Source organism: Vitis riparia, chromosome 4 (assembly GCF_004353265.1).
Source record: "Vitis riparia cultivar Riparia Gloire de Montpellier isolate 1030 chromosome 4, EGFV_Vit.rip_1.0, whole genome shotgun sequence".
NCBI classification, from domain to species: domain Eukaryota; kingdom Viridiplantae; phylum Streptophyta; class Magnoliopsida; order Vitales; family Vitaceae; genus Vitis; species Vitis riparia.
This window is the reverse complement of record NC_048434.1, coordinates 18,209,453-18,281,541: the sequence shown is the minus strand read 5'-3', so window position 1 is coordinate 18,281,541 and position 72,089 is coordinate 18,209,453. Positions and strand designations below refer to the sequence as shown.

At 35.7% G+C, this 72,089-nt stretch overlaps 3 protein-coding genes across 3 annotated transcripts; 1 reads left to right on the top strand and 2 right to left on the bottom strand.

Moving 5' to 3' along the window:
* Window positions 1–5,377: 5,377 nt before the first annotated feature.
* On the bottom strand, window positions 5,378–7,081 carry LOC117912376 (anthocyanidin 3-O-glucosyltransferase 5-like). Its single transcript, XM_034826940.1, has one exon. The coding sequence runs from the start codon at window positions 7,031–7,033 to the stop codon at window positions 5,525–5,527; it is 1,509 nt and encodes a 502-aa protein (XP_034682831.1). The 5' UTR covers window positions 7,034–7,081; the 3' UTR covers window positions 5,378–5,524.
* A 46,529-nt stretch (window positions 7,082–53,610) lies between these two features.
* Window positions 53,611–57,971, top strand: LOC117912644 (probable NEDD8-conjugating enzyme Ubc12-like). The gene is made up of 6 exons (XM_034827333.1): window positions 53,611–53,714; window positions 55,509–55,622; window positions 56,643–56,751; window positions 56,961–57,039; window positions 57,175–57,291; window positions 57,376–57,971. The coding sequence occupies exons 2-6, from the start codon at window positions 55,514–55,516 to the stop codon at window positions 57,511–57,513; spliced, it is 552 nt and encodes a 183-aa protein (XP_034683224.1). The 5' UTR covers window positions 53,611–53,714; window positions 55,509–55,513; the 3' UTR covers window positions 57,514–57,971.
* Window positions 57,972–58,790: 819 nt separating this feature from the next.
* LOC117912643 lies at window positions 58,791–70,187 on the bottom strand. The gene is made up of 4 exons (XM_034827332.1): window positions 69,680–70,187; window positions 66,016–66,639; window positions 65,202–65,377; window positions 58,791–59,617 (listed from the first exon to the last, which is right to left on the bottom strand). Exons 1-4 carry the CDS (start codon window positions 69,832–69,834, stop codon window positions 59,019–59,021), a joined length of 1,554 nt encoding a protein of 517 aa, XP_034683223.1. The 5' UTR covers window positions 69,835–70,187; the 3' UTR covers window positions 58,791–59,018.
* Window positions 70,188–72,089: the final 1,902 nt, after the last annotated feature.

The window sequence follows — 72,089 nt, the reverse complement described above, 5'->3', positions numbered from 1 at the left end:
AACCTCCTATGCCACAACCAACTTTGATCATGCATGCTTGAAAAACATCTATCATGGCCATCATATTTTGAAATATTTATTGCATAAACATTATCACATCTATGGCCCATGAAGATGGTTTTATCATTTTGAATATCTTTGATGATGCAATGAGATGCTTCAAAAATCACTTTAAAACCTTTGTCACAAAGTTGACTTATGCTCAAAAGATTATGTTTTAAACCATCAACTAATAAAACACTTTCAATAAGAGAGGATGTGTCATTACCAATGTTGTCTTGACTAATGATCTTCCTTTTGAATTGTCTCCAAAGGTAACGTATCCTCCCTTTCTTTTTGTAAGGAAAGCGAACTTGGATTCATCCCCAGTCATGTGTCTTGAGCATCCACTATCCAAGAACCACTTATCCTTCTTTGATCCCTACAAAATAAAATTTAAGTTAATTTAGGTACCCATATCTTTTTGGGTCCTTGAGGGTTAGTGACCTTGGATTTCTCAACCCAAACCTTTTTAGCTTTAGCATTTGAATTCTTTTGAGAACCATTTCTTAAGGGACATGTACTACTAATGTGTCCTCCTCTTCCACAAAAGTTGCAAGTGGTGGAAGGACTTGCACTTGCGGATTCTTTTACAAAGTAGTTTTTAAAGTACTTTTGATTTTTTGATGATTTGAATCCTAGCCCTTGTTTGTCAAAGACACATTTTTTGCTAGCTAAGATCATTTCAAAAGATTTTTGTCCACAAGAGAAAATTGAAAGAGAGGAGGTCAACTATTCATTTTTCTTTTTCAAAATCTCATTTTCTTTTTCAATATGAGTTTTAGATATTTCAACAATTGAAAATTTTTCTTTCACTTCTTCAAGTTTCTTTTCAAGTTCTTGAATTTTCTTTTTAAGAGAATTATTTTTCAAACAAAGTTTTTCAAAATCCTCATATAATTCTTCAAAAACATCATGCATATCTTCATCACTAAAGTTAGAGTTTACCTCATCTAGATTATCTATTGCCATGAAGCACGTGTTTGCCACTTCCTTATCATTTTCTTCTTCGGAGGATTCTTCACTTTCACTCCAAGTGGCCATCATTGCCTTCTTCATTCTTCTCTTGGCTTCACTCTTGTAGAGAGGACAATCATATTTGATGTGTCCCGGTTTTTTGCACTTGACGCATGTCAAATCTATTTTCTCTTCCCATTTCTCCTTGTCACCATGGGATGAAGAATCATTTTTAAAAGGATCCCTTCTAGAGGTGAATTTCCTTCCTCCAAACCTTTCACCTCTCATGTATTTGTTGAGCTTTCTTGTGATGAGGACTAGATCATTATCTTCATCACTTGGCTTTTCTTCTTCAACATCTTCTTCTTCCTTGGTTGTAGCTTTGAGGGTTATGCTCTTCTTCTTTTTGTCTTCACCCTCTTGTAGCTTCTTTGTCAAATTGATCTCATATGTCATTAATGACCCTATGAGCTCTTCCATAGGTAGCTTAGTCAAGTCTTTTGCTTCTTGAATTGTGGTGACCTTGGTGTGCCACTTTGATGGGAAAGGCCTCAATATCTTCATCACTTTCTCGGATTCCTTGTAGGTTTTTCCCAAAGCTTCAAGACCATTGACAATGTCGGTGAACCTAATAATCATCTCAACAATAGTCTCAGTTTCTTTCATTGAAAATAATTCATAGTTATGAATAAGTAAATTGATTTTTGACTCTTTCACTTGATTAGTTCCTTCATGAGTTATTTCTAGCAACCTCCAAATTTCTTTAGCCGATTTGCATTGACATATTCTATTATATTCATTTCTATCCATAGCACATTGCAAAGTAAAAACGGCTTTAGCATTTAATTAAAAGTTTCTTCTATCAAGCTCATTCCATTCTTGTTTGGGTTTTGGAACCAAAACTCCATCAACTAGTTTAGTGGGAAAAGTTGGGCCATCTTCAATGACATCCCATACATCTAAATCAGTAGATTGCAAATACCAAGTCATTCTAGTTTTCCAATAGGGATAGTCGGTTCCCGTAAAGAATGGAACTCTATGTTTTGAAACATTTTCAGCTTAGGATGAGCTTGGAATAGCCATTTCCTCTTAGACGATTAAGTCTTAAAAAAGAGGTCTAGCTCTGATACCAATTGAGAAAACAAAGACTATGTTTAGTTAAGAAAAACACCCAAAATGGTGGGGGGGGGGGGGGGGGGGTGAATTGGGTTTTTCAAAACTTTTCAATCACAACAAATTTAAACAAAATATAAGCAAAGTAAAGAGATAGAGTTTAGAGAATTCAAACTCGGGTTTATAGTGGTTCAACACTTCCTTGCCTACGTCCACTCTCCTCAACCTTCTAACCGAGTGAGGGTTCCACTAACTTGAAGCTTCAACCAAGCTTTCAATCTTCTTACACTTGGATTCCGGTTCCAATGGGCTCTTACACAACCTCTTCAAGATTTAACCCTCTTGAAGGCTTTAACACTCAAATTGTTACAAGATATAATCACTCAACCTAGTTTAAGGATGGCTCAAATACAAGACAAAGCTAGGATGACAAACAAGAGTGCACTAAAGGATATGCAAGTGGTGATTTAATGCACTATGAAAGAAATGAGAGCTTTTTGATCAAGAACAGGTAGGTAGGCTTTGAATGCAAGTGTTCTCTTGTTAATAAATGAAGTGGAGCTCTCAATTTATAGGTTTCTAAGCTCGAGAGTCAAAAATAGCAAAAGGTAACCTCGTCCGGTCGAGCTAGGGGTCGACCGGTTCACTAGCCGTTGGAGCATTTAATGCATGACAGGTTACCGTTGCCTCAACCGGACCTCGACTGGTCCTCGACCGGACTTCGATCGGTAAGAGAAACACCTCGACCGGGAAGAGAAGGCTACTGGGAGAGAGAGAACATTTTTTACCTCCCTCGACCGGTCCTCGACCAGACGACCACAACCGGTCGACTGGTTCCTTAACCGGTTGACCGGTTGGCCATAGCCTCGACCGGTTGAGCCTTTTTGGCCCCGAAAACCTATTTTTTTTATTCCTTTCTTTTCTAAAACTTAGGCAAGGTTTTTAGGTAAATTATTAAGCCAATTATAAAACATTTTGTCTAAGGTACATTAGTTAAAAACTCAGGTTTTAATGAAATCGACGTTTTGAAGAATGAACCGAGTTTTCAAATATGCATGAAACGTGTGAAAATCCTAAGTGCACTCATGCATTCATCTTACATTAGTTTCCTATGATCACATGTCTTCCAAGCGTCTCGATTTTTTATCCATTTAGTCCTTTGATGAATTTTCGAGTTTATACCTGAGATTCTTAAACATTTAAACCAATTAGTCACTTAACCATGATTTGTTATCATCAAAACCCGATTAGGAGAACCCTTGGGCTAACAATTATCATTATTATGCTTTTACATGTTTTTGATTGTTTTATTTTTAAAATTATCTTTTAATTAATTATAATTTTTTAGAGGTTAGAAGTCTTGTAACTTCACATTTTCTTATTGCTAGAAATTATGTAAAAATATTTTTCCCATAATATGAAGCTATCCATAAAGGAAAAAACTCATATATACTAAGATATTCATAGTTAGAAACTCAAATTATTTTTAAGGTTGTTTATCTTTTTAACTTATCAATTTTCTTAAACACAATTTTGTGAATTTATCAAACATGTACGAAAAGTTCACATATTGTTATAACAATTTTCAAAGTTTTGGATAGAAATGATTTTTTTAAAACAAAAATTCTACAAAGTAATTTCATTCTCAAACTAGTGTGTCATCGTAAAATCATAATTGGTAACTATGGTTTTGAATTTTTCTTAAAATAATCAAAATTATAGTTAGTGATTACAACTTTAAATTTAAACCTAGAATCGTAATGAGGATTATAGTTTTAACTTAAATTTAAAATTGTAGTCAATAACTACGGTTTTGCATTTTCAAATTATAATTGCTAATTATGGTTTTGTGATAAAAATAAATAAAAAATAAAAAAATAAAAAAATAAAAAAAACATTATTTTTACTCAAAACCAAGGATTTAGAAAATATGTGCTGTAGCTGACTTGTTCTCAAATGGGGGTGAGTTGGCATCAATGCCAGCCTATGCGTGGTCCTTAATTCATGAATGATATTTATATATCGTTGCATGTCTCATTTCTACTCCAATAATATCAGACAAATTTTGAAAGCGGCCACTGGTTGAAGACACTTGGCTTTACCCTTGCAAAATGGAAAAGAAGTAAAACATAAGACTTGATGGCCACTGATCTAATTAATTTGCATATGATGTATTCTATAAATAGGCACCCATGTCATTAGATCAGGCTCTTGAACAAAATTAGCTTCTTCACCATAAATGTGAAGTGGACAATTTCATGTCGGTCCATGTCCCTTTCCGGGGGGGATTTTTAACATAAAAGTTTTGAGAAAACAAATTTGACCATATTGGAAGTTGTATATTAAAGAAATAATTTTCATAATTTTTATATCGGTCATATATTGGAATAAAAAATTAAATTTATGTTAAATTTATATTTAAAAAAAAAAACCATTTTATTAAAATTATTTTCTTGTAAAAAATGCACTTACGTTCTAGGGGAAAAAAATTCAAAATATAATTAACCATAAACCTATATATGTTCTTTCAAATTGAATACGTTCTTCCCTTGACGACAGTCAATCTAACAGGCCACAAGTTGGATGGGAAGCATCCCTTCAATGGAGGGCGATGCTCCTTTTTTTTGGCCTTTAGAAACCTATTTTGTAGCTCATTTATGGTGGCAAACCATTGACTTCATCAACAATGGCATCCAATGCAGTGTCCCACGACCCATCCCCAAGAGGTCCCCCAACTAATTAATGACATATACAGTTCTAGGGTCTGCGTAGAAGCCAGAGACTAAGGTTACAGGTAGAGGACATACGCTTTCCTCTTATCATGAGTGTCTCTTTCAAGCATGCGAATTCGATAGATTGAGTTGGAGCCTGCAGGGAGGGTTGCATTTTGTAAGTCAAATCTCTTCAATACCATCACTTTCCCTTTCCACACTTTTTGTAAACTTCTGGACTTCCCCAACCTCATGGGATTTTTTTGCCAAGATATTATTATCTACTCCTTTTCCTCTTTGTTTTTGGCCTTCTAGCATGTAGGCGAAAAAGGAATCGGTGAAAAAACACCTTTTCCCTGACAAGATTTTAAGGCGATTCTTGGGTCTAAATTTTTTATTTTTTTCATATTTATTTTTTATAATAAAGAAAATGAAATATAATTAAAATTAATTAAAATTTTAAATCACTGGATTAGCTTTCTAGGTTGTTTAATAGCATATATAAACAGGCAGAGATATATGATTTAAGGTAATCGCAGAGAACAGCATGACTCGTGTGTAACAAAACGATACCCTTGTCATTAGGATAAATCAAGAAGACCTTTATAGGGCACTTTAGCCACAACCTAGAAAATATAGTTAGGAAACTTAAGAGAAGAACAGATACTTGATTTCTATGGTCCATTAATTAATTAACGTGCTCCTCAACGCACAGTGGTCAGGTGCATCCCTTTGAGTGACGGGGATGGAGGATTGGTGGAGGTTCTGTTATCCAAGGGTTGCTGGGATGATCGGCTCATCATCTGGCAATCCATGACCACATGAGACAGTGAAGTGTAGGAGGAACCACCCTTGCTTAAAGCCTTCTCGGCACTGTATTTCAATTCCTTAACTTTAGCCCTTATTGCATTCCCTTCCGAGTCCTCCATCAGCCTCCTCACCATGGTCGCTATCTCCTCCCTGCCCACCACTCCCTTGGTGGGAAACACATTTGGTCTGATGGCCACACCCAGCTCTTCGGTTAACATGACTGCGTTCATCTTTTGCTCGGCGTAGAGTGGCCATGCAATCATGGGTACCCCATTCACCATACTCTCCAGAGTTGAATTCCACCCGCAATGCGTTATGAATCCTCCAACCGATGGATGCCCCAAAATCTGGGCTTGCGGGGCCCACATGGGTACCACACATCCAACCTTTTTGGTCCGCTCCAAGAACCCATCAGGCAAGTACTCTGCGATGCCATCACGTCCGTCCGCCGATGTGAAAAGAGCCGCCGCTGCATCATCATCCATGGGTGGCCGTATCACCCAGACAAAGTTTTGACGGCTCAGCTCCAAACCCCAAGCCAGCTCGGTAGTTTGCTTAGCTGATAGAGTTCCACCGCTTCCAAACGAAACGTAAATTACTGATTCACTGGGTTGCATGCCCAGCCAGTCCAATACACCGTTCTCAGAATCGGTCGCTTCTATGGGTCTAGTAAGTGGGCCGACCGGATAGACGGGGGCCTTTACTATCTGGCCCAAGAGTTTATCATCGCGCATGGCAGCAAGCGTTGGATGCTCCAGGTTCTCCCACGTGTTCACCAATACTCCATCGGCCATGGTGATCTCAACCGCCATACGCATGTATGCGTGGTACATCTCATTCTTGATGTCCAGAACCGGCTCGAATACATGTTCCACCCATAACGGCTTGCACCCGGGAATTCGAGTGGGTTCTTGGAGATCAGAGCATTTGGTTTCCACCAGCTTATCGAGGACGGGTAAATATGCGGTGAAAGCAAGGAACCATGCGTTTGAAGTAATGTACACGTACTTGAGCATCTCAAACTCATTAGCGATTTTGAAAGCTTCGAGACCAAACATATCGACTATGAGGACGGTTGGAGGAACCTTCATGGCCGAGATTGCAGAGCGGAGCCGTGGAAGGGAGCCGCGTACCATAGACAGCAGCTGTTCAAGGACAGATGCTTCTGGGTCGACTAAGATGGAGTCATTAACCACCGGAAGTGAGACCAAGTTAGGGAGATGAGGATTGGTGGCTTGTTGGAGCAGCAGGGATTGGGCGGGTGAGACTTCAGTTGCCACCACAAAAACGGTGACTTGGAAGCCGTGATGAGTGATAAGGCGCTTTCCAAGCTCGAGAACGGGGATGAGGTGACCCATGCCAGGGCTAGCGAGTAGGGCCGCATGAGGTTTTGTGCCTTCCATGGCTGCAAAAGCTAAGAAGACGAAACTGGTAGGGGAGGAATGGGTTCAATTCAATTAACCTTGAAACTGGTTTGGTTTACATACATTCCTGGGTCTGAAGTGCCATCCTTATATAGAAACTCTTGGGTGAATTTTTATTTTATTTATTTGGATTTATAGCTAATAAAAAAATTCTCAAATCTTTATTTTGGCCACTGGCCAAGTTGTTTGAGGATGCCACACTTGACTCGTCACTCATCAAGCGATGGTCCAGCTGACTAGGGGACTGCTGTTTAGAAAAGCTGACTCTTGGGTCTAGAAATGTATGCTGCATGGGTTCGCTACTTAGTCTTGAAAAGCATTTATTTTCCTTCGATCGTAGTTGGAAGCATTGATACATAAACATACCCTACCTTTATTAAAATATATATTTTCAATAAAACATATTTAAAGAAAGTCAGATAAGGTTCCGTGAGTCCACGAAAATATTCCAAAATAATGTCACAAATAATCATTTAACATTAAATTTAAAATTTTTGATCTGTTAATCTGTTTTCATTTTATGAAAATAAAATATCATTTAAATAAATAAATTATCATGTTAAATAGAAACTAATTAACAGGATGTTATTTATAAAATTTCTTGTATCAGATCCTCAAATTGTAATTCTTCTTAAATATTTCTTGTTCTAATTTTTTTTTTCTCTTCGTATATATACTAGTAAATGCTTAATATGATGAAAATGCCGGGAGTGCCCTCTAGTAAGTAATTAAAAAATAAGTAAATGAAAATATTAAATTCTCATTTAAGTTAATTATTAGCATTGAAAATATTAAATTTTGAATTGGTTTTTAGGTTAGTGATAGTAATTTCAAGAATTGTTTTATTACGACCTGTAATTAAAACCTTAACTAAATGAAAAATTAAATCCTTATTTAAGTTGATTATTAGTATTGAAAAGATTAAATTTTAAAATACCTTTTAAGTTTGTGATGATAACTTCAGAAATAGTTCTATTTCGATAAGTAATTAAAAGCCTAATTAAATGAGAAGATTGAATTCTCATTTAAATTGATTATTAGTATTAATAAATATATTTTTAGAAAAAAAAAACACCTTTTATATATATTGCTTTTATTGGTTTCTGTTTTTGAATTTGTTGGATGATAATATTAATTTTTTTTATAGTTCAACAATGTTTACAATACACATTGATAACATTACCTCTTTTAGTGTGTAGATGAGTTACATATATTATTTTCCACTTATCATTACAATTATACATAATAATTTTTTTAAGCCTTATATATTAAAATCAAAGTTATATTAAAAAGTAGAAATTAAAAAAAAAATAAAAAATAAAATGTAAGTTTTAAAGTAAATAAATTTTTAAATAATTTTATTATATAATAACTTTTTACTTTTTATGTTTTTAAATAATTTTATTATATAATAAAAAATAATTTTATTTAATTTATAAATGCGTCCATAATAGAAAATTTTAAACCACCTTTGACTTTCTGGGCAGCTTGCGTACTGTTTGGAGATATTATCCTACAATTATTAGGTTGTGATGATGCGTTGACCCAGTAGAGGCGATGTGACGCGTGGGTTGAATGGAAATAGATATGGCTTATTACGAGATGAATTAAATTTTTATTTTTATAATAATATTATTTTATTTTATTTTTATTTTTAAATAATTCAAAATATATTAACATTGTGTAGACCCCCTTGTTGGTTGGAGAGGGATGAAGAAATATTGTTTTTTTTTTTAGGGGAGTGGATGAGATTGGAAATGATGGAGAGAACGGGAGCAACTGGGAGATTGGGGCTCTTAATGTGAAATAAAATACTTTTTAAATTTTTAATTAAAATAAATAAATAAATAAATAATTTATTCTCCAAATATTTTTTCCCACCCTTAGTGCATACCTCTTATAATTGATTGGTAAATTAAGTTCAATTAGCATTTGGTGTGCGATGAAGTTCACGCGCTTCACCGTAAACCACATTTGACTTTCTAGGCAGCTTGCGTACTGTTTTGAGATATTATCCTACAATTATTAGGCTGTGATGAGGCGTTGACCCAGTAGAGGCGATGTGACACGTGGGTTGAATGGAAATAGATATGGCTTATTACGAGATGAATTAAATTTTTATTTTTATAATAATATTATTTTATTTTATTTTTATTTTTAAAAAATTCAAAATATATTAACATTGTGTAGACCCCTTGTTGGTTGGAGAGGGATGAAGAAAATATTGTTTTTTTTTAGGGGAGTGGATGAGATTGGAAATGATGGAGAGAACGGGAGCAGCTGGGAGATTGGGGCTCTTAATGTGAAATAAAATACTTTTTAAATTTTTAATTAAAATAAATAAATAAATAAATAATTTATTCTCCAAATATTTTTTTCCCACCCTTAGTGCATACCTCTTATAATTGATTGGTAAATTAAGTTCAATTAGCATTTGGTGTGCGACGAAGTTCACGCGCTTCACCGTAAACCACATTTGACTTTCTGGGCAGCTTGCGTACTGTTTGGAGATATTATCCTACAATTATTAGGCTGTGATGAGGCGTTGACCCAGTAGAGGCGATGTGACGCGTGGGTTGAATGGAAATAGATATGGCTTATTACGAGATGAATTAAATTTTTATTTTTATAATAATATTATTTTATTTTATTTTTATTTTTAAAAAAATCAAAATATATTAACATTGTGTAGACCCCCTTGTTGGTTGGAGAGGGATGAAGAAAATATTGTTTTTTTTTAGGGGAGTGGATGAGATTGGAAATGATGGAGAGAACGGGAGCAGCTGGGAGATTGGGGCTCTTAATGTGAAATAAAATACTTTTTAAATTTTTAATTAAAATAAATAAATAAATAAATAATTTATTCTCCAAATATTTTTTTCCCACCCTTAGTGCATACCTCTTATAATTGATTGGTAAATTAAGTTCAATTAGCATTTGGTGTGCGATGAAGTTCACGCGCTTCACCGTAAACCACCTTTGACTTTCTGGGCAGCTTGCGTACTGTTTGGAGATATTATCCTACAATTATTAGGCTGTGATGAGGCGTTGACCCAGTAGAGGCGATGTGACGCGTGGGTTGAATGGAAATAGATATGGCTTATTACGAGATGAATTAAATTTTTATTTTTATAATAATATTATTTTATTTTATTTTATTTTAAAAAATTCAAAATATATTAACATTGTGTAGACCCCTTGTTGGTTGGAGAGGGATGAAGAAAATATTGTTTTTTTTTAGGGGAGTGGATGAGATTGGAAATGATGGAGAGAACGGGAGCAGCTGGGAGATTGGGGCTCTTAATGTGAAATAAAATACTTTTTAAATTTTAATTAAAATAAATAAATAAATAAATAATTTATTCTCCAAATATTTTTTCCCACCCTTAGTGCATACCTCTTATAATTGATTGGTAAATTAAGTTCAATTAGCATTTGGTGTGCGATGAAGTTCACGCGCTTCACCGTAAACCACCTTTGACTTTCTGGGCAGCTTGCGTACTATTTGGAGATATTATCCTACAATTATTAGGTTGTGATGAGGCGTTGACCCAGTAGAGGCGATGTGACGCGTGGGTTGAATGGAAATAGATATGGCTTATTACGAGATGAATTAAATTTTTATTTTTATAATAATATTATTTTATTTTATTTTTATTTTTAAAAAATTCAAAATATATTAACATTGTGTAGACCCCCTTGTTGGCTGGAGAGGGATGAAGAAAATATTGTTTTTTTTTAGGGGAGTGGATGAGATTGGAAATGATGGAGAGGACGGGAGCAGCTAGGAGATTGGGGGGGGGGGGGGTGGAAGTGGGTGAGATTGGAAATGATGGAGAGGACGGGAGCAGCTGGGAGATTGGAGGGGGGAAAAAGAAAAGGGGTCTTGCTACAGTACCGAAAAGCACTTTTCGGTACCATACCCACTTTTTTGGGCTAATAGGGTAGAGACACATGGCATGCTAAAAAAACAAAACCTCTTCTTCAAGTCACCCAACTGGTTGCCATGGGAAATAATCCCATGCAACACACATTGTTACATTTATTACATTAACCAATTATAAATTTGTTTAATGTAATTATTTTGTTTAGGAAATTTTTTTTATGAAACAGAAAAATAAAGAAAATTTTGAAAAAATAATTACTGTTTATTTATTTTTGTACTATAAAGTGATTAAACCCCACATAAAAATTAAATTTAAAATAAATAAAAAAATTATAAAGAATTTGGTGATATAATTTATAAATTAAGGAAAAGTAAATTTATTTTATTTTAACATCAAATAATTTGTTGACAAAAATTTGACGAATATTTGAAGTGTGAAAAGCAATATAATTGGTTTATGAAGTTAAAAAAAATGGGAAAACTAGAACTAAATTTTATAAAATATATATTAAATTAAAATTAAATTAGTTGTATACTAATTATTAATTGAGAATATATGATTAAATTATTTCTTAGCTTTTCAAAAAAATTGGTTGAAATATTGAAAATACGAAAAAGGTATAATTACTAACAATATGGAAATCCAAACCCCTCACATATTTTTTCGGTAAATTTCCATTTTGAATTTTTCGATCCATTTCACACCCTCAAAATGTACTGAATTTTTGAGTATTTTTTTATTTGGATTTTTCCGGAAATCATTTGACCACCTCCTAAGTATAATGAACTTATTTAAACAATATCCAAGTCATATTAAGTTCCAAAAAAGTTTAAAAACTTCAAACAAGTGGAGAATCTGGAGGGTACAAAGCATATGAGAATTCCTCACATTCTTCGTACCCTTGTGAATTTTTTAGTATTTTTGGATTTGGATTTTTCCGGATATCATTTGATCACTTACCAAGTGTAACAAACTAATTTAAACAACATCCAAGCCATATGATGTCCCAGAAAATTTTAAAAAACTCCAAAGAAGTGGAGAATTGGGAGGGTACGAACAATGTGAGGATTCCTCACATTTTTCGTACCCTTGTGAATTTTTTAGTATTTTTGGATTTGGATTTTTCCGGAAATCATTTCACCACCTCCTAAGTGTAATGAACATATTTAAACAATATCCAAGCCATATGAAGTTCCAAAAAATTTTAAAAACTTCAAACAAGTGGAGAATTGGGAGGGTACGAAGAATGTGAGAATTCCTTACATTTTTCGTACCCTTTTGAAATTTTTAGTATTTTTGGATTTGGATTTTTCCGGATATCATTTGACCACCTTCTATGTGTAACGAACCTATTTAAACAACATCCAAACCATATGATGTCCCAAAAAATTTTCAAAACTCCAAAGAAGTGGAGAATTGGGAGGGTACGAACAATATGAGGATTCCTCACATTCTTCGTACCCTTGTGAATTTTTTAGTATTTTTGGATTTGGATTTTTCCGAAAATCATTTCACCACCTTCTAAGTGTAACGAACCTATTTAAACAACATCCAAACCATATGATGTCCCAAAAAATTTTCAAAACTCCAAAGGAGTGGAGAATTGGGAGGGTACGAACAATGTGAGGATTCCTCACATTCTTCGTACCCTTGTGAATTTTTTAGTATTTTTGGATTTGGATTTTTCCGGAAATCATTTCACCACCTTCTAAGTGTAATGAACCTATTTAAACAATATCCAAGCCATATGAATCCCAAAAAATTTTAAAAACTTCAAACAAGTGGAGAATTGGGAGGGTACGAACAATGTGAGGATTCCTCACATTTTTTGTACCCTTTTGAAATATTTAGTATTTTTGGATTTGGATTTTTCCGGATATCATTTGACCACCTTCTATGTGTAACGAACCTATTTAAACAACATCCAAACCATATGATGTCCCAAAAAAATTTCAAAACTCCAAAGAAGTGGTGAATTGGGAGGGTACGAACAATGTGAGGATTCCTCACATTCTTCGTACCCTTGTGAATTTTTTAGTATTTTTGGATTTGGATTTTTCCGGAAATCATTTCACCACCTTCTAAGTGTAACGAACCTATTTAAACAACATCCAAGCCATATGATGTCCCAAAAAATTTTAAAAACTCCAAAGAAGTGGAGAATTGGGAGAGTACGAACAATGTGAGGATTCCTCACATTCTTCGTACCCTTGTGAATTTTTTAATATTTTTGGATTTGGATTTTTCCGGAAATCATTTCACCACCTCCTAAGTGTAATGAACCTATTTAAACAATATCCAAGCCATATGAAGTCCCAAAAAATTTTAAAAACTTCAAACAAGTGGAGAATTGGGAGGGTACGAACAATGTGAGGATTCCTCACATTTTTCGTACCCTTTTGAAATTTTTAGTATTTTTGGATTTGGATTTTTCCAGATATCATTTGACCACCTTCTATGTGTAACGAACCTATTTAAACAACATCCAAACCATATGATGTCCCAAAAAATTTTCAAAACTCCAAAGAAGTGGAAAATTGGGAGGGTACGAACAATGTGAGTATTCCTCAAATTCTTCGTACCCTTGTGAATTTTTTAGTATTTTTGGATTTGGATTTTTCCGGAAATCATTTCACTACCTTCTAAGTGTAACGAACCTATTTAAACAACATCCAAGCCATATGATGTCCCAAAAAATTTTAAAAACTCCAAAGAAGTGGAGAATTGGGAGAGTACGAACAATGTGAGGATTCCTCACATTCTTCCTACCCTTGTGAATTTTTTAGTATTTTTGGATTTGGATTTTTTCGGAAATCATTTCACCACCTCCTAAGTGTAATGAACCTATTTAAACAATATCCAAACCATATGAAGTTCCAAAAAATTTTAAAAACTTCAAACAAGTGGAGAATTGGGAGGGTACGAAGAATGTGAGAATCCAACATTTTACCACCATACTTCATTAACTAATAAGCGGTCGACCGGTACAGTGCTACCGGTTTCCTATAGTCTGAGCCGGTAGCCACTGCCAATTCTTATGTTGAAGCACCAAAAGGGGCAGTGTGTACCGGTCGTAAAAATAATTTCAACCGCTTCATATGGTGGTCGACCGGTACGCGAATATCTTTCACATGTCATTTATGTTATTGAATTGGTCATTCATACACTCAAATTCTATTACCCAATAATGACATAGATTGGCCAATTATTCGTAGGGAATGAAGCTGCAAGTTTTGAATATAAGAGGAAACAAAATTAAAGAAAAAAAATACATTTTTCTTACCACCAATGCGTTGGCTTTTCATATGTCCTAGCATAACCTTATTCATCAGTCATGAGATGATATCACTCCACCTCATAATGTATAACACACTATTACTTTCACCCATGCGCATTACTTAGCCTAGCGGATATAGGGCAATTGGAAAAAATAATGACACATAGGGGTGATGACGAGACCAAAGATTAAGCGGGTTTTTCGAACTTTCTAGGGCAATATATTTTATCATTACAAATAAAAAATCACAAAGAAAAAAATTATTACAAAGCACCTTTCAAATATATTAGTGTGACTACAAACATGTATGATGAAGCATCGAGTGGTCTGAACCATTGTGTTTCAAGCAATTTAATACTCATCTTCTACGATCTCATCTTCTCATAATAATTAGCACAACTATAATATGCAATATGAATGTTTTCATTAAAATATTTTTGTGTACATATTCTCTTGCATCGATTTAACATACCCTATTGGAATGAATCAATCATCTTCTAGGTAAACACCATGTAGTTGCTTTGAAATTATTTATAACGGTCTATTTTATATAGATATTATCTATATTATATTCAAAATAGATAACATTTAAATTGTATCATGGTGGTCAAGCAATTTGACCAAAAGTGAGGCAAAAAATATTGAATGGTGATGTCGGTGACTTTAAGATGTGATGAGCATTGGAAGTAACTAATGAATTATATAACCTTATGCTACCACCATATGCATCAGTTTTTGTACCTTTGTTGGTTTTTGTTAGTTTCTTTCAATCCCACATAGTCGTTCCAAAATTGACTTGTTTAAAAAATGTTGAACTTATGTTGAATCCTCATTTAAGGGGTTATTGAGATTTGATCATTTTTCTTCAATAGGCCATCAAGTAATTTTTGGATAATCGGAATTAGGAGGTGCAATTTAGGCAAGTTGTCATGACTTAAGCCAACCTTAATTTGGATAAGGTTCGACAATTATTTATAATCTTTGGGTACAATTTGTTATTTCCAAACTTAATTCAGGTGAAATACAAATAAAAATTCGAACAACCCAAACCTAATCCAAATCCAATTTAATATTTTTATAATATTTATAGTTTAAATTATTTTATTTAATAAATTATTTTATTTAATTTTGTAGATGTTACAATAATAATATCAAATTATAATTTTTTTTCCCTTTTTTACAAAGATACATAATTTTTTTTTCGCATTTTAATTATCATCCCAAACTATTTTTAAATTTAGTATAAATATGCAAAAAAAATGTATTTTACACAAAATATAAGTACATATTGAATCATATAGACCCAATTTGCTCAAGTCTAATACAAAGAACCCAAACTCAATCCAACCGTGGAAATTTGAACATCATTATTTTCTAAGATTAATTTTATTCACCTCACTTAAATTAAATAGAGATATAATTAATTACTATTAATTTAATATTTTATCAAGTATTTCCTCTTCCTTTTATCATTTATTAATTTCATTCCGCTCTCATTTTATTCAAAGTAAGTGAAATTTCTCATCTTGTCATGTTAGTCTCCTAAATAGAGTAAATATCATGGAATGCCATGAAAGGGACATGATATTCCATATATACCAAGAATTATAAAAATGAATTTTTAAATAATTATTTTGCACCCAATCAATGGAGGACGCGTGGCTCATTTGATATGTCCAAGTGTGTTTTAAACTTACGAGAAATGAAATCGAAATTCTACGGAGCTTGACTACTTTTTCATCATAATGTACAAGGATGTCGTAATTACTAAATACATAAATGTTCGTGCATTACAAGATCAAAATTTGAAGACTTGAAGTTGGATTAAGAGGTTTTAAATACTTATAATCATTGTGACTCATTTATTTAGTTTGTATGGATAACCTATGAGGATTGAAACCCAAATTGTATAGACCTTGACTTCTTATTCATCACAATGTACGAGGATGTCATGATTACTCAATAGATGATTGTTCGAGCATTACAAGATCACAATTTGAAGACTTGAAGTTGGATTAAGAGGTTTCTAATGCTTATAATATTTAGTTTGTGTAAATGTATTTTAAATATGGATGAGTAAACATTCAGCTATACTCATCCCTATACATACATTTTCAATTATAAAATTCATATCACTTACACCAAACAAATTTTATTCCCTATGCATATACTACCTGATAGAGTTGACCACCATGTTAGTCGAGTGTCATTGCATTGACCATCGTCTTTAACATTATTCCCATTGGATTATCCCTACCTTGTGTGCTACTATTTTTGAACTTCCGTGTAAGGAGGACACAAATTCCACCTTAAGGCCTTCAATTTGACATTTATTATTAACGCACCTTCTCATAAAATATATAACCGCTTGCACGCAACTAAAGGTTGGTTTATATGGATGTTCGTTTACCACAATGATGTCCTTTCAAAGAAAGAGCAATTACATGTAGCAAAATACCAAATGGCCGATCAATACACGAATCTATGGAGGAAACCAAACAAATTACAACTGATATAAGGAAATATGAACCGGTCGACCGGTTATCTTCTACCGGTTGCCTACTTATCTCAATCGGTAGCCACTTCCCCTTTGACAATGCAGCAACCAAAAGGGAAAGTGGCTACCGGTTGAGATAAGTATGCAACCGGTAGAAGATAACTGGTCGACCGGTTCATATACTTCATTTAGTTTTCATTTAGGTATGTGATATGGCGATGGGATCAAGACAAATGACTTCTCTTTGTTACTATTCCCAACATAGATCAAGACATAGGCTTACCCACAGACAAGCTCACATCAAACACCAAACAATAGTAATGTGATCCTTAAAAAACCCAACCTTATCATGTATAGATCTCAAAAGAGTTGCATAATCACGAACCAAGCCCTTAACAGCCAAGGTCTCCACGTTAACTTTTGCTTATGCCTCGCACCCTAATATGACTCTTCATAATAAACTAGGTTCGGCAAGCTCAACATCTATAGAAAACTACATCACTATAGATAATTCATAAAAAACAAACAACTTAACCTTTGAAGTTTGGTCCTTCAAACAGAGGAGCAAGACAAGAAACAAGCACTCAAATAATCATCATTTCTAGTTACCCTTCTCCTTAAAAATAACATCCACTCTTCAAACTCTTTATCTAATAAGAAGCGAAGGTTAAAGGGCATTCCCGTGATTGTAAGACTTCCATCAAATGTTCATATAGTAGTTTATGGAGTTTTAGGGTTCCATAAAAAACTTTTGAGACTGAAAGGAGTAAATATGATTTCAATTTTCACCAGAGTTGCCTTTGAAAGAAAGCATTGTAAGGTTCATTTGGAATGTTGGAATATGAAATAGGAATTTGGAAATTCATTCCATATCTCATTCATTAATCTGCTTAGCATATAACTAGAAATAGGAATAGGAATAAAAAATTCATTATCAAGAAAATTAAAACCCGGTCTTGTAAGAATTTTGATTCTTCTCTTGCACATACGGTATAATGATTCACCTACATGTTCATTCTCATTCTATTCCTATTCCTGCATGCCAAATGGACCCACTCCTGAGCCGTGCTTTAACATAATGTCATGACAACCCTATAATTCTAAGGCTCGATCAAACGGTCAGTTAAATAGTAACAGTTATAATACCTGCACCACCATTGGACCAGCTGCTAGAAGCAGCAGCTGCACGGTTGTCATGGATGCTAAGCTGCTTTCTGAGCTTTGCAAGAAGAGAGGACTGTTTCTGGTTACGCTTCCTCCTTCGTTTCACATTCTGATCCTCCTGAAGTAGTTCTTGAATCCTTGCGGTGCTTTGGGCACTGAGAACCAATGTATAAACAATTGCAGTTTTTTTAATGAAAAAAATTCAAACGGGAAAAGAGAAGATATTGAATAATTAAGGTAGTGTTTAAGTGTCAGCTTCATGATGTGTTAAATGCAAAGACACCATTCATCATGCAACCAATTCATGTAAAAATTCTTTAAGATACCAGTTCACCCCCCCCCCCCCCCCCCCCCCCCCTCTCACAACCTGTCAAGATGATAGAATATATATTTTTCCTTTTTATTCTTTAGATGTTCTTCATGCATGCTGATGGAGAATGGTGTAATTTTTTTCCCATAAAACTCATTCTCTGCTAGAAATGGAGCCAAAATAAATTCCATAACATATATAATTTCTATGTAACAGCTAAAGATACTTCAATATCTTTGTATTGTGCTCATATTCCATCACTAGGGATGCAGAGGCATCAACAGAATTGAAGTGAGTGGTATGTGGAACCCAGGTAGTGAGTTAGTTCCAGGTTAGGGAATTACAGGTGGCGGGAGATTTCTTGGAATTGATTTTATGAGGTGCAATATAACTAAGGTGGAAAAAATGAGAGCAGGATGAATCATTGAAGGATTCTAAATGTGGCTAGTCCTTACTCCTTACTCCCATCTTTATTGCCTAGCAGATGTGCTGCATCCCAGCATAAATGCTGGCCTCCTAGGAGACAATATTTCTAGAGCTGATTAGTTGTTTGGGTAGCAAGAGGGTCTAGGGAGTTCTGAATTGCCTTCTCTCTTATATGTTCTGTTTTAGTTTCCCTAATCTGAGTATTCACCCTCTTTTACATGATTTGTACCCTCTTGGCCACTTCCTCTGAGAGTTTATGCTATCTATAAAAAAATTTACCAACACAAACAACCAAAAGTATTCCGATAGTAAAGCATTCATATTTCCTCTTTTTGATAACATATATATTAAGGTTTTTAGAGAATTGTGTGTTTCCATATGGCAAAGAGTACCAACCTGACAGAACTGTATAACTGATTAAGCATATCTTCCTTGGAAATATCTACTTGGCAAAGGACAACTGCCTGCTCAACCACAACAGGTAATAAAGAATACTAAGAGAACTTCCTTGAATTGTGTGTTTCCATAATGGATTGAAGAAAACAAAATACATGTGTTTTTGACACTCCTCGACCGGTCTCGACCGGACAGGCTCAACCGGTCTCGACCAGACAGGCTCAACCGGTCGACCGGTTTCCTACCCGATTGAGCCGGCTGTCCATAGCCTCGACCGGTTGAGTTTTTTGGCCCCGACAACCTTCCTTTTGAAATTCCTTTCTTTTCTACTACTTAGGAAAGGTCTTTAGGTGAATTAATATGCCACTTTTGAATCAATTTGCCTAAGGTATGTTTGATAACACTCGGGTTTTAAAGAAAATCAAGTTTTAAAGAATAAACCGAGTTTTCTAAGATGCATGAAAAGGTATGAACATCCTAAGTGCACTCATGCTATCATCCTACATTCATTTCCTATGATCTCAAGTCTTCCAAGCGTCTCACTCATGTATCCATTTGGTCATTTGATGAATTTTCGAGTTTATACTTGAGATTCTTAAACATTTAAAACAATTAGTCACTTAACCATGGTTTGTTATCATCAAAACCCGATTAGGGGCACCCTTGGGCTAATAATCTCCCCCTTTTTTATGATGACAAACCTTGGTTATCTAGGAGAGAAGAAATCTCCCCCTCAATCCAAACATGGATCAATTAAAGCGAAAATTTTAAATGACATGCAAAATTTCAATAGGAGTCAATGTGAATTTTGAAAATATCATATCATATATAATAATATAGCATATACACAACACAAGACTAATGATATGGAAATGTCATGCATGTGTGTGCCCCCTAGATCCTAAAATTTCTCCCCCTTTGGCAACATCATAAAGAAACGAAATGGGGGGTTCTCGAAGATATCAAGGCAGAGGTGGAGGAAACACTGAGCGAAGGTAGGCCATCATCTCCTTATGCTGCTGATCCATACGCTCCTCAAGACGCCCAAGTCTCTGATCGAGATGCTCAAACTGAGAGGTGAAGCCGGTCTAATACTCATCTATGCGATCCTCCATAGAGTGGAAACGAGTATCATTGACGACTGCAAGCTCCTCCATACGAGTCCCGAGAGAACTGATCTAAGCGGAAAAATCCATCTAAGGCGCATGATCAGGTGCGTGAGGTGCCTGAAATGGTATCTCTACGTGAGAAGGCTCAGATGGTCCAGCTGTGTATGCCGGCTCAGATATCATCGGCTCAAGAGGAGGAATGTCACACTCAGGCATGCTCTGCTCAAAGTCCCTCTGAGGGTCTAGCCCACCCTCCATCTCTTGAATCTCGGTCTCCTCCTCATCTCCAGGATGCATCTGTCCTTGCCCCTGGTCCTGTGCCGGTGGTCGCTCAGCTCTCCTGATCCAAGAGCCATCAGGGGCCTTCTCAAACTTCATCCGCCCCAGAGACTGCTCGTCATATGTGTCATACGTGGTTGGGGCCTTGAAATCTGTCTCGCGGTTCAAATCAACCTCGGCATCCTTGAATACTCTCGTGAGGAAGCGACCATAGGAGAGCACGTGGGTCTTGCTCTCACAGCAAGATATCATATGCATCATCATCAGGTACCCGACATGAATCCGTCTTCCTGTCAAAATGGAATCCACTATGAAAGCCTCGAGGTAGGATACCTCGTCTCAATGTCCGCCGCGTGGCAACAGAATGAAGCAAACCATGTGATGCAGGATACGGTTGATCACTGTCAGGCTATGTGCAGAGGGTTTGCCCATCCCCTGGGCATCGGCAAGTCCACACAACCTCTGAATAGCCTCTCTGGGCTCAAATCCCAGCACCATGGGCCACACCTTGGACTCATACACCCTGAGTCCAACTGATGGTATATCGAAAATCCGGAAAATGCTCTCCAGACTCAAGGTGATCTCGACTCCTCTGACAGTGGAAGTGATCGGTCCTCCAACCCCGTAGGTCACTCGTGAGTAGAAAGTGCGAATCAGAGTCGGGAAGATAGGCTCCGAAATAGTCACCACTGGCAGCCATCTCATCCGTCCAAATATCTCCTCAAATCCAAAGTACTTAAGCTGGGAGAAATTGATGCTTTTCCCTGGAACAACTTTCCTTTGGGCGAATTTTTGTTTATATCTCTGGTAGTCTTCGACAGAGCCGAAAAGAGCGGTGTCATACCTCGCCTTTCGGCGAGCCTCAGACTGATCTGGCTGAGATGGCTCAACAGGGCGCTTGCCCTGAGCCCTGGAAGCGGCTGACTCTCTCCTAAGCGCCATCCGAAAGGCTGAGATGAAGGAGACGAGGCTGAAGAGAAGGATGCACACACACCTGAAAGCCCTCAAGCGCGGGAAGACACTGACGTAGGCTCTGACGCGCCAACTGAGGAGGAAATCGCCCAAATGCGAAGCCCTGAGTCCCAAAATCCAAAACCCTAGCCTCCACAATCCAATCTGTACCTCTCAGAAGGCTGTAATGGCGTAAAAAATCCCTTGAGGGCAGCTGGAACGGCACAAGGGTTGAAGAACCAGAAGAAATGGGTGAGAAACTGAGGTGCGGGAAGTGCTTTAAATTCTCACCCCCGACGGACCGGTCGACCGGTTAGTAACCCGGTCGACAGTCAACGCGGTCAATGCATCTATTTTTGTCCATTTCCTTGTCTCGTGATCCTTCCCCTGCCATTTTCAGTTGAAATCCCCAATTTTTGTCTTCACTCACTCTCTTGTAGTTGCTTTGTCAAACTGATTTCATAAGTCATTAATGACCCTAAGAGTTATTTTCCATAGGTAGCTTGGTCAAATCTTTAGCTTCTTGAATAACGGTGACCTTTGTATGCCACTTTGAAGGGAGAGACCTCAATATCTTCATCACCTGTTCGAATTCATTTATGACCCTTCAGGTTAAGTGAAGGGTGAATCTGATTTTAGATACAATTTACCTTTATATTTTAAAATTAAAAAATAAAATGAAAGAGTTTTTTTTTCTTTTTTTCTTCTATTTTCTTTTTATGGACCTCGGTTGAAAGTTGAATCAATGATCACAAAAATTATCAAATATTATGGTATTAGAATTTAAGCAAGACCCAATCAAAATAAAATTAAATTAAAAATAAAATCTAAATAAAAAATATATAAACTAAATTTTTCTAAATTTGATCTCTATTTATTAAAACTTATCACCAATTTACACTTAACTTGTTTTTTTTTCATATCTTAGTTATTTTTAAAATTTTCATAGAACCACTATCTTATTTTAACTCTCATTTTTTTTAATATTTATAAATAATTTTTTCTTTTAACCTTTTTATATAAATTTTAGATTTCATAATTTCTAAATTGATATATTGCTTTTGTTGATTTTCTTATAGATTCTAACTTTAATATTGAAAATTTATTATTAAACATAAAAAAATGACATACAATTGTGTTTAACTACTAATATAATATAAGATTATTACAAACATATATATTCAAGCTTGTTTAGTTTAAAGTTATAGACCTTATGAAAAAATAAAAAAAAAATGAAGAAAAGCCAAAAAAAAAAATTATTTATTAAAAAAATCATAAAAGACAAATTAATATATGAAAAGAACTAAAATTATTATTATTATTATTATTATTATTATTATTATTATTATTATTGAATTTCAAAAGTGTTAACTTCTTTTCGAACTATATTTATTAATTAAAAAAATAAGTTTTTATGGATACACGAATAACTCGTTATTTTGACATAAAATATTGGTGAGACATAATTAATCAGAACTTTAAAAAAAAATGATAGAAAAAAAAAGTAATATGTATGTAGGGGCTGTTTTATTAAACAAATTGATATTTATGTCAATGATATTAATAAGCCTAAAAGAATAGAGGACAAATTCAAACGAAGCCCCCATCTTAAACTCAGTTCCACTAGGCTTGCTACAACTCGATCCTGCCAAGACCATACCAAGCTTCATAAACAGGAAATATCAATCTACTTAAGAAAATTGTCAACAAGAGTCCACATCTACTCCTTCAATTAATCCTCTATCACAACTCAGCTTTCCATGTAGTTGGAATCAATTGGAGCTAGAAGTTGTTGTAATGGACTTTATTACTTTTATAAGCATATTTGGTAATTTTGGGGCAAAATTCTCATTGCGTCTCTTAATTTATACTCTTCAAATCCTTCATTGAACACTTGCTTTTTTCAAATTGTTCGTATTTAAAGATGGTTAGAAGAGTTGGTAACTGCATTTGTGGTGATGGATGATACAAACATTGATCAATAGTATTTTAAATTTTTATCCTTTTATGAAAAATAAAATTAAAGCTTAAGAATATAAAAAATTGTGTTTTAAATATTTGAGTCAATTTATGATCAATCAAATTAAAGGGTAACAATTTATGTTGAATCCAAATTTTAATCACATTTGCGAATGTTCATGATTTTTCAAACAAATTTTAGTCATTAGATGAGTTTCAAAACCTTAATAGTTAAGCCCTCTTTCCAGAAGTGGTCAGGGCTGCTATAAGATAGAAAACTCTCGGTTTTTTAGCTTCAAGTTTCTCTTACCATATCGGAAAGTGTTTGCTTTGTGAAAAATTGTTGCTTTTAATTGAAAATAAATTTTTTAGTGAAAAATTTATATTCCAAATGAGTTCACTTAATTCTTCATCTTAGCTCTCATAGTGGTCTCATATTCAACTTATTGGGGTCAAACCCAAGATTCTTCTTATGTGAACTCAAGAAGAGGTTGAGATCAAAGCTTGGAGTGAATTTCAAGTGTTTTCCTAAAGAAGAAAAGTGGTAGTTGAAGCTTGCATGTGCAGAAATAGGATCATCGGCCTTCCTCCCTCAATATGAAAAACCAGAAAAATACAAGATGAAAATTGTTCCTTGGAGGAGTAAAAAAATGACCAACATTGAATTTTCCATCAGCCTTCTCTTTTATGGTTGCATGCACAACACAACAACAATGCAAATAAAATAATAACAAACTGCTCTCAACCATATTTTAACCTTCTGTGAGCATATAAACTTTAACAGGCAGTTCCCACAAACTTCTAGCCAGCAACAACCATCTGAACTGTTCCTCCCTTACCTACTGAAGCTGAGCCAGATTGTTTAAGCAACAAACCATCAAAATCCAGCTTCCAGAAGTTGAATACTCTTTAAGATACCATCAAATTATATATGTTATGGTCTCCTTATTTATCAACATGGATAAAAAGTTCTGGTATCCAAGACCTCAGTAAGAAAACTGAAAAAAAATGCCATGGGGAGAAGCCTAGGCTTTAACAACATAATACAGCAGGAAGGAAAAGATTTGAGAAAAGCTTGTTGTCTAAGTGGCATTGGGACTTCTACAGTAGAAAGCAATGCTCTCCAAAAGCAAAGTATTAAAACTGCTATCAGATCACATATTGAATGGTTCGTGGAAAAACAGAGAAGACATCTGTAATCAGCAAAAACATTTCTACAAAGATGATTGACAAGTAATGAGCAAACACATGGTAAAATGCAAGGGTTGAGCACAAAGATTAATCACTTCAGTCACAATTTTATTATGATGAAACAACACATCGGTTCACAAGTTTTGGAAAGAAGATGCAAACAAGCCAATAAAGACCATTGCAGTGACAGAGATTGTTGACCCTGTACTGGAGAAGTCCTTGATTCAAGAACCAATGAGTCCATTGCCTGTTAAAAGAAAAAGGAAAACATCAGCAACTCTTTGATTTCTAAGTAAAACATCACTCAGAATCTCCTCACATCAATGTTAAAATCATGCAGTTCAAACTAAAAGAGAAAACTCTTGCATTTTTTAACTTTAAATATGGAGAGGAGGTATGGGAAAACATGTATCCATAATCAGGGAAAAATCCCACCATTCTTACAAAGTAAGTTAACAAAATTATATGATGGAAAACCAGTTTCATCACTTACAAGGAAGAAGGCTTTCTGTGTATGCCAATATTAAGAAAGAAAAACAAAATTTCAGATGGAAACCATATCTTAAGAGAGTGAGAAAGTGATTGTCATTGATTTTTCCATCAGCTTTGTTTTTATTGTTGTCATGCACAACAAACCAACAAGTGGAAGGTGTGTTGGGGTTGAGTTGGAGAGATTGCAATAGAATAATAATAATGTCTTCAATCATATTTAGCCCCATTCTCTAAAAGAAATGCCTTCAAGTACAATGATTGGAACATTTCCTAATTCCTACTAACTCGGATCCAGCAACCACCAGTCTGTCCTAGTTCTAAAAGAAAGAAGGATTCATTTGGGTAAGAACCATCATAATTATCTTCAGCAAAATTCTATTTGAAGCACTCTAAACAATCAACAAAGGCTCTCTCTGCAGTACACACTTTAGCTATTATCCAAATTCTTAAGGTTTACAACCTCTATAAATTGCTCATGTAATATAGGAATATCTCCCCCTCCCTCAAGTTTGAGGACATTCATTGAGGTTATGTCCTGGACCAACCTCCCTTCAGAGAATTTCTACTACAGACCCAAAAACTCCACAAATTTGTCTACGGTTTGAAGTCTTTTTAAAGGAACTTCCATTACCTAAATTCACAAGTTACACAAATTAATTTGAGATGATCTAATTGTGCCAAAAATCTATTAAAAATAGTAAATCAATAATGGTTTTAATAAGGGAAAAAGATGACCAAAACTTAGGACAATAATGTATGCAAGCAGGCAAGCATATTGCAACCTATTATATTAATGCTGAACCGATCGACCGGTTATATGCAACCGGTTGACCTGTTCACTCGACCGATAGACACTGGTCATTTCTTGATGCACGTCCCAAAATGGCCAGTGGCTACCGGTTGCAAACCAAGTTGCAACCGGTTGAGGTTGTTTCTCGACCGGTTGACACTACCAATTTTTTTTGCAAAACCAAAATGGGCACTTGCTACCAGTAGCAAAACAAACTACTACCGGTTGATGCATTGCCTCAACCAGTTGAAACTGCCCAAGTTTTATGAAAAAAAAATATAGTAGGCTGACCATATTCGTAGACATTATAGTAGATTAGACCAAGGGAGGAGAATACATACGTTTTACAAGGAACCAATACTCAATATAACCTTCCTAACGCATGATTCTTCTATGCTTTTGATGGAAATAGTCATAACCTTCCTTTTGCCATCCGAAACCAGGGATTACAGACTCAATATTTAAAACACAAAAATATTCATGGCACCTAAATGGGAACCTAAATTATGTGATGTCCACCAACAATTTTAAATCTACAGAAGAAGGTTTAAAGAAATGAAAATAACCTATATATCAAGAGCTATAAACAAAATAAACTAGATATAATATATACATGTAGAAGAAAATACATCATCCATATACCATCATCAGCATTGAGCGAATACATTTACGTCATTTATGTGAATGGTCAATCACTACATCCATAAGTAATACGAGAAGTCATAATTACAAAAGGTCATTTATATTAGCCAAATGTCCAAAAACATAATGAAAGTTTAATAACTATAAAACTAGTACAAAATGTAGAAGGGGTCATATATGGTCTGGTCCATGAAGCGGGAAGTGGGATCGCAAGAAGACCATCATCTCATCATGCTGGCCTCGTATAACTTGCATACCCTTTTTGACTTCCTCGTGTAAACCATCAATGCGATTCTCCAGAGATGTCAAACGTCGGTCATTGGCTAATACAATCTCCTCCAAGCGGGTACCAAGGGAGCTAATCTGGGCATTGAGGTTATCTGATGCCTCAGAGTCGTTCGGTCCAATTAGTGAAAGATGATTTGTTAACGCCCTAGCTCTTACACCACCTGTTGACGGTATTCGTGTGACATTTGCTTTTGCAGAAGTTCTTCCCTGTACATACTGATCTTCATATTCTTCATCCTCGGAGGACCCATTGTCTAAAGACACATCAACCTCTGAGGAGGGAACGGAAGACTTCCTTGCCCATGAACCATCTTTCTTCCGAACAAAATGCATGTGCCGAAGTGAAGCCCGATCATATGTATCAAATGATTTGAGTTTTTTCCCGTCTGTCTCATTGCGCAAATTGACATTGAAGTATTTGACAATCTTTGTGATAAACATGCCATAGGGGAGAACTGAATCTTCGCTAATTGAACATGCTTTCATATGTTGGAAAATTATGTAACCAATATTAACCTTTCTTTCTATGAGAATGCTGTCAACCAAAAAAGCCTCCAAGAAAGATACATCATCTCGGTGCCCTCCTTTAGGGATGAAAATGTACGATATCATGTGATGTATGATACAACTCAACACAGTCAACAAATGGGAAGTTGGTCTACTAGATCTCGGGTAACCACATAGCCTCTGTATAGCTTCTGCAGGTTTGAAACCTTCCATCCTTGGCCACTTCTTAGCTTCATACAAACAAACCCCTTCATTTGGAATCTCTAAAATCTGACAAAGTTCAGCAACATCAAAAACGATCTGTACACCGTTAATCGTGGTAGTAATGGGTCCTTCATCTTCGAATGTCATATTGGAGTAGAAACATTTGACAACCTTGGGATAAACGAACTCTTTGACGGAGACAATAGGAAGCCAACCCATTCTCGCGAAAAACACATCGAAATGGAAATAACTGAGCTTTGCAAAATCAATGTTCCTACCCGGGATTACGGTCCGATTCGCAAAGTGAAGATGAAATCATTGGGCTAGGTCAGGGGTTGCGAACGTAGATCGATCAAAGGTGGCCTTCTTACGAACCTCCGGACTTGCTTCGACGGCCGGTCGTTTTCCTTTGTTGGTGGTGCGTTTTGCTCCATCCGAGGTGTTCTGGTTGCTGTCGTTGGCTTGTTGTCGGTCGAAGGTCTTTTTGTTGGTCCCGCGCATCCTTGATACCGCCGTTCTCTTCCCTTTCCTACCGGTGGAGGATGCTTTGACCGGTGCTCGTTTTGGAGCCATGAATATTCCGAGTGGCCTTCAGGTATTGCGTGAGGATGAAGAAGACTGAAGTGGAAGACGGACGGGTTCAGGTCTTACGCGAGGATGAAGAAGAATGGAGTAGAAGACAAAGGGGCTGAGGGTTACAAGTGGTTTGAACATCGGTCGACTTTCCTAGTATATGGAAAGACATCCAGTTTATGAACTAATTAAATTTTAATTAACTTAATGTCTTACATTATATTTGCTACACTTTTAATTTAATAGTTTCCATATGAACTCATTAAACCTATAATGGATTAAATGAATAAATATTTTGATGTACCTTAAATAAATTAATTGAAGTTAATTTCACAAAATTTATATTAAGGAAAATAAAATTATATTAATGTTTGTCTAATTATACCTCATAAAAAGAATATTAATGTGAGTTATGTATTCATACTAACCCATTATCTTGGGTCGGAATCGAAGGAGCCCAATCAATGGAGAATTGGAAGACATCTTTCCCTATGTCATACAGTTTGAAGAACGTTTGACAAAATTCAACCTAATTTATTTTGAAAGTGGTTAATAAATATAGAAGAGAAAAAAAACCAAATAAAAAGGAAAACAAAAAGCAGAAAGCATACCACTATTTTGACACTCTTAAACCGGAACTCGTCCCGACTCTTCGAACGTAATGAATCCAAAATTTGGATACCAAAGTGTTTGAAGTCAATGACGGACAGATACCAATGACCAGGGCAATCGTCATGCATTGGAATAAATAGTTGTAAAGGTAGGAAAACAATATATATGAGTTGGGCCACAAAAAATATAGTATATTATAGGTGAAAACGATATCTACTCTAAATTTCATATATGCAGTTAAACATTACAAATAATTACTAACCTTCTCGAAAAAATGATGAGGACTCCCGCACAAAATCATTTGCTAATAAGAAAACATAATACGAACATTAGTATATTGTACTTAATATGTAAGTAAACAACAAGAGAAATATGAGCTTACTGAAAATGTCGTGGGAAGATAGCATCTTATACTTCGTATGCCTATGAATTGTCTTTCAAAATAATTTAGCTTTGAGGCTTCTAGATTTATTACCTGTTGTTGAACAATAACTTCAATAAATTTATTTAACTAATATAGCACGCATTTGATATAAATGAAGTAGGTACTTACAACATCCATCAAATTTTGTCTAGGACGTAAGCACTCAAAATCTCCACAAACTCCATGTTCATGACCAAAGTCAACAAGAAGTTCACTACAATAATAATATGTTCAAACAAACTTTACTAAATTGGAAGCATATGAAGGCTAAAATTGTAACAACACATCTATGAATGTTCTAGACACGACAAACCTTTTTGACAATGCTCTATTGAAAACATAATCATCAACAAGAAATTGAAGTACATTGAATGATTGAGTATCCACCACGTCTTCACGAATGGACATGGGGATTGACTAAATCGAAAACAAGACATAATTATTAACTATATATGTTAAGTATCCAAAAATAAGAACAATGATATTAAACTATTTGTATTATACCTCTGATGTTTCACGTTTTACCATCTTCCTTAAATTGTGTACAAACGAGGAGACCTTGAATTTACTTGGTTTCCTCTCCCTTGATGTACGTGTTTTCATGACATGATTAGGATAACCACATAGTGCTCGTAATGGTTCCTAATATGGAAAATGCCATTAATATACATCTATTTACTATGTAATGGTTAAGTAGTTGTAAAGAAAATAATTTTTTCTTTTATATGATACATACCTTTCCATAATCTCTTCTACTCCTTTTGATTGGAAGTGGTAAAATATTTTGATTTTCGTCTGGAATGATATGCACTTCAATTGATGTAGCACATGCATCCTCATTCTTTTCATTCAAGTCCTCGGTGCATAACTTCTCATTTGACAAAGTGTGAAGATAATGTTCATTCACATTCATATTGTTCGTATCTTCCAAACTTCTCTTGCATGAGAGAATGTCATTCTTCGTTCCTTCCTCGTGCATTCTCAAAGGTTTTCCGCTTGACCTAAGGAAGAGAGCTTTCACTGTAGTATAATTCTCCTCAAATTTAGTCAAAATTTGATCACAACTACTACTACTTGCACCATAAGCCATATCAATTAGATGTGTCTTTAATTGTTGAAAGGTTTTATCCATCTCCATTAAGTTCCCACCATCAACCTAGTGATATATACGAACGTGATTAATAACATCATAATACAAAGGTTCAATGCTAATATAGATAGTCACGATGAATATTGTAAAACACTTACTCGTTTAATAACATCTTTGTTTAGATTGATTACAAATTTCTCATCGTCCTCATTCTCACTCGCCATTGTCGTTGCATTTCCATCAACGCAATCCCTTATCTCATTATCTATCACCCATATTTTGAGCTACAATATATTCATCAAAATATAATACATATCAGATTTAAAATCACTAAAAACTTAAATCAATAGTAAACGACTTTCAAAACTATAACTTACATTCTCATTTGCATATCCACCAAGTTTTTTCAATCTTCGTTTCCTGTCCAATACTTCATCATCTCCCCAAGCAGTAATCCGAGGAGAAGGTCGAGTATATAGCGGTATAAATTTCTCTTCAAACGATATATGCTCGTGGTAGAATAACTACGATTATATTTGACATAGATATATAGTTAGTTCATAAATTATATTAACAAAAGTGTGAACCTCCATCACTAATGATTGCTCTCGGAATGCCAAACCTAGAGAAAATATTCTCCTTTAAAAATTTGAGCACCACTTTGTGATCATTGCTCTTGCATGCCACCGCTTCTACCCATTTAGAGACATAATCCACTCCCACCAAAATATAGAGATTGCCAAAAGAAGGAGGGAATGGTCCCATAAAGTCCAGGCCCCAACAATCAAAGACCTCAACAACACAAATATGATTTTGAGGCATTTGATACCTTGTGTTGATTTTCCCCAGTTGTTGACATTGTGGACAACTTTTGCAATGAGTGTTACAATCCTTGAACATAGTTGGCCAATAGAATCCACTCTGTAGAATTTTTGCTGAAGTCTTCCTTGAAGCAAAATGACCTCCACAAGCTCCTTCATGGCACATTCGCAATATGTCTTGTTGTTCATTCTCTGGAACACATCTCCGCATAATTTGATCTGGGCAAAATTTATACAAATATGGATCATCCCAAGCATAGTGTTTTGCCCGTGAAAGAAAATACTTCTTTGTTTCCATGTTCCATTCTGATGGAAGTTCTCCGGTTGCCAAGTAATTGACTATATTTGCGAACCAAGGCAACTTCTCCACTGCACAAAGTGCATCATCAGGAAACTCATCATTAATTTGTGCTTCCTCGAAATGTGACTCTACTTTAACTCGGGAAAGATGATCAGCAACCACATTCTCTACCCCTTGCTTGTCCTTGATTTGAATGTTAAATTCTTGAAGGAGAAGGATCCATCTGATAAGTCTTGCTTTGGCATCCTTTTTGTTGAGTAGATATTTCAAGGCCGAATGATCAGTAAAAATTACTATTGAAGTTCCCAAAAGGTAGTTCCTGAATTTATCAAGTGCGAACACCACTGCAAGGAGCTCCTTTTCAGTAGTTGTGTAGTTCTTCTGAGCATCATTGAGGGTTTTACTAGCATAGTACACCACATATGGTTTTCCATCCTCCCTTTGACCTAGTACGGCTCCCACTGCATAGTCACTAGCATCACACATCAACTCAAATGGGAGAGACCAATTTGGAGATCTCACAATTGGTGCAGTAGTAAGAAGTGACTTTAGCCTCTCGAAAGCTTCTTGGCATGCTTTAGTCCATACGAATTCTGCATCCTTAAGTAGTAAAACACAAAGAGGTTGAGCGATTTTTGAGAAGTCTTGTATGAACCTTCTATAAAAACCTGCATGTCCCAAAAATTGTCTCACCTCTTTAACAGTAGTAGGCGAAGGTAGCTTTGAGATGAGCTCAATTTTTGCTGGATCTACCTGAATGCCCTCTTTAGAGATGATATGACCAAGTACTACCCCTGAGGTTGCCATGAAGTGACACTTCTCCCAATTTAGGACCAAATCCTTCTCAATACACCTTTTTAAAACTTTTTTCAAATTTAAGAGACAATCATCAAAGGTCTTCCCATAAACAGTCAGATCATCCATGAAAACTTCCATGATTCTTTCTATCATGTCACTGAAAATACTAAGCATACACCTTTGAAATGTGGCCGGTGCATTACAAAGACCAAAAGGCATGCGCCTATAAGCATAGGTGCCAAATGGGCATGTGAATGTGGTTTTCTCCTGATCCTCCAATGCAATGGCAATTTGAAAATAGCCTGAATAGCCATCCAAGAAACAATAATAGTCATGACCAGCTACCCTCTCCAAAACCTGATCTAAGAAAGGTAATGGAAAATGATCTTTCTTGGTGACTGCATTCAACTTCCTAAAATCAATGCATACTCGCCAACCTGTAGTCAACCTTGTAGGAATGAGCTCTCCTTCATCATTCTTCATCACAGTTATCCCGCTTTTCTTAGGTACTACTTGAGTGGGGCTCACCCAACTACTGTCAGAGATAGGATAAATAATACCTGCATCTAAAAGCTTCAATACCTCATTTCTGACTACATCTTGCATAAGGGGATTTAGCCTTCTTTGTGGCTGCCTTACTGGTTTTGCATTCTCTTCCAAATAAATATGATGCGTGCAAATCAAGGGATTTATCCCTTTCAAATCTGAAATGGACCAACCAATCGCTCCTTTATTCTCTTTAAGCACCTTCAAAAGTTTAATTTCTTGCTCTTCAGTTAATGTAGCTGAAATTACCACAGGTTTTTCTTCATTTGCCTCTAAATAAGCATACTTTAAACCATGTGGTAGGGGCTTTAACTCTGGTTTGCTGATCTCCACTTCTTCCTTTTTGCTTTCTTCATCATGCTCAACACTGTTTAAAGATTGAATCGTATCTTTTTCTTTCCATTCTGTAGCAACTTGAACACATTCTTCCTTAACGATTGTAGAGAAAAATCCATCTATATTTTCTTCCATTAACTTTTCTGTGTGTTCTTGCACCAAGGCCTCTATAAGGCATGCTTCCTCATTTTCCACATCATCATGGTCCATTGGTTGCTTGCATAAATTGAAGACATTCATTTCCACTGTCATGTTCCCAAAAGATAATTGCATCAATCCATTTCGACAGTTAATGAGAGCATTGGCTGTAGCAAGGAAAGGTCTTCCAAGAATAATTGGAACAGAATTCATACCCTTTTTCAATGGTTCTGTATCTAACACCACAAAGTCCACTGGGTAGTAGAACTTTTCAACTTGCACCAAAACATCTTCGACTACTCCTCTGGGTACTTTAATCGAACGGTCTGCTAAAGAGAGTGTAATGGTAGTAGCCTTAAGCTCTCCCAATCCCAATTGCTTATAGATTGAATATGGAAGCAAATTCACACTAGCCCCAAATCTAACAAAGCCTTTCCACGAATGAATCTCCAATCTGGACTGAGATGGTAGGACAACCTGGATCTTTGTACTTCACCATTGCCTTATTCTCAATGATGGCACTGACTTGCTCGGTGAGGAATGCTTTCTTGCTTAATTTAATCCTTCTCTTCACAGTGCATAAGTCTTTGAGGAACTTTGCATAAGCAGGAACTTGCTTGATCATATCAAGGAGTGGAATGTTGATCTTCACTTGCTTCAAAACTTCCAAAATCTCTAAAGTCTTATCCCCCACTTTGTGTCTCTGCATAGCTGAAGGGAAAGGCAAATGATTGGAAACACTCATTTTATTTTTGCTCACAATGACTTCCTCATTTTCAGACGCTTTCTCATTTCTAACATTTTTCTCCACAGTTGGTTCATCTCTAGCAGGAATATCTTCACTTACAGGTAACTTGGGCCCTTCATATTCTTTCCCATTTCTGAGTGTGATAACTGCATTGCAATCTTCCTTTTGCACTTCAGAAACTTCATTTACTCCTCTCGGATTTTTCTGTGGTTGAGCTGGGAATTTTCCTTTCTCTTGAGATAAACTTACAGCAAGTTGGCTCAAAGTGGTTCGAATATCCACTAGTTCTTGAGATGTTTGAGCATTTATCCTACTTTGATCTTCATTACGCTTGTCTTGCTTCTGTATAAACTCTCTCATCATGTCTTCCAGGCTTGAGTTAGATGATGAGGTTTGATGTTGCTGTTGAAAATTCTGAGATGGCATACCTTGTGGTTGAAAGCCTTGCTGCCCATTAGTCTGATTACCCTGAAATCGGTTTCCTTGCTGTTGAAACTGGCCATTGTTACCTCCCCTCCATGATAGATTTGGATGATTCCTCCAACCCGGATTATAAGTGTTGGAATATGGAGAGTTGCTAGAATATTGCTTGTATGTCCCTAAGGCATTGGCTTGCTCCGTAAACATATCTTGCACTGCAGGTAGAGTGGGACAAGATTGCACACCATGTTCCGTAGACTTACATATCAAGCACAGTTGAGTTACCCCATCATTGACTATTTGTACCTCTTGAACTCCCTTGGATTCCAAATCATCCAACCTTCTCATAACGGTTGCTAACTTTGCTTGGACATCTAAACCCTCTGGTAAGGTATACACTCCACTAGCTCTTGCTCTGTTCATTGTTCTATCTCTAGATGGTTCCTTGACGATTGGTTCATCCCAACTTCTAGATACCTCAGCAACATAATCGAGGAATTGAAATGCTTCATCGGGGTTTTTATTCATGAAATCTCCTCCACACATAGTCTCGAGAAGTTGTTTCATTGGTGGTGCCATGCCTTCATAGAAATACGAAACTAGCATCCAATTGTCAAATCCGTGATGGGGGCATGCTGCAACAATCTCCCTGAATCTTTCCCAACATGCAAAAAATTTCTCATCCTCCACAGCCTTGAAATTCGAGATCTCCTTTTTCAATGCACTGGTTCTATGTGTTGGAAAGAATTTCTGCAAAAACACTGATTGTAGATCACCCCAATTTCTGATACTATAGGGTCTAAGACTATTTAACCAAGTCTTAGCTTTATCCTTCAATGACAAGGGGAATAACTTCATGCGAAAGATCTCCAAAGGAGTGTTGGCTTCTCGAAAAATTGAAACGATGTCCTCAAATTCCTTGATGTGAGAGTATGGATTTTCATTTTCTGTCCCCCTAAAAATGGGTAGTTGAGACACCACTTGAGGCCGAATGGTAACATGATCATGATTTTGAGGTAGCATAAAACATGATGGTGTGCTCAACCTAGGAGGATTTAGAAGCTCTCTCATAGTTCTTTGGCCCTGCACAGGTGGTCGTGGCCTGTTGTTATTACTGTTGAATTCTTCAGTGTCCTCCATATTTGGTCGAGATTCCTCAATCGTTCTTTGAAGTCTACCTGAAAGATCTCTTTCCCAACCAAGCATAAAATAGAAGAAAAATATGTATAAAGAAAAAAAAAAATAAAAGAACTAAAACAAAGTAATTCACTATATCCTAGTTATGACGATTGCCAATCCCCGGCAACGGCGCCAATTTCTTGACCGAAATTTCTCTATTGTACCAAAATACTTTGCCTTTTTACGTAGTAACTCTGGTCAAGAAAAACTAGAGAAAGAGTCACTACGGCTTTTGTAGTATTCCGGGTATCGTTCTCAAGGACTGGCTTATGAAAATTGTCAATACTAGAATAAATGAATTGTTTTTGTTTAAATCCTTAAGTGAAAAACAATATGTGAATAATGTGAAACCAAGTAAAAGAAATTCAATTAATAAGAGAAAATGAATATTGATTTTAAATTCAATTGATTCAAGTTTGGGGTTTTCCACAATCCAACCTAGGGTATAGAAATTATAGAAAACAAGGGTATTTTAAGTAATATGATCTTAGGTTTTTGGGATCCTTGGCCACTCGCGATCAAGTTGGGTTCTATAACTCAAAATTGCATCCGAAACCTAATTTTTCCTTTTTAAAACAGATTCCTAAAACCATCAAAATAATGAGATTGATTATCAATTTAAGATTTGACTTTTTAATCCTTCCTACTCCTTATAGCTTTGTTTAGGGGCAAATAACGGCTGGTAAGACGAGGAAAACAAATGATCAAGAATTACCAAGAATCACTAGTATCGAGTAATAACCTACCGTATTATTCCCTAAACGAACTCACAAGGATAGGATAAAAATAATAATAAATTGTCATCCAACCAATAATTAATCTCATTGTTATAGTAATTTACCCATTGTCCCTATAGATTTCCTAGCCCTTAGGTTTTCATGCTTCAAGCCCCAAGTTGGCTCTTAGCCTCTCATGGGGGTGATGTCACATTCACAATCCATAGTAGGGTAAAAATCCATAATTTGAATCAAAAGAAACTAAAAACAATATATTCAATAAAGAAGAAAAAGAAAACAAACCAAAGTTCTCGTCTTCTTCCACCTTCAATGTCAAACTCTCCAGAAAATAATCCAAGATCCCTAAAACCTAGAATTGAGAGAGTTTATATAATATCCTTAATTACCTAACATGTGGCACACTCTCATTGGCCACTTATTACAAAATAAATTCCTAAAAATGATAAAAAAAATAATAAAATGGTGATTCCTAGTCGTGTGGGGTCCACCTAGGGCGGATGGAGTGCTTTAGATGCAATTCCCGAGGTAGAGGAGGCGGAACATCAAAGTGGCAGTGGGTGAATTCGAAATTGGTGTCATTTCGAAGTGGATTTCGAATTCACAAGTTGAATTTCGAAATCATAAGTTGAATTTCGAAATCATTTCGAAATGACCCTCCAGCTTGGTGTAGTTGTCTTCAAATGGCCATAACTTCTTCATTTCAGCTCCGATTTGCAAACCGTTTGAAGCGTTGGACTCCTGACTTCCTGAGCTTCGAAACGATATATAGTATGTATATAATGGACTCCATAAAGTGCTCCAAATTTGTCCTCAAAGTCAGAGTATATAATGCCATCAGATTTTTGAGTTCTAAATTTCCATGCAGCTCAATCTTGCTTTATGCCTCACTTCCCATGCTTTCTTGCCTTCTTTGTCACTCCATAATGGTCATTTATCATCCTCCAACCTCATTATATCCTTGTTTTGCCTTTCCTTACATTCAATGAGTCTTGACTCATTTATTTCCTCATTTAGCCCTTCTTGATCTTTCGAAATCTAAAGTCATTCAATTTGCACAATTTTCTTCCCTTGAACCTGAGATAAATCTCCAAAGTATAGATTAAACTCATGGCTAGGGCCTTAGCATTGATTTAGGTCAAGTTGGGTGATTTGAATGTCCTTTGGTGCACAAATCATATCGAATATGTGCCATTAAAGCACATATTTTGGCTCCAATCACTAGCATTATTCTCAAAGCACCATTTTCCACATTTATGATAAGATAATCATATGAATCAAGAAGACTTTGGAGTAGAAGTTCAACATGTCCTTGTTTTTTTTTTTTTTAATATTATGCTCCATAGTTGATAGTTGAGAGGATAGAGTTTTCAGGGTGTTAATGTGTTCAATCATCGACGTAGATTTTGACATCTGAAGAGTGTAGAGTTTTCTTTTCAATGAGATTTTTTTTGTGCAATGACTTGGCTTTATATAGTTTTGTCAAAGTATCCCAAATTTCTTTTGCTGACTATAATTCTGAGATGCTTGATAGTATATTATCTGTTATTGCTAATTGCAAGCTTGAAACGACATCCCCATCTATTTGCTCTCACGTTTTGTCTTCAACATTTTTTTTACCTTTCAATAATTGCTTCTAGTCAACTTTTCTTCTTCAAGATGACTTTCATTTTCCTTTTCCATAGCCCAAAGTTGCTCTTATTGAATTTTTCTATTTCAAATTTTGTCGCCATTTGTTTCACTTTTGCAATGAACAATAACCCAAAATAGTAGTAAGTGCCTATGTTAAATACACAATGATCCGATCCCCCTTAAAACTTGCTTTTCTTAGGCTCTATCACCCTTTTGACATAACTTTTTTAGACATGTACTAATCACACAAGTAACCATCTATTGTCCTAAACTTAGGATCTAATACCATTGTTATAAAATGATATCCGTAGTGATAATTTAAAAATAGAATAATAAAAAAATAGAACAATAAATAAAACAATGGGTAAAAAATATTTACGTGGTAAAACTCTCTTAATTATGAGGGAAACTTTCTTGAAGCAAGTCTAAAAAAATTCACTATGAAGACAAAATTACAACCTCTCTCTCAATTAGAAAAAGAGAATATAAAAGCTTACATAAAAGTAAAAGCCTTTTTTTTAGAATGAATAGTATAAGGGTTGAAGGCTTCCGCACAAGAAAGCTTTCCCCTCTTTGTGTTCTTCCTATGTGAGATAACTTCAACCTTAGTAAGCTTTGGGAGTATAAGCACCTTTGATGTCCCTAAGTGATAGAGTTGGTGCTTGGGCACCATAAGTGAAAGTTCTGGCCACAAGGCCCTAGGAGGGTTTGTACCCCACAATGGGTGAAACTCAATTTTAGAAAGTGTGTGGAACGATGTGCCAAAATTCACATGGCCAATGTATGTAGAACAATAATCGAATGCATTTGAGATGGTGAAAGAATAGGATTAGCAGTAGAGACGAGGTCATATTACAAGTACAATGGAGATGTTGTGACAACAGAGGAGATGGAGTCGTAAGATGTATGATGGAGGCAGATAGCATGGTGAGAGAAGTAACTAGAAGAGAGGGAGAGGTGTAGAACCACAAAAATAAAGACTTTGTTTTATTTTATTTTACCAAAGGTTTATAAAAATGTTTAAAATAAAATAAATAAATAAAGTTTTTATTGTATAAATGAACTGTGTTATATATTTAATATAAACATTTTGTACATCATGCATAATTGCAAAACAAGTTAACCTACCGCATAGCAAGTTGAAGTCAGGAGAAAGTATTATATTATATAATGTGTAATTACTAAAATTGCATATGAAACAAACCAAAAGATTATGAAACAAGAAAAGAAAATGAGCACAAGTCATTGAAATATCATCTTTTGTCATTGACTGCAGGGTTGATATCAACTAGCCAAAAGCCATAGCAAACAAAATTCGCAATATATTGCATTTTAAAACTACCAATCATTGAATCAAATTCTAAATTCAAAATAAACATGCACCGGCAACTCTCCTATAATAAATCTAGTAAAAAAAATATTTATGTTCAAATATTTCTTTGTGTTGTACATCTTTGGCTTCGGTGGTTGAAGTTTCCTTCACATCAAATATCCTTCAATGATAGTAATATTTTAAATTTCTTTTTGTTTTCAAAGAAAATATCTCAAATCATAACCTTCCCTTTATAATGCCCAATCCGACTTCAATTGGACTTTCGCTCACTCTCAGTCGGCAAATTGTCAAAGCAACCAAACAACTAAACAATCTCAACCTTATCGATGCATTACTTTCCTTATGGTGCCCAATGTTTCGACACTCTAATTGACCAAGTGTGAGGTTGTTGCTCATCTAATCTCTTACTCATTTATATTATATTGATTGATGTTGCCAATGGGTTTTAAGCACATTTAGGAAAAATACATTCTATCCTACTTCTCATCAACCCAAATTTGTTGTTTAGTTGCTCACTTTGTACACTATGTATTCTTCGTTGGAAGGAGAAGGGGCATAGATATAGGTCGATGTATACTTGATGTTATGAGATCCTATATTAGTGTTACCCATATTAGCAATCTATTACATCTCATTATCGTTTCTCAGATTCTCTAGCAAGGTCTTGAGTTCCAGCATGAGCTCCTTGTCTTTCGTTAGCCTACGCCTGCCTCTTGATCGGACCTCCTAGTCCCAACATGTGAGCCATATTAACTAGCCAAAGATAGAAAGGGATGGGGAGGATGATATCTAAGCACTAGTTGAGCAAGATGCTAATGAGATTGAACTTGCTCGAAGCCACAAACGTGCTTCTCCTGTGCCTCTACTTGCTCCAACTCCTGTTGCATACTTGCTCCAAGCCTTCTATTGATCTTACAGCTTGTCTAAGCACCTCATAATCAAGGTTTGAAAATTTGGGAAATTTTGCTTATATTTTTTGCCAAAACGAAATTAGACACCGATTATTGGTTGGGTGAATCACTAAAAAATCGATATTTTGGGAAAATCGTGGAACTTCGTTGAAAAAATCACCGTTTTTTTTTCTTTTCAAAAAATCTTTTTTTAAAATATATATGTGTGTGTGTGTTTTTTAATTATTGTTTTTCCAATTTATCTTTTATTTTAAATTTATATCACTTTTTATTTTATATTATTTTTTTATTTTTAATTATTTGTATATTTATCTCATTCTTATTTTAAAATATTATTATCACTTCACTTTAATTTTTTTATATTTATAATAATAATTTTATTTAATTTTAATTTTTTTTTAAATATTAAAAATATAAATTTATTCAAAAATTACTAAAATATTAAAAAAATTAATGAAGTTCTAATATTTTATAAATTAAAATTAACTTGATGAAATGTATTATTGTGGACCCCGCATTTCGGCTCATGCTTTTCCTACTCGATGGCGAGCTCGATTTTTATTTGAAAAATTGATTTTTATTTGATTAAGAAAATGACTTGGAGTCGCCACTTATTTTTGTTTTATTTTTAAAAGGTAAACAAAATAAGAAAGAAAAACCCTAAGTGTGACTCCTTGTTTTGGAAAAGGTGGTCTGTGAAAAATCGGATCGGGTTTGGGGGTCAGGTTACTTATCGGGAAGGTACGGTAAAGACCGTAGCACCCCTCTAAGTCCCTAAAGACGGGTCTCTACTAATAAAATGAAGCAATCGTGGCATCTAATAAAGAAATCAATGAATACCCGAATTGATCATGCACATATGGGAATCAATACATGTATATAGAGTGACCAGAGTGAGAATAGGTGCGTACCTAACCAACGAGCCACCATGCGCTATCAAGAAAGGAGGTTAGTGCATAATAAAAATCACGAGATATGTCACAGAGCATAATAAAATCTATCATTCATGGCAATTAAATCAATCGATCAATTAATCATAAGGAAAAAATCACTTATGTAGGGCCCCCACCAATGCCCGTTTATTTTTGCATGAATTAATTCCATAAATTCCATTATTCGGAATTATGGAATTTAATTCTTTCTTATTTTTAAAAAAATTTAAAAGATCATGAAAGATTTAAAAATTGCTTGCCGAATAGAATGTGGCTGCAAAATTTTATTCAAATTGATATTTGGAGGCCTAAAAAAATCCTAAGGATGAAAAATAAAAATAAATAAATAAATAAATTATTTAATAAAAATAAAGTTTGAAAAATAAATAAATAAATAAATAAAAAGAAAACTAGAAATCGAGAAATCATATGGAAACTGAGAGTGTAGGGAATTATTTTAAAATTCTGAAAATGAAGAAATAATGATAATGAGAAAAAAAAAACTGAAGGAAGACACACAACCTAAAGTTGCATGCCTAAAATGGCCATGCAAACCATGCAGTAGGGATGAAGCTATTCTGGAGGGGTGCTCATATTCAAATTAAACAGGCAAAACTGAGGTTTTCCCGTGTCATGTTCACTCATCATCTTCATCGTCGTCGGCAGCCATAACCAATTGCAACAACTGTAGTCACCTTAGCCGCCACCACCGGATCCATATTTCTTACCAAGTACAAGGAATTGCAACTTATCATAACCAACAAGCACACCAGCACCTGCAACAACACGCAGGATGTTTGCACCGGCACCTTTAAAGAGTGATCTAGCACCTTCATTCTTCAGGATCTGTGAGAATGCATCGAAAGAGCTCTTGTATTTGACAGCTTCGCCTAAGATCATCATCATCCTTCTACGCGCCGTATCTATTGGGTAATAAGCCAATCCTGCACCTATTGTGATTCCCCATCCCAGCATGAAACTAGCCAAGAGACTATCCCCTCAAGACAGGCCCTGGTGCATAGTACATCTCCACATCTGTGTACATTTGGGCATAATGCGTGTCACCCTGTTTGCGAGGCAGCTCAAAGCCTGGTTCAGGATATATCATTGTTTCGACAGGAAGCTTGTACAATCGGTGTGGGCAGAGCCAAATTGGGTATACCTCCATCTCATGATGTACCCATTCTAGAGCATCCCCAACTTTGTATAGTTGAACAATTAAGCACGTCCTAAATTATATGCATCTCATGGTAATAGTTTCTGATGGCTTCACCTTGAGTAGCCTTGAGGAGAGAAACCTTTGGTGGCATCAATCACCCAAACAAAAACCTAAACCACCATTGGTCTGTAAATGGAAGAATAAGTTTTCCCTGTTTAATCTTCTTATTGAATCTGTTTGATCACCAACTTCTTTCCGACGCTTCCGGAGAGCAGCATTATGAAAAAGCCTCCGGTCATCCTCATGTTTTACAGCAGCAGCTGCAGCTCTAAGGGCATGATTAGGGATCAAGGAACTGGTATCAATTTCTGCATTGCAAAGAGTTCATCTGGACATTTCAATGACCTTTCTCAGCATGAGACCACCAAAAGTGTGCCCGCATGGAACAATCATTGCATCTTCAAGAGATGCACCCGATAAGGAATCCGACAGCAAACTTCTTAATGATGGTTCCCTATTAAAATCATTTCGAGCTACATAAGTGCTGTCGGAAGGGTTGCACAGTCCATCTTCCTCAGCAGAAAGGTCATCCATAAATTGGCTTACAGCGATTGGTACATAGCTCTGTGGAATTACATGACCAACCGCAGCAAGTTTTTCGCGGGCCATCAGAGGAGAGGGAAAGTGAAAGAGCTTCAATGGTTGCTTGGCGTTCTGGTGATGGCGGAGGCGTTTCGCCGCCGGCGTCATTGGAGGACAGCTTTGCTTGGTCTATTTCTTTCTCAATTCCTCAATCAACCCACTTTAAAGCATCAAGAGTAATGGAGCACTCATTCAATCTGTTAAATGGGGAACTTGCAAAGGCCTGATGGCTTGGAACTCCTTGAGAAGCAGCACGTGGGACAGATGGAATATGTGGAGTATATGAAAGAAAGGGATTCAATAGGTGTGCGGGTATGGACACTAGGTATGGTGGATAAATAAAAGTGCTCTGCCATGTGAATCGGATAAGCCAACTGGCAGTGGGTCCAGTGGAGGCCTTCAAATAATGCATCGGACACTTGGACTAAACACTGCCCCATTCAGACCAAGAAAGCCCTCCATGATACCGATGATGGAACCGTCATAATATAGAAGGTTCTGAACGGCAGTGACGTCGTCGGCAATGTTGAAATATGCATGAGTGTGAGCGGCAGCAAATACGAACAAGCACACCAGCGGCAGGCAATGATAGACAAGTCTCGAAACTCCATTTTTCTGAAACTAGGGGTCATTGTTGAATCCGACAACTTATAGAGTTTGAATGTTCTACTCATTGTCATTCGTGCTCCCAAGGGCTTCTTCCCTCAAGCACAGATCAGAATACAAAACCAAAAGCCCAAAACAAACCTAGAAACATGAACCAGAAGCCAAGATATGGATTGAGATACCATAAATGGAAGAGGAAACAAAACGAGATACAGTGTACCCATGACAAAGTAAACAGAATGAGCCAAGCATTAAGTGGTATCCCCTTTCATATTGAGATCCAGGGGTTCCGACCAGTGGTGTAGCAAAAAGAGTTTTAAAATCAAATACCAAAATGAGAGTCAGCCATGTTAAAATAAAACAGATACGAGAGGAGAGCAACACAGTAATCACACTCATATCTGAACCATCCACCAATGCCCAGAAAAAAAAAAACCAGAGACAAATGGAGAGAGCGTAAGGTAAAAAGAAAATAGAGGGGTCAGTGAGAATAGCCCAAGAAAGTTATCATAAACGTACCTGGAGATGCTCTTTCAAAGTTCTTGCCCTCCAAGCTAAAGAAATACCTCTCCTCAAGTTCCAGAACCTCCTCCTCTTTTCTTCAACTCTAGGATCTCTCTAAAAAAAAAACGTCCTCTCCTAAAAAACTCTATCCAGCACCCCTCACTCTCTCAAACTCCCCCTTTTCTCTGGCCGCCTCCCTCACCCCCCAAAATATCCCTCAACCAACACGTCCAAAAAGCACCCCCTCCTCTGGCAACTGACCCTTTCCATAACAGAAAGAATACGCTCCTGCATATTCCTTGCCAAGTGTCATCTTTTGGTTGCTTCTTCAAAAGCACTATTGTGATTCCTTACCAGTCAATCAGGAGACAGCATGTGGCACCTTGAGAGCCTTCCACCTGCAAAGATGAGCTGTAGGAAAAATGAGGTATAATGAATCCCAAATGGGGTCTACAATTATTAATATAATTTTTAATAATTTTAATTATTACAAAATTTTAGAAATTAAATTTCAAATAAAATATTTTATATAAATCATTTTTATTTAAAATGTAATAAAATATGTTTTAATAAAATTAGTTTTTTTTTTTGTTATAAAATATGAGATTTTATATGGGAACTTGTGGATGATCATCATCCATATTGATGTATACTTCTTTGTGACTTCCTATAAAAGATACATACCTATAATGAAAATTTTCAATTCTCTTCCTTCATTTTATTTTACTTTTCTTTTAATGTCTTTGTTTATTTTCTTGTATTTTCTTCTTACAACACATTATCAGTACGACGCTAAAGAATAATGCTCAAGGTACAAAAGAAAAGAGAAAAATTCACCTACAAAATTTCGTATAGGTATGTAGTCTTGTTCTTTTCAAATAAAATATGAATAATGTGCATTGTATTATTATAATTTTTATTTACTTTATTTCATATCTAGAAGCTATGTGAATCATATTTCATATAATTATAGATTTTAATTATTTAATAACTAGAAGTTATATAGAAAAATTTTCATAATCAGAAGTTATGAAAAATATGTATAATCTTCATAATCGAATGTTATGAGATAAAGTACAAAATTACAAATTCATAGTCGGAAATTGCATATAAGATCTCTAATTAGTTTTTAATTATATTATATAACTGGAAGTTATAAAACAACATTATATGGCCCAAAGCTATATAATGAATAGTTCATGGTTTGAAACTATGTACAAATCCAAAATTACAAATACATAGTCATAAACTATGTGTGAAACTAAGGTTTGGTTAATCTTGATTTTGATGATAACAAAATAAGGTTTAAAACTAATGATCATATTTCAAGTGTGATTAGGCAAGACGACTTCCAAAGTGGCAATTCAAAGACAAATCAAGCCAAGGAGAAATCATGAAAAAGAAGACCACCTCAAAGAGAAGAGTTTTTCAAGACCAAAGCTTCTTAAGATCTCTTTGTAAGGTTGTTGGTGCACTAAGACTTTCATGCATTTCATTCTTTATTTATGCATCAAAATCATCCAAGAGTAATATTGTTTTAAATATCTTAAGAATTGGATATTTCATGTTTTCAACTAAAACCTTGTGTTAAATGATTTTCAAACTTGTATTAAAAGGTTTTAAGTTGAAAAAGGTTGAGTGATAAGCCAAAAAAATGGCACAACCGGTTGTGCTCGTTCGGTCGAGGACCGGTTGAGGGAGGCCAAAAAGTTTTTCTCTCTCCTAGTGGCCTTCTCTTCCCGGCCAAAGTTGAACATCATCCAGTTGAGGTCCGGTTGAGGCTCAACGGTCACTTTTCCTAACGGCTAGTCAACCGGTCGAACCCCCAATGGCTAGTTTGGATTTTTTTTTCTTCTATAAAAAAACTTTAATCTTCATTGTTTCATAAGTTTAACCTTCCCAAATCATTTTTTATTATATTTGAGCCTTGGAAGAGTGTTTTTTAGTGCACCATTGTTTCATAACTTGTATATCTTTAGTGCACCATTCAATCCTAGTTTTTCTTGTATCTTTGAGCCTAAAGTTCTATTACTAGGATTTTGAGAGATCATTATTTGTATATCTTTGTGAAGAATTTTCTCAAGTGTGGGGTATCACTTGAGGGGTTGTTCAAGAGTGGGATATCTCTTGAGAAGTATAAAGGGTGCTTGGAACCAAAAGTCCAAGATGGTGAATTGGAACCATAATCCAATTGTAAAGAGATTGGAAGCTTAGTTGAAGTTTCAAGATAGTGGAACCCTCACTCGGTTAGGAGGTTGAGGAGAGTGGACGTAGGCAAGGAAGTGTCGAACCACTATAAACTCTCGTGTTTGCACTCTCTCTTCCCTAACTCTTTTAAATTATATGCAATTGTCTTTATTTTGTTTATTACATACTTGCATATAATTGTCTCTTATTTTTGCATAGTTTAAATTTGTGAAAAAGAGACCATCATCCTATTTACCCCTCCCCCTCTAAGGTGATTACCATAGTTTGGAGTAGCCCTCAAATTTCTAACACTATGTATATAACTCATAATTATTTGTTTTTAATTATACAGTATAACTGAAAGTTATACAAAATAATATTATATAGCCAAAAGTTATAAAATAAATAGTTCGTAACTTGAAACTATACACAAATCTACATAATGAATAGTTCATAACCTAAGGTTATGCACAAATTTATATATATAAAAAAATAGTTCATAACCTAAAACTATGTACAAATTTAAATATTTTTCTGTTCTGACAAAATAATCATAGCTTAAAGCTACGAAAGACATTAACTTTTAATTTTTTTTTTCATATTCATGCATTTTTCATAACCAGGAATTATTGAAACAATTTTTATTAATAATTGTTTATAATTCTCTTGTATAATCAGAAGTTATACAAAACAAAATTATCAATAAACAACTATATAGCTAGAAGATACATAATTTAAAAAAAAAAAAAAAATTGTTGTATAACTAGAAGTTATATCATGATATAATTGTCAAATTTTAATTATTCATAACTTGAAGCTATGAATTTAGTAAATTAATAATTGTTAAGACTCGTATAGCTAGAAGCTATATGAATATAAGCAAAGGTTATATAAATATTATTATTCATAACCCGAAGTTATGAAAATGAGAAAATTAATATTCTTTGTACTAATCAAAGGTTATGTCAAAGTTATTAATATGTACTTTCTTATAGCTAAAAACTATAGAGAACAAAATTATTAATTAACAATTTTGTACAACTTTATGAAATTTATATATATAACCAAAAGTTATAATAAAATATATTATAGTCTAAAGTTATGATAACAAGTATATAGATAATATTTATATAGTATCAAAAGATTAATATTTTGTATGGCAAGCTATAGAGATAGGTAAGCGCTTGATAATTTTTTTATGAATTCCTATTATTAGAGGTTATATTATCATTAATAGAAAGATTTATATATAGATGTGGAATTTTGGATTGTATGAAAGTATGATATTTATACTTAATATTCTTGTGTTAGAGGTGATACATTAGAATATTTTTTTCTAGTTCTTTAATACACAATAATCTTTTGATATAATAATTGAGATTTTCCAATATCTTATGTAAAATATGCTTATTTCATATAGAAAGTTGAGATTTTTGGATAGTATATGTACTTATATTTTGAAAATTTTGGACAACATATTTTTATTTGGATTAACTTATTGAGAATTTAATAATAAAATTATGTATAGAAAATTTTGATTATTTTTTTGATACATGTGAAATATATGACTTGGTCATATGATTAATAAATTGATTTTGTATGTCAATTTTCTTTAAGGCATGTTTTTATGATTGAAAATTTTGAGTTATATAAAATAATATATATTATTGCATGTTGTCATATATGGTATTTTTATTATCCAAAAATAATTTTAAAATTACAATAGGTTCAACTATTGTTTTCAATATATTATGTTATATCTTTACATATATGTTTAGATGGATTTGTAGTATTTCAATTAAAGTTTTGAGACAACGAGATGCATTAAATCATGTTATGTTCTTTTGAAACTTTGATTTATGAATTAATTTTTGCTTATTGATTTAGATCATAATAATATTTTGAATAAAATTATTGATCTATCGCTACAATTAGTTGGATTATTGAAATACTTCATAGTTATTTCATGTATAAATTGCTCCACACTTACAAAATCAAATGTGTGAGATATTAAGAAATATGTAACTTTAAATTATCATTTTTCATATTTGTTTTGTTGTGTCATATATGTTTTCATTGTTTTTACACAACTTATTAAGATAAGTCATCATCGATGACTAGTATTTTTCCATTGATTTCAACTCTTTCTCTATGATAATATTTTTTCCAACTCTATAAAGGTGAAGCCTTTATAATATGTTTTATGATTTTTTATTTTAATGAAACTCTTGTCTCATTAATTGCATAACATTGATGACAAACAATATTAATACTATATCAAGTGATAGAAACCTGATTAAAGGCTCCAAAAGGGCTTATACTATGTCACTAGTAGTATTTGATTCCATGTGAATGTCACTTTATACTATGCTAAATCTAGAAGAATCTTGTAAGACCAACTTAGTTTCTCGGAGTAAACAATGATTTATTAATTCATTGTAAAGTCATATAAACGTACATTATAACAACCAAAAGTTTTTATGTAGTAACTAGTCTACTTATATACTTGAAAGATAGAATGACATATTGTGCATATTATCATTTTAATGAGACAATTTTCTTGTCGTTAGGGTGAGAAGAGCCAGTTCCAGAAAAACAGTGTGAAATTATTTGGAATACATTGACTTTGACTTATCTTGATTCGTGTACTAATCAACGTGAACTGGAAGTTCAAAAAGATTATTTATTTGCAAGGACTTGCAAATCAACTACCAAATGTTTTAATTGATGTAAAGAAAGTGACAAAATCATTTTCACTAACCTAGAATATTCCAATGCAAATTAATGTCCTTGAATGACAATTAAATAATGCATTGATGTTTGTGAAGGACGATAAAATAATGCGTTGATGTCTGTGAAGGATGATTAAATAATGAGTTGATGTCTATTGGCAGAACGGAGGGTTGGCTGCATCCATCAACTCCCCTTGTGTTCGTCGTGGGCGCTTGTGTGAATGCACTATAAGGCTAGGATATGTGCATTGCCTAACAGTAATTGCTTTTAGGAGAGTTCGTAGCGCCTGAGGTTCTACAAGTGGTATTAGAGCCAATGTCACGGGTTCGAACCCTAAGGGGGTCGTTGGGGGGGAGTTTGTTGGCAGATCTGAGGGTTAGCCGTGTCCATCAACTCCTCTTATGTTCGTCGTGGGCGCTTGGGTGAATGCACTATAAGGTTAGGGTATGCGCCTTTCCTAACAGCAATTGTTTTTAGGAAAGTTGGTAGTGCCTGAGGTCCTACAATGTCCTTGAAGAGCAATTAAATAATGAGTTGATGTCTCTGATAGACAATTAAATAATGAGTCTAAGGCACACTTGAATCATGGTAGACCCTGAAAAGGCAAACACATTCCCTAGAAGAGGAAAACACAAGGAAAGATATATGAAAGGTGACACTATTGAAAAAATTGCATATAAAATGAGTTCTTAAAATGACTGATCAGTCTCAAGCAGCTCCTGAAGATGCATAGTTTAAACAAGTAGTCTTATGAGAGGCATATGTTTTACAATTAGCTCCTAAAAAGGTATAAGTACCTAATAATGCTGAGATCTCAATTATCTACTTATATATGGAGAAAAATGAGATTGAAATACTCTTATAATTAACAATATTGTGAAACCAAGGTTTGGTTAATCTCGGTTTTGATGATAATAAAACAAGGTTTAGAATTAATGATTATATTTCAAGTGTGATTAGGTAAGACGATTTCCAAAGTGACAATCACAAAGACAAATCAAGCAAAGGAAAAATCATGAAGAAGAAAACCACCTTAAAGAGAAGTGTTTTTCAAGACCCAAGCTTCATAAAATCTCTTTGTAAGATTGTTGGTGCACTAGGATTTTCATGCATTATATTCTTTACTTATGCATCAAAATCATCCAAGAGTTATTTTGTTTTAAATATTTTAAAATTGGATGATTTCATGTTTTCAACTAAAACCTTGTGTTAAATGTTTTTCAAACTTGTTTAAAAGGTTTTAAGTTGAAAAAGTTGGTTGTTGAGCCAAAAATGGCTCAACCGATTAAACTGGATGAGGAACCGATCGATCGCCAGCTCAACTGATCTAGGAGCAGGTTGACCCCCAGTTCAACCGGTCAAGGGTATGAATAATAATCGGTCGACCGCCAGCTCAATCGATCGAGAGGTGCAAAAAACCTTCTTTCTCTTTCAGAATGGTTGTTCAACCGAATGAGGAACCGGTCGACCCACACCTTAACCAGTCGAGGTCCGGTCAAGCCACACCTCAACCGGTCGAGGTCCAACGATCACCTGCCAAGCATTAAATGCTAACGACTAGTCAACCGGTCGACCCCCAGCTCGACCGACCGAACCCCCAACTGCTAGTTTGGTTTTTTTCCTCTATAAAAAAAGCTCCAAATCTTCATTGTTTAAGAGCTCAACCTTCCCAAACCTTTCTTGAATATATTTGAGCCTTGGAAGAGTGTTTTGAATGCACCATTATTCTAAAACTTGCATATCATTAGTGTACATTTCAATCATAGTTTTATTGTATCATTTGAGCTTAAAGTTTTTGTACTAGGATTTTGTGAGATTATTTATTTATAAATCTTTGAGATGAAGTTTCTCAAGTGTGGGGTATCACTTGAGAGGTTGTTCAAAAGTGGGATTCTTGAGGATTGTAAAGGGTGCTTGGAGCCAAAAGTCCAAGAGAGTGGATTAGAACCATAATCCAATTGTATTGCGTGAAGGCTTGGTTTAGAAGCCTTGAATTAGTGGAACCTCAAGCTTGGGATTGAAGCTAGAGGAGAGTGGATGTAGGCCAGGTTGCGCCAAACCACTATAAAATCTTATGTTTGCATTCTCTCTTCCATACTCTTTTACTTTATATGCAATTGTCTTTATATTGTTTTATTATATACTTGCATATATTTGTCTCTTACATTCACATAGTTTAAATTTGCAAAAAAAAGACCATCACCCTATTCACCCCCTCCCCCATCTAGGGTGATTACCATAGGTTGGATTAGCCTAATTTTTCTAACAAATATATTTTCTTTCCAAGTGCCTATTGACATCATAAGAAATGAGGGTCCCAAAGTCTACTATGGATGAATGTCAACATAGAAAAGATTGGTAAAAATGGAAAGACTACATCTCGACAAAACTAGACTTATTAGAAAAATGAGAAGTATTTAGACCTATATTCCAGACGCCTAAAGTTGTCAAACTTTTAGATATAGATGAGTATTTATAAGAAATTGTAATGAGAAAAATGAAATCATAGGATATAAAGCATGACTCATAGCTCAAGGTTTCTCGTAAAGACCTAATATTAACTACGAGAAAACATATTCTCCTATGATGGACGCAATTAAATTTAGATATCTAATTTGTTTAGTAGTCTTAGAAGAACTAAAATTGCTTCTCATGGATGTCGTTACTACATATTTACATAGATCTTTAGATTATGACATATATATGAAAATCCCTAAAATATTTCAAATACATGAAGCAACTAATTAAAAACATTATAATATATACTCAATTAAGCTACAAAAATATTTGTATTAATTAAGCAGTCCAAAGGCATGTGGTACAATCACTTCAATGAATATTTGAAATGGAAAGCATGTATGTATTACCTTATTTGTCTATGCATATTCATTATGTTAAATATTTGCAATTATTATAATATATGTGGAACATTGAATTTTGTTGGAACTCATGAAAAGGTTACAAGAATAGTTGACTATTTGAAAAGTAAAATTGAAATGAAAGATCCTAGATAACAAAATTTTTGTCTCGACCTACAGATCGAGTACTTTTTAAACGAAATAATAGTTTATTAGTCCACATATACAAAGAAAGTTTTGAAGCACTTTCATATTAGTAAATTACATCCATTAAGTTCTTTGATGATAGTTCATTCACTTGAAGTGAAAAATGATATTTTTTGTTTTAAAGAAGATAAAGAAGAACTATTTGGTCCAGAAGTACCATATTATAGTGTTATTAGTGCACTGATGTATCTTACAAATTATACACGACCAAATATTACATTATTTGTTAACTTGCAAGATATAGTTCTACACCAACTCATAGACATTGGAATAAAGTCAATCATGTACTTGATAACATGGGTCTATGTTATTCCAAAGGATCATAATCTTAATTGTTTGAATATGTAGACGTTGTCTATCTTTCAAACCCCCATAAAACTCATCTCAAATGAGGTATGTATTTATTTATGGTGGTACAACAATATCATGGAGATCAATCAAGCAAATAATGGAAACATGTGGACTACCCTCCATCAGAGATAATGCTACCAAGTTATATAATGTTGTATGCATTGTAGAGATTAAAGAAAGACACATTAAAGGTGATAAAATTAAGCATATATCGCTCAAGTTCTTTTACATTCATCAACTCTAGAAAAGTGATTAAAATGTTGTTCAACGAGTAAGATCAAGTGACAATTTAACAAATCTATTCACAAATGCATTGTCAACTACAATACTTAAGAAGCTCATTGGAATATGTCGACTCAAAGATCTTCATGTTGCGCTATTAGAGAGAATATAATCATGTTAACATGAGGGATGAGCTAATTGATAGGAATATCACTACGTTGTACTCTTTTTTCCTTCGTCCAAGTTTTATCCTATTGGATTTTATTAGCGAGGTTTTTAACAGGGCAATTGTAGTAATCCAAAAGAATATTGTACTATTTTTCCTTCATTAAGGTTTTTCTTATGTGATTTTTCCTAGTAAGGTTTTAATGAGACATATTTTTATGATCATTCAAAGGAGAGTGTTATAAAATATGAAATTTTATCAGATTATGAGAACTTATGGATGATATATATTTCTTTGTGACTCTCTATAAAATGGAGATATCTCTAATGAAAATTTCCAATTCTTTCCCTACATTCTATTTTACTTTTATTTGAATATCTTTGTTTATTCTCTCGTCTTTTCTTCTCTTTATTATTTTATTTTACAACATTTTTAAAATTTTAAAATAAATGAATATAAATATGTTAAAGGAATTTAAGTTATTTTTTTTTATAAAAAAATGATAAATATTATCTTTCATCATACCTATATCAATTATACTTTCAAAATAACTTTAATATGTATATTTTTATAATATTTTTACATATTTTACCGATATTTTATTTTTCATATATGCGTAAAATTCAAATATATTTCAAACCTCGCTCGTAATCATCCTTCTATCATTGATCTCCTTCAATGACCAATTGGATTTGTTTATCAGATTTACTATTTAAAAGGAAATTACATTAGTTTTTAAATAGAATCTTTAAAAGGATATTAAAGGAAATTAAATTTATAATTTTAAAAGGAAATTTAAATTTTAAAAAGAAAGAAAGTTAAAAAGGAAATTAAACAAAATAAATTTTAAATTTTAAATGATATTAGTTTTTAAATAGAAACTTTCCTTTTTAAAAAAAACTTAAATAGATATTTAATTTAAAGTATATAAAATTTTGACCGAAAATATTTATTTTTATAATTATTAATAAAGAAAAGGAAGGCAATGAGAAGCGGGACCACCTCTTGCCATCTGCTCCCGACTCGCCTCTTTTTATCTCAGTGTACTTGCCCACCAGTATACATTATTTTCGTTGGTGGGTCTGATAAAATTTTTCAGTGTTTCTCCTGCGGTATATTCCCAGTCAGGTGAGCCGTTCTTTAATTGTTACTCGATTCGATCAACACTCATGTTCGATTCAGATCATTCAACTATTTCTTTAAATTTCGCTATTTACTTATATAATTTCAATAGCTTGGTGTTTTGGCATCCCAGTTCTTTATTGTTGGATTTGATCAAACACAACAATCAAGGATTTTACTGTCTGTTTGGTTGATGAGAAAACGGAGGAAAAGAAGAGAAAATCAATCTCGAGTAGATCTTTTCTTCTGTGTTTGTTTCCAATAGTTTGAATTTCCTTATAAGGTTTTATATTTGGAGTCACAATTGCTTATAAATTATGATCACCGATCTAAAGTTGTTGAATAGCGGATTCATTTTTGTCCTTTTTAATCCATTGTGCTACCGAGGGATTATGTTATATGCTAAAGTTTTCCAGGGTTTGAATTTTCTTTTTCCCTTTACTATTGTTGGATTGAATGAAATTGTTTTAGTTTGAAATTTCCAGCTTCCAGGGCTGGTACGATATTGCAGTTATTGTTGTGCTAGCGGAAGCTCTGATACCAATTTGTTGTGCTTTAGACTAATCCCACAGGATCTCCAAAAGCATCAAATAATATACAAACTAAACTAGCCCATAATATAAAGAAAAATAGCAAGAGAAATAGACATCCTGTCTTACCTACATCCTCAAGCAATGATGACGAATTCATTAATCTTCAAATCAAAATTACAAAATCAAATTGGGAGAGTTTTCTCCACACAAATTGGCTAAAGCAACTAAGATTGGCTAAAACCACATAGATTGACTAAAATCATTCTAACAACTTTGGCTGAAGTAATTCTCTCACCATTCTGACCAAAGGACTTGGACTTATTTACAGGACGCCAAGCCTCTGATAAAACCAATTCATAATCCTTGTGGAACAAGGACTCCTACATATAACAAATTATCAGATCATAATCGTTATGAGAACAAGGATTTCAAAAATATATCAAACACTTAATTGAGCCAAAAACCAACAGTTATAAGTTATTTATGTAAAAGCTGTGTGAAAAATTGGCAGTATACAGTTTCTCATCTATTGCAAATGCAAATCCGATACAATTACTGTTGGAAATATGAAAGTGTTATTAAGACAGAAATTTTAGTAAGGGAAGTGAAATATCAATTATTCTGAGGTTGAGTTGAAATTGTTTTTGCTCAAAGTATTCTTTCCAGTAATTAATTGAAAAGACCTTTGGCTTGGCAACCAACTGTGAAGCTCAAATGGAGAGTCTTAATTGTTTCAATATTCATGGAAAATTGCTGTGTTATTTGGTTCTTATGTTTGTTTCCTATGTTTGATATCTTGTCACTTGTTTAACCATGACTTCAGTTTGTACGAGCTGTTAGGCAAGTGTCTGTAGTGCTGAATGAATCTGCTGCTGAATAACTAATTTCTTTGTTTCTGCACGTTCGTTTTTATAAGTACATGGTATGCTGTAATGGCAAGAGAATTGGATTAGTTTTTCCCAACATCCTTGATACTTAAGGGCTATAAGTTAACTACAAGCTGATAAATGCTGCATTAGAACAGTTGATTTAGGTTTTTAGTAGAAACTAGAAACCTATTAAAGAAAGGGCAGTACCGTGTTTGTCCATTTGATTGATCTTTTATTGGATTCATTCATATGTATGCAAATCTGAGTTCCTGTTGTTCGGAAATCACTGATGTGTTTCTTTATCTGACAAAAAGTTCTAAAAATGTTTGTGTGGTATTTTCATGGGAAAAAAATCAGTGTTGTATAACTAGCAGGCTAATTATATATTTCTGTTGTAGGAGCTATGATTAAGCTTTTTAAAGTAAAGGAGAGACAGAGAGAAATTGCTGAGAGTGCCAATGGAAGGGCACCCGTTAAGAAGCAAACTGCTGGAGAATTGCGCCTTCATAAAGGTCTCACCTATCTTAGCAATTCAATGGTTATACTTTTTTCCTGTTGTTTATTGCCTATAGCTGGTCATAATGTATTTTACAGTAGTCAGTTTCCTATTGAGCATTGGTTGTCATTTGTCATTTCTATAGTTCGAGTTATTTTGATGTTAAAATGCAAGTAGAGGGAGATGGAGACATAAAAGTACATGGGTAGGATTAGTTAGAAGGTTTCATTGGGTAATGACACTTTCTTTAATGCTTACTTCTAGCTAAGTAGGAGTTTGATTAGGTCTGGGATTGACCCCAAAGTAATTAGCCATAGAGAATCATGAGTTGGTGTTAACTATTCTGTAACTTGTTCTCTTATTAAAGCTTCAAATCTATTCTTGAAATGCCAAAATTGGGTTTTCTAACTGATAGCAAGTGCTGCTTTTATATCAGCTTTAATGGCCTTTATAAAGGCAAGAGGCAGTTTCCATTGACTTACCTTTTGCAGTGCCTAGTTAATTAAACAACATCTATTTTATTAATTCTGACTATGGGATACTCGCATACTCGTTCAAACTTCTGTACTTTTTATTCTTTACTGCTGGAGCTGTTTTATTGATGAGTTTTTGTGTTGCATTTTGTGATGTGGAGAGACAGTGAGTATGATTTAGGCCCTTTGAAGTCTCATTTCAAGATTCAAACTGACCATGAATTTTGCTTTCAAACAGGACCTATGTTATCTGCTTTCTAGGGTTCCACTATATTCATCAACAAAACTGTAGTTTCTTAATTTTCCATGCCACCCTTTCTCTTGAAGCTCAGGATTCATGGGCTAGAAAATGTGTGTAAATAAGGTAGTTAGGTATCTTGGGCAGTTTATCATGCTGTATTTATTTATCTATAAGGTTCTCTGCTGTTTTTTTAGCTTAGGAGTCAACTATCCTGCAACAAAATTATTTCATCTCAACTTGGGCTCTCTATAGTTGTATTTTATATCTTCTGATTCTACCATTTCATCTAGCAAAGAAGGTTCTTGGGGTATGTATCTTGCAGATATCAGTGAGTTGAACCTACCCAAATCATGTTCCATATTATTCTCCAATGGAAAGGATGATCTGATGAACTTTGAAGTTGTAATTCGACCTGATGAAGGATATTATTTGTAAGTAACCTTTCACATGCACCTATGATCTTTGGGGTTTGTTGTGGTATAAGAACTTGCATTACAGCAAATATCAGTTATGCACATTTCCCTTTTTATAAGTAAAATAGGGTTTTCTATTAGGTTTTTGTTTCAAAATTTATTCATGCATTCTTCATTATCAAAAGCACAAATTATTTTGCTGGATGATCTTGGTTTTGCTTCTACAGAGGTGGCACATTTAATTTCTCTTTCCAAGTAAATTCTATCTATCCACATGAAGCTCCGAAAGTCAAGTGCAAGACCAAGGTGGAGAAAGCACAATCTTTAATTTCTTTTGCTTCTGGCTCTGTTTCCCTTTTATCAGTTTCTTGATAGTATTTTTGTCCATATATATGGTGTTGTATAATGGTGTTAAATTCTCATAGTACATCCAACTTGTAGGTCTACCATCCCAACATTGACTTGGAAGGAAATGTTTGCCTCAACATTTTACGAGAAGATTGGAAACCTGTCCTTAATATAAATACGATTATTTATGGATTGTACCATCTTTTCACGGTATTGATTGGTTCTTCTGTAAGTAGGTCACTATAACTTTGTCACCCTCTAATATCGTCCATTCTCTCCATTTTGTTTGTGTAGCAACCAAATCATGAGGATCCCCTCAACCATGAAGCAGCAGCTGTGTTGAGAGATAACCCAAAGTTGTTTGAATCCAATGTAAGAAGGGCTATGGCTGGCGGGTATGTGGGACAGATCTCCTTCCCACGGTGTCTGTAGCTTTGGTTTGCCTGGACTTGGTGCCACTCCATATTGTCATTCCTTGAAGGCCCAGGAGCTGCATCTTGTTTCAAATTACATGTTTTGATTTTCAGGGTGAGGTTAGGGAATTGTAATTCCCAAAAAACCAACAAAGGCCCAGAGGAAGGTGTGTAGGTTACCGTAACATTTGTGGCTCTTGCGACGTTGGCTTGCCATTTCTTTATTTTGATGTGGAACAATACAGACTTATAGCTTGGACGAGGATATACATATATTACATCTTTTGTTTTTCCCCCATTCAACACTTCTCATTGTGGTTGCATCTCGAAGGCCTGCATTGCCATGGATTGGACTCTCGAGATCTTGAAAGGTTGTTTTTTACCTGGAGGAAAAGTGAAATCGTTCTTTCTATTTTCACACAATTGTAACATTTGAGATGAGTCTCTATTTGCACATAAAGTATCATTATTTTGATATCGTGAGATGGTACAACTTAGTTGCTATTAGCCTATCAGTCCTTTGGCTATGGCACAATATTTTCTAATAGCTTCATACCAAAGGGGCGGGATCTATCCGTGTCAAATGCTGTGGGAAGTAAAATCGAATCTCCAGTTTCCTGGACATTTATACTTGCTTATTGAAGTGCATTATCTCATGGTTGGAGGAAAGGAAATTGAGATTGTCCCCATGGTCCCATTTCTAACTGAACCAACTCGACAGCTGAAACACTGCTAGACCAAATCTCATGATGGCTGTATTAGTTATTTGGAAGAGCATAGATTCCACCCCGCCCTCTGTCCATAAGCAAAAGTGCCTCATCTCTCTTGCCGTTAGCTCACTCTGCAAATGAACTCAAAGCCACACCTACTTGCGCAGTTCATGGTTTATTTACTCCCCTTTTGGTCTTTCTGTTTGATTAAACAAACCGGGCCTTTGGGATCTGGGGAATGGACACTGTTCCAAGAACCAAGCTGGCCACCTGGCGGGGTCTTGACATTGTGCGCCCAGACTAATATTCCACTGGCCAAATATTTGACAATCTTTTTCTCTATCATCTTCTCTTGTTGAATCAGTGAAAGGTGTTTGTTCCGGGTACCATGAATCTGGAAGGAGCTTTATGATGTAAAGATATCATGTTCTTTCTTAGGGAAGTGTTTTCTTTCTGAAGGGCATCATCAGGCTTCCAAGTTACATTTGGTTCATTTTTGTTATTGGCAGGCGAGGGATTCAATTTGTTTGCAGTGTGGCAAGGTGGCTGGTGAATTAACTGATCCAGGCACTGAGATCAAAACTTGAAGTAATCAATTGAATACCTCTCAAGCTAATACCACAACTCAAATATTTACCTGATGATTCAGTCTTGGAATTGCCTCAAGAGCACTTAGCATGATAGCTCAAGCTCCCAATGCAAAGTCTAAGAAGGAACCCAAAGCAAGCTCAAATTTGGGTCAAAATCTAATGCTAAAATGATCGAAACAGTATGATTCAGAAAATTTTATACCAGGGAACTAAAATAAGGCTTCTCACATCATCTCTTCCTCTTTCAAACTAGCAATTCTAGCATTTTCTCTGTCCCGCCTGAAAACCACATACAACGGTGTGTAAAACAAGCAACATAAGCCGAATGGAACTGCCATCATTGAAAGAAGACCTCTTGACAAGGCAAAGGCTGCCTGTGCAGACCCTGAAACTGGATCAACAGTCTTTGGATCATAGCCAAACATTTTCTCTGAAAGAATTCCAACCATGGGGGCGGCAAAAGAAGAGAAGGATCCTTCAAAAGCACGATCAAATGCATAGATCATGGTCCGGTGCTTGACAGGGACAACCTCCGCAAACATGGGAGCATTTGCAGCTGTGCCATTCCAGCTGATGGTTAGCCCCATGAGAAAGAGGGTGGTGCCAAAAGTGAACCAGCTGCTCACTGACTGTGGAATCACTGTAAGAAGGAACCATGAAAATGGGATGCCCATGAGAGCACTGAACTGAGCACACATGATACGGCCTGAGTGAGGATAGATTTGTGACATTCGATCTGCAATTAATCCACCAAGGAGGGACCCCATTGCACATCCAATGGCAAAAACACTGAGGAGTGCTGCTGAGCTGTTATGATCAAAACCTGCGAAAAGGGTCACAGAAATCATACCTTTTGCAAGTAGGAGAAAATGAAACGTCCTAGTAAGCAATATTTATTATGGCCTACCAGTTTGAGTTTGAGAAGGGATAGTGTTGAGAGAGAGAAAGAAGAAAGACCTTAATTCTCATTAATATCATCATCTACTTACAATTGAGAAATATATATATATACAAGGCTAGGAGTCCTAACTACCATACATGTATCCTATATTAACAAGGAAAGGTTATACACTATAAATACGTTATATTCAACACTCCCCCTCAAGCTGGAGCATATACGTCATATGCACCAAGCTTGTTACAAATATATTTAATCCTAGGACCTCTGAGAGATTTAGTGAAGATGTCAGCTAGTTGATCATTTGAATTAACAAAACTTGTAGCAACACATCCTGATGCGATCTTCTCTCTAATGAAATGACAGTTAACTTCAATATGTTTGGTCCTTTCATGAAAGACTGGATTGGATGCAATATGTAATGCGGCCTGGTTATCACATATGAGTTTCATTGTTCATCCTTTCCAAATCTCAACTCTCGAAGAAGATGTCTCAACCATATGAGTTCACATGTTGCCAAAGCCATAGCTCGATACTCGGCTTCAGCGCTAGATCTGGCCACTACATCTTGTTTCTTACTCTTCCAAGATATTAGATTACCTCCAATAAAAACACAGTACCCTGAAGTGGAACGTCTATCTGTGGGTGAGCCAGCCCAATCTGCATCTGTGTAACCAACAACCTGAGTATGACCTCTGTTCTCGTACAACACACCTTGGCCTGGTGTACTTTTGATATATCGAAGAATGCGGATTACAGCATCCCAATGGCTATCACATGGTGACTGTAGGAATTGACTAACAACACTCACAGGAAAAGAAATGTCTGGACGAGTAATGGTGAGATAGTTCAATTTACCTACAAGCCGTCGATATCTCCCGGGGTCTCCTAAAGGCTCCCCCTGTCCTGGTACAAGTTTGACATTCGGATCCATAGGTGTGTCTACCGGTTTACAGTCTAACATACCGGTTTCTTCCAGGATGTCTAAAGCATACTTCCTTTGGGAAAGGACCACAGCAGAACTGGATTGAGCTATCTCAATTCCCAAGAAATACTTGAGTTTCCCCAAGTCTTTGGTCTGAAAGTGGGTAAAAAGGTGTTGCTTTAGTTTCTGAATACCATCCTGATCACTGCCTGTAATGACGATGTCGTCCACATAAACAACCAATAAATACACTGCCCCAAAGAGTTATGATGATAGAAAACTGAATGGTCTGCTGTACTGCGAAGCATGCCAAACTCTTGAACAACAGAACTAAAACGGCTAAACCATGCTCAGGAGATTGTTTCAAGCCATATAGAGAACGGCGTAACCTGCATACTAAACCAGACTCCCCCTGAGCAACAAAACCAGGAGGTTGCTCCATATAAACTTCCTCGGCAAGATCACCATGAAGGAAGGCATTTTTAATATCCAATTGATAAAGAGGCCAAGAACACATGGCAGCCATGGAGAGAAGCAACGGACAGAAGTAATCTTGGCAACCGGAGAGAATGTGTCACCATAATCAAAACCATAAACCTGAGTATAGCCTTTAGCAACTAAGCGGGCCTTAAGGCGATCAACCTGACCATCAGGACCAACCTTAACTGCGTAGACCCAACGACAGCCAACGGTAGATTTACCAGAGGGTAAAACAACAAGATCCCAAGTGCCATTAGAGTGCAGAGCAGCCATTTCATCCACCATTGCTGTCGCCAGCCTGGATGGGAAAGAGCTTCATGGGTGCTCTTTGGAAGAGAAACAGAGGATATAGCAGAAACAAAAGCAGAATAGGGTGAAGATAATCGATGATAACTCAAAAAATTGTAAATAGGATGAGGATTACGAGTAGAGCGAGTACCTTTCCGAACAGCAATGGGTAAGTCATTAGGAGAAGGCAGAGCCGGGGTAGGTGAAGCCGAAGGGATAGGAAGTGAGTCAGCAGGTGCCTCAGCAAAAGGGAGAGGAGCAACGACACGAGGGCACGATGATAAACCTGAAGTGGTCGAGGAGGCATAGCATCAGGTGGGGAGACAATGGGAATAGGCAAGACTTAGAAACAGGAAGAGACTCAGAAGTGGTGGAAAAGAATGGTGAGTCCTCAAAGAAGGTGACATCAGCGGAGATAAAGTATCGATGAGTCTCAAGGGAATAACAACGATAACCCTTCTGAAGTCTGGAGTATCCCAAGAAAGACACTTCATGGCTTTGGCGGAAAGCTTGTCCTGTCCAGGAGTGAGAATATGAACAAAGCAAGTACAACCAAAGACACGAGGAGGAAGGAAATAAAGTGGTTGGTCAGGGAAGAGAAGGGAGTGAGGAATCTGATCATGTAAGACAGAGGAGGGCATACGATTAATCAAATAACAAGCGGTAAGAACAGCGTCCCCCCAAAAACGAAAAGGAACATTGCTATGGAGGAGGAGAGTACGAGCTGTCTCAACAAGATGTCGATTCTTGCGTTCAGCTACCCCATTTTGTTGAGGAGTATGAGCACAAGAAGACTGATGAAGAATCCCATGATGAGACATAAACGAAGTAAATGGGGCTGAAAAATATTCCCTGGCATTGTCACTGCGTAACACACGAATAGAAATATTGAACTGGGTTTGGATTTCAGCATAAAATTTCTGGAAAATAGAGAATAACTCAGCTCGATTTTTCATTAAAAATAACCAAGTACATCGAGAATAATCATCAATGAAAGTGACAAAATACTGAAATCCTAAAGTAGACGCAGTCCGACAAGGACCCCAAACATCAGTGTGGACAAGCTCAAAAGGAGACTTTGCCCAATTATTCAAACGCTTTGGGAACGAGATACGAGTATGTTTCCCAAGCTGACATGACTCACACGGAAGCGACGATAAAGTGGAAAAACGAGGGACCATCTTCTGGAACTTGGAGAGACTAAGGTGGCCCAGACGATTGTGAATGAGGAGAGGAGCATCAGTGGAAATGCAAACTGCAGGAGATGAATCCGAGGTGAGGTGATAGAGGCCTTGAGACTCACGTCCTATGCCAATCGTCTTCCCCGTACTCCGGTCCTGCAAGGTCACAAATTTATCAGAAAAGGTAATAGAGCAATTAAGAGTACGAGTGATTTTGCTGATGGAAATAAGATTAAAAGGACACTCAGGAGTATAAAGGACAGAAGTGAGAGGTAGAGAAGGCAGAGGAAGGGCCAAACCAATACCTTTAGCCACAGTTTGAGAACCATTAGCTAAGGTAACATTAGGTAAAGCAGAGGTAGTAGTAATAGAGGAGAAAAGATCCTTATTACCAGATAAGTGATCAGAAGCTCCAGAATCTAGAATCCAGGGTCCAAGAGAAGATGTGTGGGTAAGGCAGGCAGAGGCATTACCAGGCTGGGCAACAGAGGCAACAGAAGCCTGAGATGCGGAAGAGCTCGGAGCTTGAGGCAGCGGAGAATCAGAGGACTGGGCCACATGGGCAGTGCGAGGAGGTCGTCCATGTAACTGATAGCAACGATCGCGAGTGTGGCCAAGTTTATTGCAATAGGTGCAATGAGGACGTTGACCTCTACCTCGGGTACCACTACGGCCTCCTGGAGAGTTAGTTTGAGAAACTAACATAGAAGAATCTGAAGTGCTATCAAATGGCAAAGTCTGAGTGGAGGAGATACGGAGGAGGCGAGCAAACACATCATCCAAGGACGGAACTGATGAACTACCAAGAATCTGATCGCGGACAGGCTCAAGATCCGGACGGAGGCCAATAAGAGTAAGAACCATGAAGAACTTGTCAAGCTGTGTTTGTTGAGCCCCAACATCAGGAGTAAGAGGCATCACAGTCAAGAACTCCTCCTTAAGAGAGGCAATCTGGCCAATATAAGTAGATAGATCCAAGTCCTGTTGGCTGAGATGGACAATAGCAGAAGCCACCTTATAAAGACGCTGGATATCATTCGTATATAATCCTTTGGCCTGAGTCCAAAATTTAAAACAAGTTTTGTAGGCCCGAAGATGAAGAAGAATCTTGGGATCAACCGATTGCCATAATACTCTACATAACTGTGCATCTATCTTCCTCCACTGTACGCGGTCAACCTCAGGGATATCTGCCTCCTATGTAATCAAGTGATCCTCATATCCTTGACCCATAAACCAAAGTTCAACAGAGGCAGACCAGGAAAGATAATTGTCACTGCCAACCAATTTCTCCGAAGTAATCATAGGAGATCCAGATATAACAGCGGAAAAAATGGATTTTTAGTAGTCATATCTACTTATCTGGAGAATGAAGTATGTTTGGATCGAAGAGAGCCCTAATACGGCTTCAGATTGCGGCGTGGCACCACCGAAAAAGGGAGATGGCCTCAGATCGCGGCGTGGTACCACCAGAAAGGTAGAAGAACACTTCCCAAGGCACGTGCAGGGATTAGAGTGGAGAAAAAGTAGTCGGAGCTTCGCCGGAAAGACTGTTTGGAGGGCCGACGGAGACAAAAATCCCCAAAAGAGGTACGTGCAGGGCTCGAATGGGAGAACCAGGGAGGTAGGGAGGCTGGTCGGCGTCAGGCGAGGCTGCTGGAGGAGGCGCGTCGCCGGAAAATCCCTCACGCGCCCTCACGCGCCGGCGCGTGAGATGCAGCCGCCGGACGGAAACGTGCGCGTGGGCGGCGCGTGGATGCTTTTTTGGTGCCGGTGCCTTCACAAAAGTTGTAGATCTCCTCCAGGCGCTCCTTCTGGTATGGTCGGTGTCGGAAAATACGTCGCCGGAAAAATTCGCCGGCGGTGAGTAGTTTCTGTCGACGATCCGAATGACCGGAAAGTATTGGGAGATGGGGAAGGTGACCGGAATGAAACACGGTCACCGGAAGGTTTCCCGGAGTTGATGACACGGGAAACAGGAAAGAATTAGGTTTTCTTCCTTGGCTCTGATACCATGTTGAGAGAGAGAAAGAAGAAAGACCTTAATTCTCATTAATGTCATCATCTACTTACAATTGAGAAATATATATATATACAAGGCTAGGAATCCTAACTACCATACATGTATCCTATATTAACAAGGAAAGGTTATACACTATAAATACGTTATATTCAACAGATAGAAATAGGGGAAGGTGTTTGCAAAAACATAAATAATCCTTCTTTCTTTCAGGCATTATCGGGATCCAGTATCTTGGAAATTGTGATGTCTATTATGGTATTATCTGAACCATACGGGTAAGTCCGTTATTTTGCAATTTATAAGAAAATTAGAAGCAAACAGTAAATGGTTCTCACAATATCCACAATTCCAATTCATCAGGCTCTTGAAGTGCGGACCCTAAATCAAGTAAGTGCTATATTGCATGATCCTTCTAGTGTCATTTTATTTTCATATGACGTCCCCTCTAATTTAAATATATTTTTTTGATAGGCAAATCAAGTGAGTATATGATGTAAAAAGCACCAAAATACAGAGGTTCTAAACAACGGCACCAAAAGACACGGCCAACCCTCAAAGTTAAATTTATCATGCACTTGATAAACTTAGGAATATTCTTGAATTTGCGCTCACCAATTAGTTCAAACCACATGGTGAAGAAAACCATGGCAGTCCATGGTAGTGAACCAACAACACCCTGCAAGACAATGATCTGAAATGTTTGCACTTTTATAACAGCTTTCATGGCTGTCCAAGACTCCAGCCAAACTGACACTGAACTGCCTTTGCTTTTATCTAACAAACTTTTCCTGCAACAGGATAGGGCCAAATCAACAAACACTGACATAAGCCAGCAAGTATGTCATTTAACATGCTGTTTCTATGTTCTGTCACCAAGGCTCATCAATCTAAGAATGATGATGAAAAAGGATAAGGTTAATGAATGCAAATGAAAATGGGGATAACGAAACAAAATATGAATCTAAAGGCATCATCCCTTTGGTTGTTGGAAACTGTAAGGAAGAAGTAAGAGAAAGAAAAAAAGAAAGGAGGGAAAAAAAAGGAAGGAAAGCAAGAACAGGTTCAGTTCAATAAATTGTTACTTCATTCTTTCTCCTATTTTATTTGCCTTTCAAATAGAGATGAAGAGCTCAAAAGTGGATAAATTTTCAAATAATTTACTCTGTTTCGATTTTTTCCATTTGTGTTTTCTATGACAACCAAACACGAGAATTGAGATTCCTTTATATTGTGTCTCACTTTCCTTGGAATGTTCCAACATCCAAACAAAGAATTCATACGCCACATAGTATAACTTTGTATGTTCAATATAGCCAAAGCCAGTCATTTCTTCAGGAAGTTCAAAAAGGGAAATTAATGGATGCAGGGCACAGAAAGAAGCTGAAACAATGACGAATCTAAAGAAACTCAAAGAAGCAATCAGTACCTGTCAGAGTTCTCACCACTATCATGTGTAATGTTAATTGTTCTTCTTGGGTCAACCACATACTGAAAAACAAGAAACCCAATTAATGAACTCAGTGTTGCCATCATAATGAAGGCACAACGCCATCCAGGTATGCCCCAGAATTGATGACCAGCCATAACTGTTGCCAAAACTCCACCTCCTATGCCCCCTAAAGAACCGATAAGGTTTAGAAACCCAAATCCAGTCCCCCTCACACTATCCTTATAGCTATCAGCTATGAAAGATTGGAGTGCCGGTATCACAATTGCCAGTCCAAAGCCATTTACTGCTCTCCAGAATGCAACTTGCATGAACTGCTGGCTTGCACCCACTGCAGCTGTTGATATAGCCCAGCAAACAGTGCCCATTGCAAGAACAGTAGGGCGGTCATGGCTGATAACTAGAACACCTGCCAAGGGTGATGCGAGTCCCTGCACAAAGTTACGTATGAATGTGAGATATCCCAATTCAGATGGCCCAGCGCTGAAAGCTTCACTGACTTCTTTATAAACAGCTGGAAGGAGATTTTCATCAGCTCGCTCCATTATAGAGGCCAGGTTGATAAGAAAGAGAGAGAGAGAAATCCCAAAAATCTTTCTTGTTCTGTAATAAGCCAACAGATATTATGAGGACAGAGAAGACAATCAATGCACAGAGCAAAATTTTTATTACCAAAGCAACTAAATGGAAGGAAGAAAAAAGGCACAGCATACACATCTCTTTTCATGAGACTGTTTTTTATGTGAGTGCAGAAACACAAGAACGCATTGTATTTATAAACTAAACATTCTAGAATGGAATAAGCATTAAGATTAAAGGTATTGACATCTTAAATTTCAGAATTACCATCTTTGGACAAACAGCTAAATAAATAAGTTTTAAAACAAAAATATTTATCTGCTACTGCATGTTGTAAACAGTCTGGGGCAGAGTAAGTATCATTGTAGAAGTAATTGACATCTTAGATTTCAAGGATTTATCCTCTCCGTCCAGCAGTTATTTTATTTTTTATTTTTTATTGTTATTTTATTTTATTTTTGTGTCAAACTGCTATTTTTGTTGCCCATAAGAACTTGCTTTGATCTGTCCCAGTGCTGAATGCTACACAGAACAATTTGTGATTCATGTAGGGCCTGTCAGTAGTCCCTTAGACCTCTTTGTGGTGACCCATTACTTTTTTTCTTACCTGGATCTTGTTTAGTAGAGATTTATTTATCCCATTTTGTTCTAATTAGACTACCATTGGACTATCATTGAATTAATTTTAGTTTCACGATGTTTTTGAAAGCATTATAAACTTATAGTGGAGGAGTTCTCCTTTCCAAAATCCCTCAGGATTATTTTCTTTAGGTACATTAGATTCCTTTTCCCACATTACCTGTCAAGATTTTGGTGTTTTTGCATCATGGTGTTCTATTTTTTAACATTTTCATTTTATTGTTTATTCAAAGTCCAGCTCTCTGCCTTTTCATATCCCTAATAGTGATCAGGAAACAACACTAATAAATAAGTTAGGTTATGAGAATTTGGAACAGGTTCAGTAGGCAAAGTTGTTTAGTCATGAAACAAAATGCAATTTCAATGTAAGAACAGATAGAGGGATTCCTCATATGCCAATTAAGGTAGATAACAAGCTGGGAACTCTGGAGTCGAAGGGTTGGCTATACTCAATGCAGCCCTGCTTTATTATTATTATTATTTTTTTGATAAGTAAAAGAGAGATAAAATTGTATTGAAAAGAGCAGCCAGAACAGCAAATCAAAGTGTACGAAGTAGAAACACCTCCCCCTTCCCTTGCTGGAACAAATAGCTGTCAAACACGGAGGAGCAAGAGAAGCCCCACCCTCAACGAGAACCCACCCAATCAATGAAACCAACTAAAGTTGAAGGACCATCTTTTATGAACAATTTTGTCTCCGACCAAAGAAAGAAAACAAAAGAACTCTTAAGTCATTGGATTGACGTCATCTTCAACACAATTCTATTCCTTGCCTTCCAAACCATCCAAAAAATACATAAGGGGTTTGCTCTCCAAACTTCCTTTCTCTTTTTTCCCACAAATGACTCGTCCCAGCCCAAAAGCGTCGCCTTAATTGTGGCTGGCAGCACCCACTGCACCCCAAAAAGAGAGAAAAACAACACCCATAAAGTCCTTGTCTTGGCACAATGAAGGATCATGTGGTCTATCGATTCTTCATGCATTTGGCAAAGGTAACATCTATTCGCTAAAGACCATCCTCTTTTCTAAAGTTGGTTCAAAGTGAGAGCTTTTCCTCACGTTGCTTTCCACCCAAAAAAACTCACTTTGGGCTGCACACAGGCTTTCCAAATAACATTCGATGGAAAAGAGACTGGAGAGCTTGAAACTAAGGCTTTGTAGAGATACTTAACGGAAAACTTCCCACATTTAGTCTCTATCCAAAGCACCCTATCTTCCACATCCCACTGGACACTCTTCCCATTGAGGCCTAATAAAAACTTGTGCACCTCATCCACCTCCTAATCATTGAAAGATCTTGAGAAACGCAGACTCCAACTCCCTCCTCCCTCGGTGGAACTCCACACATCTTTCACCCAAGCATCATTGGAAATAGCTAGAGAAAATAAAGTAGGAAATGAAACACGAAAAGGTGCAGCCCCACACCATCTATCTTTCCAAAATTTCACCCTTTGACCATTACCCACCACAAAAGAGCGCCTACTACTTACAACATCCACTCCCTCCTAACTGCTTTCCACAACTCCATGCCATACCCATCCCTCACTTCCTTGGAACACTAATTGATTACACCAGATCCGAAAAATATCTCCTCTTTGAGTTGCGATGAGTCTTCAATTTGAATGCTTTGCTACTTTGTGGAGTGTGGGAGAAACTAGGATTATAATCAGGATAGTGATTGGGATAGTCCCATACAAGGAGAAACATCCACTGGAAGCATCTTGAACATCAACAGCATATGTTTAAAGTTAGGCCAAGACCAAAGTTCAGCTAAAAGATCCAGGATTTTTAGCAAGGCTATACTGGTGAAAGTTTCTATGTGAAGGATGCCTTTTGTTTCTCAACTTTACAAAATTTCCTCATTTCAATAGGTAATCTACTACTATGACTTCTTTCCATTGCAATCAAGCTCACTTAGACTTTTACCAATTACCGGTTATGCTAGTCTCACACACTTCTGTATTTTGAAAGAAAAGTTTGAATCTTATTTACCATTAAGGATATGCAGAAGAATACAGAGATAGCAGTCCAATTGAAAGCCCATAAGTGATGAGCAGAAACATTTAATGCATAGCATGGTTACTTCTAATACAGTTAACATAATCGCCCAAATAACAAACAAAGCCACTCTTCCTTTACACTCACTCTATCAAAACCAAAACGATATCATTTGTATACCTATTAACTCTAGGTTTGGCTGCCGAAAAAACACATTCAAAATTCTAATCCATTTTCTTTTCCCACCGTTTCTCAATAATCAAAGGAAAGGAAACTTACGAACTTAACCACCACAAAATCCTCCCCGGAAAAGCATAAAATAATCAATCAAACAGTTGAAGTAAATGGCTAAATTAAATCAAAACGAAACTAACAATGTCTTATAAATCAAGAAGAAGAAGAAGATGAAAGAAGAATGGAACTTACTTCATGGCTGCCAAGTGCGTGGGAAACAGAGGCTTAGATCGAAGAAGAGGACGAAATCTGAATCTCAAGCTCCTACAAACGCCCATATATAAAGAATTGACGGCGGCAAACCCGAAACACCTCTCTTCCTTGTATGCCGTATCTAGGGCTTCCATTCACCATATTGATATACATGCTGCTCACCACTTGCCGATAAACAACCATATTCAACAATTATTATTTTTTAATCAATATCTCATCATCATCGTAGAAAAAAACAACGTAGAAAAATCAAAATTCATTCTCTCTCTCTATCTAAAACGTTGAAAGAACAGAACAAGTCATGGCATCCATGGAAGTCGTTTTCAAAATGCGAGCGCGCCACGTTCTTGGTGGCGTTTGGCTGAGAGGTATCTGGTGACGATGGTGATGATCGATCATGAATGTGAGCTTGGATCTGCAACGGGCGTTTGGGGTCAAAGTCAATATCATCCCAACAACCGGGAAAATGCGGAACCTGTTGGAGAGGTCGCCGGTCCAGCGTCTTCGGCAATTTTTTAATGTTTTTTTAACTGGGCTATGCAGGTTAGCCGGTTTTTGTCTTTATCTTTTTCAGTTGTGTTTTCTGAGGAATTGAATCCGATTGTGGAAGGAAAGCTCCCACTTCCCACAAATTTGGTACCAGTAATAATTAAAAAGAGTAACGTATGATAAAATTTGATGTCATCTTATCCAATTTATTTATGAATATTGTTATTTAATGAATGTTACCACATTAATTATAATAAATATTAATTAAATATTATTTATGACTTTTATTAATACTCATTAATGAGTATATTAATAGAAGTCATTTGAAAAACTTATAAAAATGTTTCTTATCCCAGTAATATGCATCCTTAAGCAAAAAATTTTTTTTACTTTCTCTTATTCTCTTTGTATTTCATTCTCTCAACTTTCTTTTTTAATTCATTATTTCCATTATATATATTATTAAAGTAATATATAATTTATCTCTATTACTTTATTTGCGTTACATTTATCCTTGTTTTACAACAAATATATATTTCTTTAACAATATATATAATGAGAGGAAGAAATCGAAGAAGAGAGTTGAGAGAATGAAAGACGAAGAGAATGAGAGAAAATATTATAGGGGATTGAAAGCGCTTTTCAAATGACTTCCATTAATATTCTCATTAATAAATATTAATGGAACTCATAAATAACATTAATGATTTTCATTAATGAGGATTAATGGAAGTTTTTTTTTTTTTTTTTTTTTTTTTATAAATAATATTTAATTAACATTTATTATAATTAATATGAAGTTATAACAAAATCAAATATTTAGTAATAAATATTCAATAAAATTAATGAAAAAATATATATCAATATGATATTTTAAAAAATAAATTATTTTTCCCAAACATTCTTGACATTTAAAATAAAAATTTAAAAATAAATTTTAAATAATAAATTTAAGAATAATTTAATTTAAAATCAATGTAAATTATTAAATAATAAATATAAAGTTTTACCAAACACTCTTAGTAAATTCTTCATTAAATAAAAATAATTTAAAAGCAATCACTCGGAAAACTGCTAATTTAACATATTATCTATATAGATATTTTACACGAGCTCCATTAAGGGTGCAAAATGATGCAAAACCAGTTGGACGAGCCCAACCTGAAAGGTTGGGCCATGCTAATGTTTCACAACCAACTTTTCCTTCTCGCATGGTGGCCCAATCCCCGAGAGAAGCCCAATCCACATTCCCACTGTTTGTCAAAAAATTCATTTCAATTGTTGAAGGGCTTGTATGTATTCATAATTTAACTATACATTAAAATACTTAAAAAAGGAAAATGTTTAAAGATCCAATTTTATTTTTTTTTATAAGTAAATTTAAGAATAATATATTGCTAAAGAGGGACCGTTTTTTCTTCCATGGATTTTTAAACGATACTCTTAAAAGGAGGTCCATTCTGTCCAATGGGCTGAAGACCTAATTAAAGCCACACAATAGGCCCATACAGAGAAGCCAGAAACATCTCTGTATGGGCCAACTTGTGGTTTCGCTTTATAGTCCAATTCGCTTCTTTATCTTCCATGCCTGTCACCGACTCACATGCAGGCCTTGACTTCAAAAAGAACGATTGTGAGATGTGTCTAGTCTACTGAAAAAAAATTGATAAAATATAAAATATATATATATAATTATCACGGGGCTTGCAGGAGTTGATCACAGACCATGGAATGAAATTGTGCATAGAGAAGGCGTTATTACACATGTCAGCCTCCTAATAAAAGAAAATTAAAAAGATAAAAAAAGACAAGATAATTAGCAATATAAAAGTCATATGCACGTGGGGCAAAAGTTGGTAGTCGTTGTCGGATTAGCAAGACCTGTAGAAAGTAATAAAGC

Excerpts from the sequence above, each read along its gene's own strand:
- LOC117912376 (XM_034826940.1), bottom strand. The coding sequence starts at position 7,033 with ATGGAAGGCACAAAACCTCATGCGGCCCTACTCGCTAGCCCTGGCATG.
- LOC117912644 (XM_034827333.1), top strand. The coding sequence starts at position 55,514 with ATGATTAAGCTTTTTAAAGTAAAGGAGAGACAGAGAGAAATTGCTGAG. Across the intron at positions 55,623-56,642 it reads AGAATTGCGCCTTCATAAAG|ATATCAGTGAGTTGAACCTA; the intron begins GTCTCACCTATC and ends TGTATCTTGCAG. Across the intron at positions 57,292-57,375 it reads GATTGTACCATCTTTTCACG|CAACCAAATCATGAGGATCC; the intron begins GTATTGATTGGT and ends TTGTTTGTGTAG.
- LOC117912643 (XM_034827332.1), bottom strand. The coding sequence starts at position 69,834 with ATGGAAGCCCTAGATACGGCATACAAGGAAGAGAGGTGTTTCGGGTTT. Across the intron at positions 65,378-66,015 it reads AGTGGTGAGAACTCTGACAG|GAAAAGTTTGTTAGATAAAA; the intron begins GTACTGATTGCT and ends ATCCTGTTGCAG. Across the intron at positions 59,618-65,201 it reads CATGTGGTTTGAACTAATTG|GTTTTGATCATAACAGCTCA; the intron begins GTGAGCGCAAAT and ends CCCTTTTCGCAG.